General features: G+C 33.3%; 4 protein-coding genes across 6 annotated transcripts; 2 read left to right on the top strand and 2 right to left on the bottom strand.

Moving 5' to 3' along the window:
- Positions 1 to 31,827: 31,827 nt before the first annotated feature.
- LOC127104924 (F-box protein At1g47056) lies at positions 31,828 to 32,544 on the bottom strand. The gene has a single exon (XM_051042062.1). The coding sequence runs from the start codon at positions 32,542 to 32,544 to the stop codon at positions 31,828 to 31,830; it is 717 nt and encodes a 238-aa protein (XP_050898019.1).
- Positions 32,545 to 43,421: 10,877 nt separating this feature from the next.
- On the top strand, positions 43,422 to 46,195 carry LOC127100552 (uncharacterized). 3 transcript variants are annotated; one of them, XM_051037777.1, is made up of 6 exons: positions 43,422 to 43,632; positions 43,720 to 43,830; positions 44,676 to 44,931; positions 45,302 to 45,392; positions 45,697 to 45,763; positions 45,904 to 46,195. In XM_051037777.1, the coding sequence occupies exons 3-6, from the start codon at positions 44,817 to 44,819 to the stop codon at positions 45,955 to 45,957; spliced, it is 327 nt and encodes a 108-aa protein (XP_050893734.1). In that variant the 5' UTR covers positions 43,422 to 43,632; positions 43,720 to 43,830; positions 44,676 to 44,816; the 3' UTR covers positions 45,958 to 46,195. The 3 variants fall into 3 exon arrangements, with proteins under 3 accessions (XP_050893734.1, XP_050893733.1, XP_050893732.1); XM_051037776.1 differs by lacking the exon at positions 43,422 to 43,632 and having other exon boundaries at positions 43,714 to 43,830; positions 44,681 to 44,931; XM_051037775.1 differs by lacking the exon at positions 43,422 to 43,632 and having other exon boundaries at positions 43,714 to 43,830; positions 44,681 to 44,931; positions 45,652 to 45,763.
- Positions 46,196 to 46,894: 699 nt separating this feature from the next.
- LOC127100551 (26.5 kDa heat shock protein, mitochondrial) lies at positions 46,895 to 48,916 on the top strand. Its single transcript, XM_051037774.1, has 2 exons — positions 46,895 to 47,251; positions 48,339 to 48,916. The coding sequence occupies exons 1-2, from the start codon at positions 46,990 to 46,992 to the stop codon at positions 48,716 to 48,718; spliced, it is 642 nt and encodes a 213-aa protein (XP_050893731.1). The 5' UTR covers positions 46,895 to 46,989; the 3' UTR covers positions 48,719 to 48,916.
- Positions 48,917 to 61,532: 12,616 nt separating this feature from the next.
- Positions 61,533 to 63,071, bottom strand: LOC127105670 (EPIDERMAL PATTERNING FACTOR-like protein 8). Its single transcript, XM_051042872.1, has 2 exons — positions 62,762 to 63,071; positions 61,533 to 61,927 (listed from the first exon to the last, which is right to left on the bottom strand). The coding sequence occupies exons 1-2, from the start codon at positions 62,850 to 62,852 to the stop codon at positions 61,686 to 61,688; spliced, it is 333 nt and encodes a 110-aa protein (XP_050898829.1). The 5' UTR covers positions 62,853 to 63,071; the 3' UTR covers positions 61,533 to 61,685.
- Between the last annotated feature and the right edge of the window lie 9,018 nt (positions 63,072 to 72,089).

Raw genomic sequence — 72,089 nt, 5'->3', positions numbered from 1 at the left:
TGATAAGTCCAATAAAAGTAAGGGTTCGTGTTATGGTAATGTAGTATATGGTCAGGGCGAGTTTCATATCTTGATATAAAAATATTTTTGTTGTTAATATCAAATAGTACGACCCATTTTATTCCTGGATTTTTCCTAAGAAAACGTATTTTATAGCTAAAGGTTTAAGTTTGATTATATGATTATGTAAGGTAAATGTTAAGAAATGTGGTACCGGCTAACTCAACCCTATAAAAAACTTGTAATACGAGAATCGCCTCCAATTATAAGCATATTTCAGGTCATATATTGTCTGATATGAGACTCTTAGCACACCCCCTCACGCCTAGGATTGGACATATGGACCGAGGAAATAAATGGTGGATGGTTCAATAGTAGAAACCTGATAGAAGGTGACTTTACTTATAAGCACATGTTCAGACTATATATTATCCAATATGAGACTCTTAACACCCTCTCACGCCCTGGGATAGACATTTGGATTATGGAAATAAATAGTGGGCGGCTCAATAGCGAAAACCTAATAGCAGGTGGGCAGTCGGATCTTAAACTAGGCTCTTGATACCATGTTTAGAAATATGGTTAGGTCTAACTCAACCCTAAAAAACTGGCTTGAAAGATGAGGATCCCCCCCCTTTTAAGCACGTTTTTAGGTCATATATTATTTGATGTGAGACTCGTAATAACAAATGTGTAGCATAGGAAACCAAATACTTTAAGTTTATTGATATTTTTAACTTCTTTTTCAAGAAAGAACTAGGAACTATATTAATAATTTAGGTGGCATGTCTGACAACATAGAATCAAACATTCCACTCCACTGAGGTGTTTTAATACGAATAATTTCACGATTAATATCTTTTGAGGTTAAAAAAACTTTAAGCCATTATTAATACTTACTACTTTGACAATTAAATTAAAATACTTTTCAAGCATGGTGGTATGTTGAACTAAAGTAGTTACCTATGATTTAGGTTTTAACAAAATCATACAACTAAAATGACTAAAAACATCAATAACAGTTAGAAAAATACTTGCAACTATGAATGTATTGTGTTGAAAAGATAACTTATATATCAAATTGAACTTGTTCATCACATTTGACAGCTGTATTCTTACTTAATATGTAAAAAGTCTTTTATGTTTGAAATAATGGAATATATCACATACATAATATTCATAATCATTTACAAAAGTAATATCATATTGATTGTTAAGTAACATATCGGTAGAAAAATGTCTTAGTATAAAATCATTGAGTTTGTTTAGGTAAATATAAGTTTAAATTGTTAGCTTAGTCATATTGACTTTGGCTTTGGCTATGAGATAAGACAATCTCCAAATCTTGAAGATCCTTTTTTCTTCTATTGAATAATATAAAACATGAAAGAAAAAACAACAATAATGCTTTATGAATTAATAACCAAACTTTGAACACATAGGAGGTTAAATGAAAATTCAGATACAAATAGTACATTGTGCACAAGAAATCAAGTGATAGATTTACGAAACATGAATATTTATAAAAACAAGTGTGGTCATTTGAAACTCTTACTGTGTGTGCGTTTGCGGGCGTGCGCGCGCGCACGTGCGTGCGTGTGAGATATGTTGATATAAGTGAAAATGAAATAAAGAAGAACAAATATCTGAACTATGTAATGAAAAAAACTTTATCAGGAATTTATGACGAAACTCATGGAAGATGTTCGGGTGGTTTTATGATGTCAACATTTTGTTTATTTACAAAAAGATAAACATTATGCCAAAGAACTCGATAGATTTATGATTTCATTTTGAAGATGGAATCCATTGAAACAAAAGGAGAGAACTAATAAATTTAAAGAGGAATAAAGGGTTCAAAACTCTTATGTATTGATAATGATGAACAAAATTAAGTAAGTTTATGGTATGTAAAGTTAAGAAAAATCAATTAATTTTTTTATTGTCTAACTAATGGCAACTATTAGTTTTTTGAGGCAAAATTCATAAAAAAAAATTCCAAACTTTAAGGGTGCATTTTATGTTGTTTTTTATTAAGATAAGTACGTTATAGGTTTATTATTGATGTTGATGTTGATATAGTTTTGTTGAGAGATTGTTATTTTTTAGTTGTTGTTTAATATTGTTGTTTTTGTTTAGATTGAGATTGAAAGTTAATGTCGTTGTTGTTATTTATTTTTTTTTGTTTTGGAGTTGTTGATGTTGTTGTTATTGTTCTTGTTTAGTTGTTGTTATTGAGTTTGAGATTAAGATTGAAATGTTTAGTTGTTATACTAAGTAAAGTTTTGAAAGTTATATGTTGTTGTTTAGTTATTGTTATTATTGAGTTTGATATTAAGATTGAGATTATATTTTTGTGATTCTCGGTGCGGCTATAATCTTGTTCCATTGAACATGTCAAAAGGATGTTAGAGTGATATAAAATACTACTGAGTTTATTATATCTAATGTCGATTGTTTGTTTCACTAATGCATCTTTGAATCTATAACCTATTAAAATGATTTTGAAAATAATAGTATGAAAAATCATATTGTATTTCAAAAACATCTTACACTAATTAATGTTTTTTGAGCATTTTATAACTCACCATTTATCTCACGTTCTTTAATGGTTAAAATCTCTCTCAAGGCTTCTAGTTTTCATTCAACTTTCTTCTATACTCGTTCATTTTGAAAAGCATCAAATTTTATGCTTTAAAGAATGAATTACCAGGTGTTGTGAATTGATATCGTCAAGAATAAATCAAAATATGAGAAAAATTGAGTTTCTTGAATAAACACAAGAAACCCTATTAGGTTTTACGAAAAAGAGAGAAGAAAGAAGAAGAAGAAGAATCATGATTGGTTATAATTGTTATACTATTCATTATCTTAATTAGGATTCAAAGATTACAAGTAAATAACAACAACCAAAATCCCTCTCAACAACCTGAGAGAACTAGTTTATTTAGAGACAACTAAGATAACTTAGGATACAAGCTAACTTAAGCAATTGGGCTAAATAAAAGGCCTAATTCAGCATGCTAACAGTTCTAGCATTTCGACTACTACATGCTTTAGCATACTTCGACTACAACGTGCAGGACCAACATGTGAACAAACTTTGACTACATGCTAAACCTTTTCGAACCAATAAGCTACCATTGTCGAGACTAGAGTTCGATCCAAATTTCTCACAAATCTCTATCTTAGAACAAAATCTACAACCTAAAGGGAATAAACTAGCTTTCTTTATGCATCTTTATCAATTGCATATAACGGAAAAACTTGCAACTTGGCAATATCTTGGTGATCATATCAGCAATATTGTCATCAATCGGAACTTTCAGCACTTGGACTTCTCCATGCTCGACTATTTCTCTGATGAAATGCAACCTCACATCGATGTGCTTGGTTCACTCATGATAGGCTGAATTCTTCGATATGTGTATTGCACTTTGAATATCATATTTAACAGTGATAACCTGACCTTAAAGTTTTAGCTCCTTAGCAAAACCTTCAAGACACAATACTTCTTTCACAACTTCAGTGTGGGCAATATATTCCGCTTTAGTTGTGGATAAGGCAACAATCTTCTGAAGTGTTTCTTTCCAACTAATTGTTGTGCCATACATAGTGAACACATATCTAGAAATATATTTTTTGGAATTCATACATCCTGCATAATCAGAGTAGACAAATCCTTTGATTTCAACTTTGTTATCATCACCACAGGCTCAACCATAAATAAGTAATCTGTTTAGAGACTCATTTATGTACCTTAGAATCCACTTTAATACTTGTCAGTACACCTTCCCAAGATTGGCCATATACCTGCTTATAAGGCTCCCTTCGTACTCCATAGCATACATGAAATAACCTACTATACTAGAACATGGAATGCTATTCTTATAGGCTCTTTCTACTTCAATACTAGGACTTTGAGTCGTACTTAGCTTGAATTGAGGATTATCGCTGTTACATCAGGCTTTCAATTTGACATACCAAACTTGTCGAGAATCTTCATCGGGTATGTCTCTTGAGATAAGCATAATCTTGACTACTTTCTATCTCTCTGGATGTCAATCCCAAGAATCCTAGAGGCGGATCACATATCCTTCATTTCGAACTCCTTATCGAGTTCAACTTCCCCTTCATAACATCTTCGAAATTGTTGTTTGCTGTGAGGATTTCATCAACATAAAGCAAAAAAATAACAAGTGAATTTCCAGGTCGAAATTTGAAGTAAACACAATGGCCAAACTGACTCCTAGTGAAACCTATGTGTGACATGAACTTGTCGAATCTCCTATTTGATTGTCGATGATATTATTTCAGGCCATCTAACGACCTCTTCAACTTGCACACATAATATTCCTTTCCCTTTTCTGCATTACCATTCATTTTGCCTCATCATGATTGTTTCATCTAGATCACCATACAGGAAGGTAGACTTCACATCCATCTGTTTAAGTTATGGGTCGAACTTTGCTACCATAGCAAGTAGCATTCAAATGGATATATGCTTTACAACAGGTGAGAACACATCATATAAGTCAAGGCTGATTGAACATCTTCAAAGGTCAACAAATCTCTTCCATACAAGAGTGTTTCTTTGAAATGAGGATGAGACTTAGGTAAATCACACAACAATAACAACACTTGACTTTCATCATCAATCTTGACCTTAATATTCTCAAGATCAAGAATCAACTTCTTGAACATATCCAACTGCTCAGTCAAGAATTTGTCTTCACTCATCTTGAATGAATACAAAGCTTGCTTCAGGTAGAGACGATTTACCAACGATTTCGTCATGTACCGACCTTCGAGTTTTGTCCACACACCAACTGCAATATTCTCATTCGAAACCTGCTGGAGAACCTTATCACCATGGCTCAATACAATGACGATGTGGGATTTCTCGATCATCATCGTCTTCTCCTTCTCTGGTAGGCCAACATCCATATTTCTCAATCCTTTCAACGCTTCTAACAAACCCCGTTGAACGAGTAGGGCTTGCATCTTCAAGCGTCACAAACCGAAATCGTTGACACCGATGAATTTCTCAATCTCATACTTTATTGACAACATCTTCTCATCCACGTTAACTGCCTCAGTTTGTTGTGAATTGATATCGTCAAAAACAAATCAAAATATGAGAAAAATTGAGTTTCTTGAACAAACATAAGAAATCCTATTATGTTTTACGAAAGAGAGAGAAAAAGGAAGAAGAAGAATCATGATTGGTTATAACTATTTTACTATTCACTTTCTCAATTAAGGTTCAAAGATTACAAATGAATAACAACAACCAAAACTCATCTCAACAACTTGAGAAAACTAGTATATTTATAGACTACTAAGCTAACTTGGGCTACAAGCTAGCTTAAACAATTGGGCTAAACAAAAGGCTCAATTTGACATGCTAATAATTCTAGCATTTCAACTATTGCATGCTTGAGCATACTTCGTCTTCGGCTACAACATGCAGGATATGCATGTGAACAGACTTCGACTACATGATAAACCTTTGTCGAACCAAGAAGCTACCCTTGTCGAGATTAGAGTTCAATCCAAAATTCTCACAGCAGAGAATGAAGTGTTAAATGAAGAACTTGAAACATTGAACGAGATTCGAATCATTAAAGAACGAGAGATGAATAATGAGTTATAAGATACTCGAAAATCATTTATTAGTGTAAGTTGTTCTTCAAATATAACATAATTGTTCATATAGTTATTTTGTAAACCAATTTAAAAAATTATATGTTTATTTAGGATTTTGTGAAATAAGCAATCCACATTAGATACACTAAACTCAATTGTGTTTTACCCATCGGTTAAATGATAAACTAAGAAAAAAAATGTATTTTTGCCATTTAAAAATTCTAAAAAATTATTATTGTGAATCGAACTCATAATCTTTACACTTTTTTCATTGATAGATCTAAAATCAAAAGATAAAATAACACACTTTTTATAACGTCATTCGTTACCTCGAATATGAAAGTGAAGTTACAAACTCATATCCAACCAAAATTAAATATATTTTCATAATAGAGAGAATTCTACATTTTCAAACTATTAGAGAAACTAAAAAAGACAACACTATCTCTCATTTCATTCCGTGAAGAGACAGAGATGAAATCCCCTAGACACTAAACACTTAAAGTAAACAAGACTCTATTTATTTTCTTGTTTTTAACACAGATTGCATATAAATTAAGATTTGTAGCTTTAAAAACACAACCAATTTTCATTGAGAATTAAGCGAGAATATGAACTTAAATATAGATCTAAAGATATTACAAAAATGTAAATTTTTCTAGGAAGATCAATATTAGATAAACTTTAAATTTCAAAAGAATGAAATTAAATTCTTTTTACTAATATGAAATTACCACAACCAACTAAAAAACATTTAATTGTCAAACTAGTAAATAAAAATGTTAATTGCACCAAAAACACACATAATCACTGTCATTAACTACTGAGATTTTGATAATTATATCTTTATCTTTGTCTTGACTAAGTAATTTCCTAATTACACCAAAATCACTAGTAAATATCAAAGAGAGACAATCTATTCTCAAAACCAAACAACAACACCTTTATGAATAAATATAAAATTCATAATGGATATATATCTTTGTTTGCGTGTCCACATAATATTCGACACTGTTTTCGTTTTTTGTTTTATTTAAAACACAAACAATAGACCTATATTAGCACCCAAAAAAGAAAACACAATATAGACCTGCGTGAAATGTTGGTGTTACGTGAACAATGGCATAGCATAGGGTTACCCTATGTTTTATGGAGAAGCGTGCACCGCGTCAATGTGGACTCATCATCACGTACAGAATACGTATTTATTAGTATACTCTACAAATTTCGACACGTTCAGTTCAATTATAGTTTTGATATTGTTTTGTTAGATTTAATTTAGATTAATGTAGTAATCTTCTTCTAATCAATGGAGTATTTTTTATGTTTGGAAAATTGAACAAGTTATCATGTGTGGCTCATCATGGCATCCGGTCATTTTTACTACTTTTTTTTATCTAGTATTAACATTTGCAATTTTTCTTCTTTGCTAAACATGGCTTCCACCTTTCCTTTTATTGTCAACTATAGTGGGTGGAAAAATCATCCCTAGGTTTAAGATTCATACCGTCTATGTTTGGTACGTGCTAGATAAAAGTAATCCTTCAGAAAGTGCTTATATGAATAAGCTTTTTTTGATTGATGAACATGTATTAATTTTTTTTCTTATATCATTTTGGCCAATTAATTTATTACTTTTTCCCCTTTATGAATTTGTGTTGAATTCTTTGTTTTGATTTTTGCCTCTATAAGACTGAAAATATTTTTGCAAGGAATAGTCTGGTGTTAAAGTTTAAGGATGTATTTTAGTAGTAATGTGAAAATATTCTTTGTTGGTGATTTTAGTATCATCAATGTATTTTAGTAGTAATGTGATTTACTATAGGCCGATGCAATTATGCGTTAAAGCTTGGAAACGAGTTAGGGGTAGTGCGGAGTGCACGCTCGTCGAGTCAACGTATAATTGAATGCGAATAATTGAAACGGGGTTCCAACGTTCGAAATTTTCTTTTGAATTTCGAATCATTTCCCAACCGACGTAACCGTTTCTAAACAGTTGCGTCTTTTCGGTTTCTGTTATTCATCTCCTATATAAGGAGTCATTTGGCCTCAGTTTGAAAAGTGATAACGAAATCAAACTTTCTCTCTACATTCCTGAACATCTCTCTTTGCCAGAAATAAATTGTTCTTCAAGAATTATCCCCACAAAGATTTCGTGAACCCAGGCAAGAATAGGGTCGAAATACTTTGTTCAGAAAGTGTACGAACACGATTCTTCGAAGTTATCCAGGATTATCATACCCAATTTCTAACAAACGAACAAAGTATTTTCTGATAATCATGGCTGGAGGAAGCACCGTCAAGGAGATGACTACAAACTTCGGAAAATTGGACAAGTTTCAAGGACAAGACTTCAGGCGTTGGCAGAAGAAGATGCATTTCATGTTGACAACGTTGAAGGTGGTGCATGTCCTGTCTACACCGATTCCAGAACTTCTGGAGGAAGACACAGTTGAAAATCTGAGACGTAGATCAAAATGGGAGAACGACGACTACATATGCAGAGGGCACATTCTTAACGGTATGTCTGATCCCTTATTTGATATTTATCAAAACATAGAATCTGCAAAGGAATTGTGGGATTGTCTCGAATCCAAGTACATGGCAGAGGACTCATCCAGTAAAAAGTTCCTGGTAACCGATTTCAACAATTACAAAATGGTTGAATCGAGGTCTGTCATGGAACAATTCAATGAACTCCTCCGAATCCTTGGACAGTTCACACAACACGGATTGAAGATGGATGAAACAATATCTGTCTCAAGCATCATAGACAAGTTGCCTCCTTCGTGGAAGGATTTCAAACACAATCTGAAGCATGGAAAAGACGAACTGTCTTTGATCCAACTTGGAAGTCACTTGCGCATAGAAGAATCTCTAAGAGCGCAGGAGGATGACAAAGGAAAAGGCAAAGAAATTGCTGGACCCTCGGTTAATATGGTCGAAGAGGGTGGTAAGAACGGTAACAACAAAAACAAAGGAAAAAAGCGTGCTTTCAAGAACAATAAGGGCAGTTTCGGTGCTAACAAGAAACCGAAACTAGAATGCTGGAAGTGTGGCAAAACAGGCCACTTCAAGAAGGATTGTCGTTCCGGCAAAAAGTATGATAACGCGAATGCAAGTGGTTCAGGAAAGGGGTCTAAGGACAAATCCGAAAACCAAGGTCAGAAATCAATTCGTGATTTGAATAGTTTGATTAAAAATTCGGTTTCACTAAATTCTGAAGCATTCTATGTGCAGGATGATGCTATCGCGTGGTGGATTGATTCTGGCGCTACAACACATGTTTGCAAGGATCGTTTCTGGTTCAAGACTCTTGTTCCAGTGGAAGATGGTTCTGTCCTCTACATGGGAGATGATCACTTCGCTCCCGTTGAAGGCAAAGGAAACGTGGTGCTAGAATTCAGTTCTGGAAAGACTATTACTTTGTTTAATGTTTTGTATGTTCCTAAACTACGTAAGAATTTAATTTCTGGTCCTGTATTAAATAAGCTTGGATACAAGCAAGTGTGTGAATCCGATAAATATGTTTTATCGAAGTCTGGTGTGTTTGTAGGATTTGGATATTATAATAATGGTATGTTTATGATGAATTTGAATGGAGTTCCTAATGATTCTGGCTCTGTATTTATGTCCTCTTCGAATGTTATCAATTCATCGTTATGGCATGCTCGTCTAGGACACGTACATTATAAAAGAATGCATGAAATGTCTAAAGATGATTTAATTCCTGTTTTTGATAAAAATGTAGAAAATTGTAAAACTTGCATGTTAACAAAGATCACTAGGCAACCTTTTAAAAGTATAACAAGGAAATCTATCATTCTTGAGTTGATACATAGTGATTTATGTGATTTGCATGCTACTCCATCATTAGGACATAAAAAATATTTTGTCACTTTCATAGATGATGCATCTAGATTCTGCTATGTTTATTTGCTGCACGCTAAGGACGAATCCTTAGATAAATTCAAAATTTATAAAACTGAAGTTGAAGTGCAACAAAATGTGTTGATTAAAACATTACGTACAGATAGAGGTGGTGAATATTATGATCCTGTATTTTTCCAATCCGTAGGAATCATTCATGAGACTACGGCACCATATACACCTCAACAAAATGGTGTGGCTGAAAGGAAAAATAGAGTGCTTAAGGAAATGGTGAATGCCATGTTATCTTACTCTGGTTTGAGTGAAGGGTTTTGGGGAGAAGCTATGTTAACGGCTTGCTATTTGTTAAATAGGGTTCCTAATAAAAGGAACAAGACTACCCCATATGAACTTTGGTATAAGAAACGACCCAACTTAACATTTCTACGTGTTTGGGGTTGTAGGGCCGTGGTTAGACTCCCGGACCCAAAAAGGAAAACTTTGGGTGAAAAGGGTGTAGCTTGCATCTTTGTTGGATATGCTGAGCACTCCAAGGCCTATAGGTTTTATGTTATAGAACCTAATGACTCGATTTCTATTAACATGATTATAGAATCGAGAGATGCCATATTTGATGAGAATTGTTTCTCTTCTATACCTAGACCAAAGGACTCTATACCTAATTCAGATGAATCTCTAAAGGATGATCATTCAAATGATGTGCCAAGTGAGACACTTGAACCCCGTAGGAGCAAAAGAGCTAGAAAATCTAGATCTTATGGATCTGATTTTCAACTATATTTAGTTGAGGGATCAAAGGATCAGATTGACACTCAATACTATTATTGCTATAATATAGAGGAGGATCCAAGAACGTATGATGAAGCTATGAAATCTCGAGATTCTGCCTTTTGGAAAGAAGCAATTGACGAAGAGATTGGTTCTATCATGGAAAATAATACTTGGGTATTATCTGATTTACCACCAGGTTGCAAACCATTGGGTTGCAAATGGATCTTCAAAAGGAAGATGAAAGTCGATGGTACAATTGACAAGTTTAAAGCTAGATTAGTTATCCAAGGCTTCAGACAAAAGGAAGGGATTGATTATTTCGATACATATGCTCATGTTGCCCGTATCACTACTATTAGATTGTTGATTGCCTTGGCGGCTATTCATAATCTAGTGATTCATCAAATGGATGTCAAAACAGCATTTCTGAATGGTGATTTGGAGGAAGAAGTGTATATGAAGCAACCTGAAGGATTTGTAATGCCTGGTAATGAGCATAAAGTGTGTAAGCTAATTAAGTCATTGTATGGGCTGAAACAAGCTCCGAAGCAGTGGCATCAAAAGTTTGATGAGGTTGTCTTGTCTAATGGTTTCATTCTAAACCAAGCTGACAAATGTGTATATAGCAAATTTGATACTTCCGGTAAAGGAGTTTTCATTTGTTTATATGTTGATGACATGTTGATCTTTGGCACCGACCAAAATCAAGTTGATAAAACGAAGAATTTCTTGTCATCAAGGTTCTCCATGAAGGATATGGGAGAAGCGGACGTTATTCTTGGTATTAAGATTAAACGGGAGAATAAGGGGATTGTAATTACGCAATCTCATTACATTGAGAAAATACTCAAGAAGTTCAATTATGAAAGTTGTTCTCCAGTAAGTACTCCCATGGATCCGGGAGAAAAGCTTATGCCAAATACAGGTAAACATGTGGATCAACTCGAATATTCAAAAGCTATAGGCTCTTTGATGTATGCTATGATTAGCACTAGACCGGATATTGCTTATGCGGTTGGAAAGTTGAGCAGATTTACTAGTAATCCTAGTAGACATCATTGGCATGCGATAACTAGGGTATTCAAGTACTTGAAGGGTACAATAAATTATGGATTGTCATATATGGGATTTCCTTCGGTGTTAGAGGGTTATTCGGATGCTAGTTGGATAAATAATGCTGAAGATTCATCCTCTACAAGTGGATGGGTGTTCTTGCTTGGGGGAGGTGCCATCTCATGGGCTTCCAAGAAGCAAACATGTATAACTGGTTCCACAATGGAATCTGAGTTTGTAGCATTAGCTGCTGCTGGTAAAGAAGCGGAATGGCTAAGGAATTTGGTATATGAGATTCCGATATGGCCTAAACCGATATCACCAATTTCTATCCGTTGTGATAGTACTGCCACATTGGCTAAAGCTTATAGTCAAATATACGATGGAAAGTCTAGACATTTGGGTGTTAGACATAGTATGATTAGGGAATTAATCATGAATGGGGTGATATCTATTGAGTTTGTTCGGTCGCAACAAAACTTAGCTGACCACTTGACGAAGGGGTTAGCTAGAGACTTAGTGAAGAAGTTGGTAATTGGGATGGGATTAAAGTCCATTTAAATCTGTTAGCTATGGTATACCCAATTCCCTTCTAATACAATATTAGAAGCAGAATTCAATGTGGAAAGATCATAGTTAGAGATTGGAGCAATTGTGTTTATCTTCCCAAGGTATGTGCTCAGACCTGCAAGTGATGGTTAGGTTGAATTATATCTTCTTAATGGTTCTTTTGGAAAATTGCAAATGCAGGTGCAAGATTAAAAGAATCACCTATGTGAGCATGAAGTTTTGCCGCTTCAAGAAGCTTGGACTTGGCTTCCTATATGCTTATTAATGGATAAGGACACATGGCTTGTAAAGTGTCAAGTATAAATAGTAGAGTATTGTAAGAAACATATGTGTACTATATCTTCAGACACTCAAATGGATTGACGGGTTCAATCGCTATGACACCCCGATTTTCGAGTATTTGGAATGTGTATTTGTACTAAGATGAAAATTCAATCGCAAGACATTTTCATTTATGCATTTGTTTGATCGTTATACATGTGTGTTATACCCTTGTATATATAATTGTATATACTGAGTAAATCAAGGATTACACTAAAATGGGGGGGATTTGTTGGTGATTTTAGTATCATCAATGTATTTTAGTAGTAATGTGATTTACTATAGGCCGATGCAATTATGCGTTAAAGCTTGGAAACGAGTTAGGGGTAGTGCGGAGTGCACGCTCGTCGAGTCAACGTATAATTGAATGCGAATAATTGAAACGGGGTTCCAACGTTCGAAATTTTCTTTTGAATTTCGAATCCTTTCCCAACCGACGTAACCGTTTCTGAACAGTTGCGTCTTTTCGGTTTCTGTTATTCATCTCCTATATAAGGAGTCATTTGGCCTCAGTTTGAAAAGTGATAACAAAATCAAACTTTCTCTCTACATTCCTGAACATCTCTCTTTGCCAGAAATAAATTGTTCTTCAAGAATTATCCCCACAAAGATTTCGTGAACCCAGGCAAGAATAGGGTCGAAATACTTTGTTCAGAAAGTGTACGAACACGATTCTTCGAAGTTATCCAGGATTATCATACCCAATTTCTAACAGTGTGGCTCATCATGGCATCCGGTCATTTTTACTACTTTTTTTTATCTAGTATTAACATTTGCAATTTTTCTTCTTTGCTAAACATGGCTTCCACCTTTCCTTTTATTGTCAACTATAGTGGGTGGAAAAATCATCCCTAGGTTTAAGATTCATACCGTCTATGTTTGGTACGTGCTAGATAAAAGTAATCCTTCAGAAAGTGCTTATATGAATAAGCTTTTTTTGATTGATGAACATGTATTAATTTTTTTTCTTATATCATTTTGGCCAATTAATTTATTACTTTTTCCCCTTTGTGAATTTGTGTTGAATTCTTTGTTTTGATTTTTGCCTCTATAAGACTGAAAATATTTTTGCAAGGAATAGTCTGGTGTTAAAGTTTAAGGATGATATACAATAATGATCGACTCATATACTTAGCAAGATTACGATTTTTTAAAATAATCATATTTTTTAAACTTAATATCAAAATAACTCCCTTTTCAATTTATTTATCAAACTAATCATATTTCAGTTAGACGATAAAAGAAGACATCAACCTTTATGGCGCATGCTTTGATTATTTATACATAGGTGTCATTCATCATGAAGCATGCAGATAATGTTTAGACGATAAAAGAAGACATCAACCCTTATGGCGCATGCTTTGATTATTTATACATAGGTGTCATTCATCATGAAGCATGCATATAAATGTAGGAGTATGCGCTACTCCATGTGACTATTCCTTTATTTTTTTTACATGCATGTGTCATTGTATGTGGCAACTCCTTTATTTTTTTACATGCAAACGTCAATTGCAGTGGCGCATGCTCCTACATTTGCATGTATGCGCCAATTGCAGTGGCATTGTCATAAAGGTTTACGCATCCTCTTGAAGTAAATAAATTGAAAACGTGATTATTTTAATATATAATTTTTAAAAAATCCAAGATTACTACGCCTAAGTTTAAGCTTAATATATTTAAATCTATTGAGTTTTTCAAAATTGATTCTAAGAAAATTCCACTGGCTTTTTTCATCTCATTCAAAAATATTTCTTTATCTTCAAATGAAGATACTTATATTGGTAATTTTTTTAACACTTACACTGTTGTTTTATAAATTCAATTTCTAATCAAATGTATCGAATCAAATATGTATAATACGTGGTATAATTGAGGAAGGTTTTGGGTAAGGGTGAGAGACACGTTTTGTCCTTCCTGAATCACCCGTTCACTAGTTCGAGCATCCTTTATTTGACTTAAGTCCCATTAGTTTGGATTCATTGCCCAACTTCCTATTTCTCCGTCCATAACGCGCAATCATGAAAGGAGCGTATACTAGGTCAATAGTTGGTACCTTGGAAGTCATGGGGTTTAACTACACATCATAAACTTATGGGTATCAACCACCAACTCTTGCAAAGATTTATACATTCTAGAGAGACTTGATTCACTTAATTCAAGATCTTGGGGGTGCAATAAATATATAAGTACATGATACTGAAAGGGAGATAACACAACGAAATACATCTATACAACAACTTCTCTCCTCACGTGAGCTATCTCTCAATACCCAAACAACCTTAAAGCATCTAACAACCCTTATCCGTGAGGGTTTTTCACATATACTATACTTTTATCTAGTTCAATTGGTGCCCACCGCAGGCCTCAGTATAATTGACCTGGGCCACACACATATAATCATATTCCGCATTGCTCTCACCATCTTCCCATAGGGATGCTCGAGGAAAGTTCTAGGAAGACCACTAACACCATTGCTAGAGGTTTCTCCTGAGAGAGAGAATACAGTTCCTCCCGGAGATGGTATGCCCGACAGATGTTAGCAGCATACATCACACCCTTAAAAGCCCTCAACGTCTTTTGTATAGTATATGGGCCTAAATCACCTTTTCGAGGGAAGACGTTGAACGCGTACTCCCTCACAACAATGATCATATGGTCATCATGATTCAACACACCGACTGGGATGTGAAACAGGTGCTTTTCGACCACAACAACTCCTCAAACATTATTTTTTAGAGTACCTTGCAGGGGTTCTAGATGGATCCTCACAACATTGGATCTTTCTAGGGATCCATGATTGATCGGTCAGGCGAACAAGTACGAGTCAATAGCTACATCACCTTTGAAACTATAATAGGCTTAGGGGCGAGTGCCAAAGATATAGAAGTAAAGTATCTCGTAGTAGACGTCAGACCCTATTATAAAGTCGTCCTAGGGAGACTTGTAACACCCTTCTACCCAAACGACATATTTAAATTATTTATCAGAGTACAACATGTAGAAGAGTTTACATTTCATAACACATAACAATTATCATATCACAATATAAAATTTATTTTTCATTTTAATAAAACTTCGCAGCGGACAACACACAATTATTATAATTCATCATTTAACAATTCATAAAATGTTTCAACATTTATCTCAACAAAAGATCTCAACATGTTAACCATCATGAACAACGGAAATAATAACATAATATCTATCGAATCCCATAACCCCGGTGTCACATGACCAGAGCATTTGACTCGACTCTGTAGAATAACTCTACACTTATTCTTCAACCTCAACACTAGCTACTCCTCTTTATCTGCACATTGTTCATCATGGATGAACATAAACACATGCAGAAGGGGTGAGAATTACATTATTAAACAATAATATAACGACAGAATATAATATAGTTATATTGCACACATGTCAACACAGTTCATCATAATCATCATTATAATCAACAAACTCAGGAACATCAACAAAACAACACATCAATTGCAATGCACACACCCATGCATGACTCAACACGACTCGGTATACCCATTTTGTGACCACTACAGGATCACCACTCCCAGATTCGTCACCATAGAATCTGAGTTCCCCGTAAGGAACCAAGCCTCTCAACAAGCCCGGAGTCAACAACATCATTGGAACTCAGTCCGTTCATCACTAGGCATCGGCCTTTCATGAATGCATGCACATCAAACATGCATAATAATCATCATAGCAACAACAACATCATATAGTCATGTTATCATCATCATTAATAACATGATATACAACTCAACAAAACAACAACAACATTTCATCGATTTCACATCATTACCTAACACATTTATTATTAAACATGTACATTCAACATGTAATCATCATAAACACCTCATACACCATCATATAATCACTATTAATTGTTATAATACAATTACAGCGACCTACTAAGAGTCTCGCAACTCAACGTACTCCAAACTCATTAACATCAGATTCTGGATTTATCAGTTCGCGCCGCCAACATAGGTTCGCGTCGCGAATCATCAATTTCGCTTCAGTTCGCGCCGCGAACGAAGGATCGCGTCGCGAACAGTGAATTACAGAACTCCTCTGAATCCTGCTCAGTTCGCGCCGCGAACTGAGCTTCGCGCCGCGAACGCGCGCGAACAGAACTCCCCTGCTACGAAAACCAGCGCAGCTTTGCCTCTTTGCTCGCTATAACTCACACCACACGGCTAACAATCCAAAATCAACATTCAACAGTTATATATACACAACATACTTCGATTACAATACATATAACGTCACAAAACTCACAGATCGGACAATTTCCCTCAAAAACCCCAACTTTCCCAATCTCCCTAAAATTCCCAAAATCTATCAACGATCCAACAGATATCGCGAAATTGCTCGCATATTAACGTTTAATAAGATTCAGACCCCTTACCTCTTTGGATTGAAGGAAACTCTGAGCACTCTTTGGCCTTTTCCTCTTCCTTCCCTTTCTCTTCTGCAGTTCTTTCTCTTTTTCTGACTCTGAAGCAAAACACGTGAAAACCAACTGAGTTCTCCTTTTGGCCTCTTATATCCAATTCCACCTTTACCCTTCCACTCTTCATATTCCATTTATTTTATTTATTTAATTATTATTAAAATAAATAACATCTATAATAATAATAATAATTCCCAAAATTTCAACTTTATTTAATTAAATTAATAACATAATATTAACTTAATTAAATAATTCTCTTATTTTAAATCGGGGTGTTACAACTCTCCCCCACTTTAGAAGTTTTCGTCCTCGAAAACATACCTCAAGTAAATAGAGCCGGATACGACTCCTTCATCTGATCTTCACGCTCCCAAGTCAAGCTCTCACCAGCTGGACCTCCCCAAACAACTTTCACTAGAGCAATCTTCTTACCTCTCAGGGTCTTCTCTTCTCGGTCATCTATCCGAATTGGCAACACCTCAACGGTCAAATTATCCCTCACCTGGATATCATCCAACTGAACAACATGCGAAGGATCCGCAATATATTTTCTCAACTGAGATACATGAAACACATCATGCAGATTAGAAAGCGACGGCGGTAAAGCTATCCGATACGCCACTTCCCCAACCCTCTTCAAAATCTGATACGGACCCACAAACCTCGGAGTAAGCTTTCTAGACTTTAAAGCTCTACCCACACCTGTCGTCGGAGTAACTCTCAAGAACACATGATCTCCCTCTTGGAATTCAAGTGCCTTTCTCCTCTTATCATGATAACTCTTCTGACGACTCTGAGAAATCTTCATCTTCTCCTGAATCATCTTAACCTTTTCAGTCGTCTGCTGCACAATCTCAGGTCCGAGTACAACACTCTCACCTGATTCATACCAACACAATGGAGTTCTACACCTCCGACCATACAATGCTTCATATGGAGCCATACCGATACTAGCATGAAAACTGTTATTATAAGTAAACTCCACCAACGGCAAATAACTATCCCAAGAACCACTCTGCTCCAACACACAAGCTCTCAACAAATCCTCCAAGGATTGGATAGTTCTTTCAGTCTGACCATCAGTCTGAGGATGATAAGCTGAACTCAACCTCAACTTAGTTCCCAACGCTTTCTGCAAACTTTCCCAAAATCTAGAAGTAAATCTGGGATCTCTATCAGACACAATACTGGATGGAATACCATGCAGCCTCACTATCTCCTCAATATACAACTCTGCCAACTTCTCTAAAGAGTGATTAATCTTCATCGGCAAGAAATGCGCCGACTTAGTCAACCGATCCACAATCACCCAAATAGAATCATTACCTTTCGTCGTCTTCGGCAATCCCGTCACAAAATCCATGGAAATGCTATCCCACTTCCATTCCGGAATCTTCAAAGGTTGCATCATACCTGCCGGTTTCTGATGTTCAATCTTTGACTTCTGACAAGTCAAACAGGCATACACAAACTTAGCAACATCTCTTTTCATACCAGCCCACCAAAACAACTTCTTCAAATCTTGATACATTTTAGTCGCACCTGGATGGATACTCAATCCACTCCTATGGCCCTCTTCAAGAATACTCTTTTTCAATTCAGACACCTCAGGAACACAAACTCTACCTTTAAATCGCAGGATGCCATTCTCATCGATCTCAAAATTACCACCGTTACCCTGGTTAACCATAGTAATATGATCAACTAGAGCGACATCAACTTGCTGACCAGTCCGAATATCTTCCAGAATTCCACTAGTCAACTTCAGCATACCCAACTTTACACTATTGGCGGAAACTTCACAACCCAAACTCATATCACGGAACTGTTCAATTAACTCAAGCTCCCGCACCATCATCATAGACATATGTAGAGACTTCCTACTTAGCGCATCTGCAACTACATTAGCCTTACCGGGATGATAATTCAATTCAAAGTCAAAATCCTTCAGTAATTCTAACCATCTTCTCTGCCTCATATTTAACTCTTTCTGATCAAACAGATACTTCAGACTCTTGTGATCACTGAACACTTCGAATCTGGAACCATACAGATAATGCCTCCACATTTTCAACACAAATACAACAGCTGCAAGTTCTAGATCATGCGTAGGATAATTCCTCTCATGAACTCTCAACTGTCTAGAAGCATAAGCTACAACTTTACCGTTCTGCATCAAAACACCACCAAGACCCATCAAAGAAGCATCACAATAAACAACGAAGGACTCACCAGGATTAGGCAAGATCAACACTGGAGCACTGGTCAACCGCTTCTTCAACTCAACAAAACTCGCTTCACAAGCTGCATCCCACACATACACTTGACCCTTCTTAGTCAACTGCGTCAACGGCAATGCCAACTTAGAGAAGCCCTCAATAAATCTGCGATAATAACCAGCTAACCCCAGAAAACTGCGTATCTCAGTAGCAGACTTCGGAGTCTCCCACTGTAATACAGCATCAACTTTAGCAGGATCAACAGAAATCCCACCACTCGAAATCACATGGCCAAGGAAACTCACTTCTTTCAACCAGAACTCACATTTAGATAACTTTGCGTATAATTTCTTTTCTCTTAACACCTGCAAAACAATTCTCAGATGTCCTGCATGCTCTTCTTCCGTCTTAGAATATATCAATATATCATCTATGAACACCACAACAAAATTATCAAGGTACGGATGAAATATACGATTCATATATTCCATAAACACACCTGGAGCATTAGACACACCGAACGGCATCACAGTGTATTCATAATGACCATACCTCGTACGGAAAGCAGTCTTCGCAATATCATCTGACTTTACTCGGATCTGGTGATAACCCGACCGCAAATCAATCTTACTGAAGACATGAGCTCCAACCAACTGGTCCATCAAATCATCAATCCTCGGCAATGGATACCGATTCTTGATAGTCACCTTATTCAACTGCCGATAATCGACACACAACCTCATCGTACCTTCTTTCTTCTTCACTAACAATACTGGTGCACCCCAAGGAGAAACACTTGGACGCACAAACTTCTTCTCCAGCAATTCCTCAAGTTGCTTCTTCAGTTCAACTAATTCAGTTGCCGACGTTCTATAAGGAGACATCGACACTGGACTCGTACCTGGTACTAAGTCAATGGCAAATTCGACTTCACGTTCTGGAGGTAAATCACTTACATCCTCCGGAAACACATCCTGAAATTCACAGACAACAGGCAAATCTACACTCACTACTTTCTTATCCGCTTGCAGAGACGCAAATAAAGCGAATACCTGAGCTTCATCTTTCACAAAATCCCCCACCTGCCTAGCAGATAGAAATCTTGCCTCATCATTCTCACCAACTTCAGAAAACCGCACCGTCTTCCTATAGCAGTTGATAAACACGCCGTAGAATTCTAGCCAATTCATTCCCAGAATAATGTCAATTTGGTGCAAGGGTAAGCACACCAAATCAACCACGAACTCTCTCTCAAAGATCGTCAAATGACAACCTCGACAGACAACAGAAGTTCTCACCGAACCATTAGCAGGAGTATCTATCACCATGCTTCCGTCTAGGGACGACATAATCACACCAATCCTAGTCGCACACTCATACGAAATAAACGAATGGGTAGCACCAGTGTCAACAATAGCAAGCAATTCAACATTATTAATCAAGCAAGTACCTTTAATCAGATTATCCTCTTTAGGAGCTTCAGCCCCACTCAGAGCAAACACCCTACCAGTAGTATGAGCTGCAGTAGCCGCCTTCTTCGGTTTCGAGCACTGCGAACTGATATGGCCTTTCTCGCCACAATTAAAACACGTCGGACCAGCATCCTTACATTCAGTAACTCTATGACCAGCCTGACCGCATCGGAAACATCTCAGCACTTTCTTGGTACAGCTGTCAGCACGGTGGCCTGGCTCGCCACACTTGAAACATTTACCAGCTATGAGAGATCCTCCCCCACTTGGCTTCTTCTCATCTACCACTTTCTGCTTACCTTTACCATTCGGAGATGCATAAGGACCACCACGATCCTTATTCTTCTTCTCACTAAGACTCTTGTAATGGGCAGTCCTAGCCTTGCTATCTTCCTCAAATATCCTGCACTTATTAACCAGTGTAGGAAACCTACGAATCTCCTGGTAACCAATGCCTTGTTTGATCTCGGGACGCAACCCGTTCTCAAACTTGACACACTTGGATCCCTCAGCACCAGCATCATTATAATGAGGACAATACTGCACCAGCTCCTCAAACTTCGAAGCGTAATCAGCAACAGACATGTTACCCTGTTTCAGTTCTAGAAATTCCATCTCCTTCTTACATCGCACATCAGCAGGAAAATATTTCTCCAGAAAGACCGTCTTGAACCTTTCCCAAGTCATCTCAGCACCTGGTACTGAAATTCTCTGGCGAGTGTTATCCCACCAGTTTTCAGCCTCTTCAGATAACATATGCGTACCAAACTGCACTTTCTGTGCTTCAGTACACGTCATCACCCGGAAGATCTTCTCAATTTCCCTCAGCCAAATCTGAGCACCATCTGGATCATAGCGCCCTTTGAATGTAGGAGGGTTATTCTTCAGAAACCTTCCCAAATTCTTAAACTCGTCGACCGGCGGATTCTGCTGCGCCTGCATAGCCTGTGCTATAGCAGTCAAAGCCTCAGCAATCGCACAGTCATTTTCTCCAGCCATACTCTACACAACACAACCACAACCGTTAAATATCGACAGTGTCATTTACACTAATCGACCAACAGGGAAAACATCACATTATGACTCGACTGGACTGACCATGCTCTGATACCACTAATGTAACACCCTTCTACCCAAACGACATATTTAAATTATTTATCAGAGTACAACATGTAGAAGAGTTTACATTTCATAACACATAACAATTATCATATCACAATATAAAATTTATTTTTCATTTTAATAAAACTTCGCAGCGGACAACACACAATTATTATAATTCATCATTTAACAATTCATAAAATGTTTCAACATTTATCTCAACAAAAGATCTCAACATGTTAACCATCATGAACAACGGAAATAATAACATAATATCTATCGAATCCCATAACCCCGGTGTCACATGACCAGAGCATTTGACTCGACTCTGTAGAATAACTCTACACTTATTCTTCAACCTCAACACTAGCTACTCCTCTTTATCTGCACATTGTTCATCATGGATGAACATAAACACATGCAGAAGGGGTGAGAATTACATTATTAAACAATAATATAACGACAGAATATAATATAGTTATATTGCACACATGTCAACACAGTTCATCATAATCATCATTATAATCAACAAACTCATGAACATCAACAAAACAACACATCAATTGCAATGCACACACCCATGCATGACTCAACACGACTCGGTATACCCATTTTGTGACCACTACAGGATCACCACTCCCAGATTCGTCACCATAGAATCTGAGTTCCCCGTAAGGAACCAAGCCTCTCAACAAGCCCGGAGTCAACAACATCATTGGAACTCAGTCCGTTCATCACTAGGCATCGGCCTTTCATGAATGCATGCACATCAAACATGCATAATAATCATCATAGCAACAACAACATCATATAGTCATGTTATCATCATCATTAATAACATGATATACAACTCAACAAAACAACAACAACATTTCATCGATTTCACATCATTACCTAACACATTTATTATTAAACATGTACATTCAACATGTAATCATCATAAACACCTCATACACCATCATATAATCACTATTAATTGTTATAATACAATTACAGCGACCTACTAAGAGTCTCGCAACTCAACGTACTCCAAACTCATTAACATCAGATTCTGGATTTATCAGTTCGCGCCGCCAACATAGGTTCGCGTCGCGAATCATCAATTTCGCTTCAGTTCGCGCCGCGAACGAAGGATCGCGTCGCGAACAGTGAATTACAGAACTCCTCTGAATCCTGCTCAGTTCGCGCCGCGAACTGAGCTTCGCGCCGCGAACGCGCGCGAACAGAACTCCCCTGCTACGAAAACCAGCGCAGCTTTGCCTCTTTGCTCGCTATAACTCACACCACACGGCTAACAATCCAAAATCAACATTCAACAGTTATATATACACAACATACTTCGATTACAATACATATAACGTCACAAAACTCACAGATCGGACAATTTCCCTCAAAAACCCCAACTTTCCCAATCTCCCTAAAATTCCCAAAATCTATCAACGATCCAACAGATATCGCGAAATTGCTCGCATATTAACGTTTAATAAGATTCAGACCCCTTACCTCTTTGGATTGAAGGAAACTCTGAGCACTCTTTGGCCTTTTCCTCTTCCTTCCCTTTCTCTTCTGCAGTTCTTTCTCTTTTTCTGACTCTGAAGCAAAACACGTGAAAACCAACTGAGTTCTCCTTTTGGCCTCTTATATCCAATTCCACCTTTACCCTTCCACTCTTCATATTCCATTTATTTTATTTATTTAATTATTATTAAAATAAATAACATCTATAATAATAATAATAATTCCCAAAATTTCAACTTTATTTAATTAAATTAATAACATAATATTAACTTAATTAAATAATTCTCTTATTTTAAATCGGGGTGTTACAAGACTCGCCCTTAATCTGTTGGGGGCGATCTTGTCCACGCGCCACCTAAGCTTAAAATATCCATTATCTTATCGGCACGTGGATACGGTCAAGGGAGATCGGGCAGTCGACCAAGAATGTTACATAAATGGCTTGGAAGTAGCGAGGGAACCCCTCACCCTAGTCGTAATCTCTCGCCCTAAAGGGGATAACTCTAATAGGACAAGTTGGGAACCAAGATTAGAGAGGAAAAGTGAAAGGATAGATCCAAATGAAGATATGAAAAATGTCTAGATCGAGCCCCTGCCTCACTAAGTCACTAAGCTGGGCACCTGCTGTTAGAATTTGAAGAGAATAATTTGATCGCCCCGCTCAAGAGGAACTTTGACCTATTTTCTTGAGGGCCACCAGATATGCCTGACATAGATACCAGAGTGGTGTGTGATCGCCTCGCCATAGATCCCCCAGTCAAGTCGGTGTCTATGATAAAACGCAAGGTTGACGAAGAAAAGAGAACAACCATTAATAATTTTATCTTTATCATATTTGAACTAAATATTGTCTATTACTATGTAATTAATTTAGAGAAAAAAATATGCATTGATAATATAAAATATTTGTATACTTTTGATCAATGAAATATATGTATCCTGTCAAATCATGCTTTTATTTTTAAAATACTGATATGATATTGTTGAATAAAAAAATCCTATTGAATGATAGTGTAAAACTATTTTACACTGGTAATGCATTACTTTTAATCTCATTAATTTATTTCCAAACTACACTAAAGTCACTAAATATTAAAGAGAGACAATCTATTTTAAAAAACAAACTATCAATAATACCTTTATGAATAAATATATCAAATACTTATCCGTTTCACAATGAGTGTCGTTTTAGAAAAAAAAAAATGTATTTCAATATAAATGTCATTTTCACTTTTCAATATATAAATTATTGCTACTTTTTCTATTATATTTTTTAATTATTATTATAATGTCTTATGATAATATTATTGTATTTTTTAATATATGTGCAAAAAAATTTAAACAAAAGTCACTTTAAAAGAAGAAATATACATATAACTAAACTATACGATAAACTAAATATATTAATTATTTAATAGATTTAAAAATTAAATTATTCTTATAAAGATCAGAAAGAATATTTGTTTATGGATGATAAACTTTTTTTTATAAATAAGAGTAGATAAAATATTTGTTTAAGGGTGGAGTCTCGTAATATTCGACACTGTTTTCGTTCTTTATTTTAATTAAAACACAAACAATGCACCTATCCTAGTACCAAGAAGAAGAAAACGCAATATAGACATGTGTGAAGTGAAGTTATGGTGTTACCTGAAAAATTTTGTGGAGAGGAGTGTATGGCGTGAATGTTCATCACGTAGAGAATACGTAATTATTATACTCCATAAATTTGATGCATGGTCAAAATTTCGACATGTTCAACTATAGTTTTCCTATTGTTTTGTTAGATTGAATTTAGGTTGTTAGTACTAATCTTCTTCTAATCAATATTCTTGATCTTTGAAAAATTAAATAAAATTCGGATATTAATGAGCTCTCTTTGGTTATTTTTTCTTTCTTTCATTTTGATGATGTTTAGCATTTATCTTAATATATATTCGTTCCGTCTATTTATCTTAAATTATTTATTCATTTAAGATACCAATATCATATTTATTATTTATTTTCATTAACTTATTTTTAGTTATTATATTTTAAATTATATAATTACTTTCCTACTTATTATTGATAAAATTATTTTAATAAATAATAATTGTTTTATCATTAAAATTAACATAATTAATTATTATCTTAAAAAATATTTAAAAAACTATTATAAGACGGAGAAATCACTTATTTGGACGGAGGAATCATCAATTTGACTGATTTTGACGATTTCCATCCAATTTTTTTGTTTTTATCCCGCTGTTAGCAAATTGGTTATAAGTATTTATTAGATAATACATAGATCTAATTCTTGCTCTAACCAGTTAAACTGACTTATCAAGTTCAATTATCATAATCTTGAGGACAACCATTTTTCTATTCATTTGAATATAATATTCAAATTTAAATCAATTCAATATGAATCTAAAAAGCGTTTCAATTATAAATAATATCAATTAGTTTATATATAATTAAATTTAAAAATTATATTATAATTCAAATCATACACAAAAATTAATAGTTTTCATTAAAAATTAAAAATTATTATATAAATAATAAAATTTGTGTGAATATTGACAATAATATATATATATATATATATATATATATATATATATATATATATATATATATATATATATATATATATATATATATATATATATATATATATATATATATTAAAAAATAATTTGACAATAATAACTTATTAAAAATCGTAATCAATCAATCTATTATTTGAGTAAATGAATATATATTTTTAATATTTCAAGTAAAAATGGTATTCATATTTATTTAATTTTAAAAAGATTCAAATGTGTAGTTGAGATTATATAATATTTATAAAAGTACTCATATTATAACAAATTAATACGTTGTAAATCAATTACATAATAACAATTCTAATTAACTACTAACAAATATTATCAGAGATGCTATAAATATTATAGTTATGACATATTTACTATGAATAATTATTATGTTACATTATTCATATTTTAAAAGAATTTGAATTAGAATAGAAATTGTATATGATTAAGTTTAAAACAAGTACATATTGATTTCTTTGAGTTTTAAAATATAAAGATATAATTTGCAATAAGTAAATATTTATTTTAAAAATACATATTTAATAAGATAATTAGTTATAAAAAACTTAAACTTATAATACTTATTTTTAAAAATATTTAGAAAACTAAAATATAGTTATTTATACGAGTTATTATTTTATCAGTTTATAGATTATTCAATTTTTTAAAAGGAGATAAATAAATTTAACTTATAGTAGTATTATTTTAATTTTAAAATTTAATTCATAGCAGTTTTGTTTTAAAATCAATTGTTAATTATAATTGTTTTAAGCAGTTACATATACAAATTTTCATTCTAAATTTAATAACGAGAGATGATGAGTGTTACTGAAAAACGATAAAGTAAGAAAAAACATAATTAAATTAAAATAAATAAAAATAAATGAGTGGTAATAAAGAAGATAAGTGTGAGCGGTTTTGGATGTTATTGAATAGACATAAAGTAAAAGAAACATAAATAATATGAATAAATTGAAATAAATATTTTTAGAAATATATCAAATTTATAAAAGCATTTTATAATAATATGAATAAATTGAAATAAATATTTTTACCTAACTTTTTTATAATTTTCTTTTTCATAATTTTTTTTGTAAGTAATAAAATATAATACAATATTTAAATATTTTTATAAACTTCAACAAATTGGATGTTATTGAATAGACATAAAGTAGGTTAGGGTTGTCTAGGGTTGCTATCATGGTAACCTTAGATTTTATAATAAGTTGATTAAGGGTGATTCACTTGTTACACCCTTTATATGTTTATTGATAATATCAAATAGTGGAGATTCCGAAAATGAATGTCTAGAATATTTTTAAGTATAAATGGGGTGTGACTCACTTGTCACACGTTTTGTGTGAGTACATTGTGCGTCTGAAGATTATTCTTCCGAATATAAAAGGAAAATTTTGGGTCTCTAGTTTGTTCACCATCGCCTTATGTGGTGGATAGTAATAACCTTAAAATATTTATAAATAATAATCTTGATAAAAATCATAACTCCAAAAACTTTTTTTTTGTCAAATAATCTAGTGAATAAAATTTACGTTTTAAAAGAGAATAAGTGAGATGTCACGAATTCAAACTCATGTTCATGTATCTAATGTCCTAGAGCTACTAACTGAACTGACTTAACGGAACTCAAAAAATATATTTAGACCATGATAGATTCTACAAAGCTCTGCTTTTAGAATTGAACATTTCCCTTCCTAAACAAGAAGCAAAACCTAAAATAAAGTTTTCATAATCATTATGCAGTATTCCCTACGAGTAGCATGTTGCCTTAAATCATTTATTGCATAGATATTTATGGTGGCGTTTAAAGTGGACAAATGTTGTAAATAAATAACAATTAATAATCTTGAGCGTGTGTTCTAAAATGACAAGAAATATGGAAGTGAAGGTTAATTTTTTAATTCAAAATTAGACAACACTTGTGAAGTGTTGCAGAAGACCGTTTGTATTTTGAATCCATAAATAGGCAACACTTCGTGAAGTGTTGCAAAACAATGTAACATTTAGAAAAAATATTATTGAAAGTGTGAGTTTCATCAAGGGTCACAACCTTATGAAACAACATCAGTTTGATATATAAATTGAGCATTCTGAATTCAGAAAAACACATCAGAAAAGTCCATCGTCTTCACACAAAATTTTGGATTTCATCTTTCCTACATTCGAGATTTCATCGATCTTGTGCAAACTCGAGTATAAGTTGAATTATCTTGGATATTCCTGCGTAGAAACTCTAAGACAATTTGAGATTGCTTGAAATTATAATTATAATAGTGTAATCTAAGAGGGGGGCGAATTAGATTAATCGATCTTTTTGAAATTTTATCATTTTATGAGTGACAACAAGAGTTCTTAATCTTCTGGAATTATTATAAATGATAAAGTGCTGAAAATTAAAGAACACCAAGATGTATATTACTTTGGAATTATTATAAATGGTAAAGTGTTTAAAATTAAAGAACACCAAGATATATATTAGTTCCTCTTTCTTTTAAAGAGTATTTTAGTCCACTCATATTCTGTGAGAGATTTTTACTATGTTAGATTTTGTACAAACCTCACACTTAAGTCACTCATACACTCTTGTAACATAAACAAGAAAGTACGCCACTTTCTTTTACATTTGAATTCAAAGCACGCCACTTTCCATCTTAAACAATGATCATTTCACACTTTGTGATCAAAACAGAATTTTATATAATAGATGAAGAAGTTTTTGTACTTGAATCATACATAATTGATTTTTCCTTTATCTTGAATTCAATTCAAAATAATATACTTTAAGTTCTCAAAAATATATGAATGAATCTTTCTAATAATATGAAATTTATGCACAAATATTTATTACTTAAAGTTTAATGGATATATGAAAATATGTTTGAATTGTATGAATTTTAATGTAGGAAAGAGGTGTATTGAAATCTGTTATGAAGTGGCTTAAATACATGTCTTGAAACCCCTATGATAGGGACTATGAATGGTGGGGTTCCATGAAAGCTTCCCATGCAAAACAGTGACACTGCTTGGTGAAAAAATGTTTTTGCGTGGTAATCGATTACTGAAACACCACAACAATCATTTCAACATTTTCCTCAACACATCATTCACACCAATGTCTCCCTTCAATCGTCCTGCTCACCCTCCAATAACTCAAACACAATCCAACTATTCTAACATGGGTCACAAACTCAGTTATGGCGGTAGCGCTTCATTGCAGGTGGTAGTGATGTTTCTGGACCCTCAAATCCTCAAATACCTAGGGTGAATCATCAACGTGAATTAGGATCACATATTCGGATAACTAGGGGATGTGGTACCGGAGGTCGATTAGATCATCCCGATCAACGACATTAATCTTTATGGTATTCATATGTAAACGCATATTAATATTAATATCGATTAGTTCGATTTCAATTTTATCTAAAACGTACATTATTTATAATAAAAAATACACACACATAGATGTCAGATCAATTGGCGCCTCCTTTAAAACCTAACACATACGTCAATTGGATTGACAACACCATCTGCATAAGTCAATCCAATTGACGTCACCTCTTTAACTTAGAGAGCATACGTCAATTCATCCAGCACCATCTTTTCAAATGGAAAAATTGATTAATTGAGTAAAAATTTCTAAAACCCCAACTGACAGGTTAATATAGAAAGGTGAAGTCGATTATTACGGTGCACTATCGTGGGAAACATTTGTGATTTACCACCTTAAACGCCACCGTTTGGAACAGATTAGAGGCATATAATTTGGAACAGATTAGAGGCATATAATTTGGAACACATGAATACTCGTCTTTCTGGCTATATCATTCTTTGTGAGCAAACATTGCTGCCTATAAAAGGGCGTGTGAATTTCAAAAAAATGCTACATTACCAGCCAATTGGATACAATTCTACCGGTATATTTTAACCATAAATGAATTTTCTTCCTACAGCAGTTCCAACAATGTACAAGAGGAACTTAAATTTTAATGTCTCTCCACCACAAGGAACTTAAACTTTTACCCTCTTCCAAGCTAGAACCATATTTATGTGGTATTGCAGATCAAAATAGAGACAAATGTTCTGTTTTTAATCTATAACAATATTATGAGAACAGAGAATGTCCCCAAAAATGTTTCAATGCTTCATTGTTTGAATTTCTTTGAGGACTTCTTAAACTATCACTTTCAAATGAAACCCTTCCATCTACTATACTATTATATATCACAACTTCACTTCACATGGGTCATATAAACATTGCAGTAAACAAAAGAAAAAACTCAAAGTTGAATAAATATATAACTCAAGAAACCAATATATAAATTGTCATGAACAAACCACCATTAGAAGATAAATCAACATGTCTGTGTTTACAAAGTTAAACATCAAAATAAGGTTGAGAATCAAACTCTCATCATGAAATCACAACAAATTGGCGTTGAACAATTATAGAGCTCCAAGCTTTTGTAGTTGCAACACATGATTATCTATAGAGAATAATTGAGCAGTATTTAGAGCAGTGTGTAAAAGCAACTAACAGTACTAGACCATGGGAAGTAAACCAACCAATACTCATAATCCTAAGCATGAGACAAACTTTGAGCAAGAAACACAATCACAAAGTTCAACATAAAAGTTACAGCACAACAACTACCAAAGCAATGCAACATGTGATATGCATTTCCTTCCCCTAATACTCCTAAACTACCAAAGCAATGCAACATGTGATATGCATTTCCTTCCCCTAATACTCCTAAACTGCAGCAAATACCCAAACCAATCCAATACAATGGATATACTCAAACACAACCCAGCACCAGGGCCGTCTTTGAGGAGGCGGAATACCTCACAGGGCCCAAATTTTAATACGGTTAAACCGTGACTAAAAATGGCCTCACAAAATATTTGTCACTGTTAAACTATTAAAAAAATAGAACTTCTATCTGTTCTGCTACAGCTAAATCGTGACTAACCTACATAAGACTTTCAAAAACTTAAGACAAAGCACCCTTAACAATCTGCCACGGCACTACAAGCAGTACGCTCACACTAGCAGCAAAACATGAGAATGAGTAAAATAATCAAAGACACTTGCTTCAACCCATGGATCAAACCAAAAACCAGCATCACTCCCACCTCCAACTACCTCTTTCAAATTTCCTGTGAGCCACCCCTCCACATCAGAACCGGTAAATATTCAACTGATAAAATGCTAAGAGGCATTTGACCAAAATAAACTAATCTTCATAAGAGCATTCACATGAAGTCCAATTAAAATATACATCCAATGTTATCATGTATACATCCAATTTGCATCCATTTAAATATTCTGCAGCAATTTTACTTGTTATATGCGCTTCAAACTTAAATGCATAACAAAAGGTATTATGCTAATGTCTAGCTATATCTTCAAACTGAAAATTATAATTGTGAAACTTACTGAATATTGATGCAGAAATCATAACAAATAATACTGAAAAGTAAGAAGGTGAGAATTCAGTGGAAGCAATAATCAACTAGTTCATATATAGTGTCAAAAAATCTTGTCCCGAAAATTGTTTCAATGCTTCTTGTTTCAATAGATCAGACATAAAAAGAATGTGTTTTCTACAAGGAAACTCATGGAAGGCTTCTAATTCAAAGAACAACTTCAGTTCACCTGGAGTCATATACCATAGTTTAAAATTCTGTTCTGCAACCGCAATATTGATGATGCGATAGTTTCTGCAACCGCATCAAACTGCAATTGTGGTGTAATTTAAAATCACGTGTTAAGCCGCATTAAGAACCGCATCAGACAACTCCACCCATGTCTCTCCAACAAGTATTTCCATCAACATTCAAAATTTGAGAACCCAAAAACTCAATTTACATAATGAAAAATATTAAGATCAAGTGTTTTTCAATAGTGTATTTTCAAACATCTCCCAATCAAAATTCACAATGCAACGGTCACAATGTGCATCGCAACACCCGCAATCGCAACACCAGCAATCGCAACACCAGCAGGCCGCAAATTAAAACCATGATATAAACATTGCAGTAAATAAAAGAAAAACTCAAACTTAGAAGATAAATCGATACATATATTGTCATGAACAAACCACCATTAGAAGATAAATCAACATGCCTATGTTAAAAAGTGAAACATCAAAAGTAAAGTTGAGAATGAAACTCTCATCATGCTCAAGCCACTACCAACGCATATCTACTCTTGGCAACTTCTTGGCAACCCAACTACTCATAATGAACTCTTCAAGAAGCACACAACACTCCCACATATGATGATAAAACGTGTCACTGATATGATTATTACCAGACAAATTAATCTTGCGGAGTTTCGGAAATTTCAACAACTGATTCTCCTCCAGCACAAAATCAGAAACCCTAGAAACAACGGGATAAGTGAGATTGAGTTCTTCTAGTAAAGGGAAACAATAAGCAATGAAAAGAAGATGATTCTTGTTGATAAAAGGCATTCTGGAGCATGAGAAATAGGTCAAATTCTTCATCGTTTTGGACAAAGCTAGTAATCCATTCACCGGCATGTTGTTGCAGGATAAGGATCGTAAGTCATAGGGAAGAGCGGCGATTTGGATGAGAAGAGCGTCGATGTTAATGGTATGGGGTAAGAGAGTGAGATCGAGGGATGTGAGGTTAGGGAAGCGGTGGAAGAGATTTGGAAGGAAACGGAAGGCGGGATAGGTGATTGTGAGGGAGAGTCGGAGACGGTTTGTGATGGAGAGGAACTGTTTGGAGACGGTGGTGAGAGGCTGGAGAGTGCGGTGGTGGCCGCCGTTGAGGAATTTGAAGATGCATTCCCATAAATCATCGGGTAAATATGAAGATGAATCTTTTGGTGCTGTCATTGTATTTGGTAGATTGGATTTGGATGCTGCTGCTGCTGCCATTGTTAGAGAGTAACCTAATTCATAAGGTGTGAAGACTGAAGACGAATTCCTAACTTTTTTTTAAATAGAAAACATATGTGTTTTCTTATAAACAATGTCATAAACCTTTTTATAAGTTTTCATAAACAAATCTCACAAAATTTAAGCTATTAATTAAGCTCATATAAGTCAATGTAAATAAATTTTTAATGTGATTGATCTTTTAATTTTTTTAGTTTATATAAACATTAATGAAATTACTTATTTATATATATTCTAATGAATTATACTTTTAATTAGGCTAACACATCAATCAATGACATATAAAAAGGTTATGCTCAAATCTAAAAACAAGTTTATATCAGGCTACAAGTCACACTAAGGTTTTGATATTTTAACATGTTAGACTTAGATTTGACAAAGTCTATCTCGGTCTAGTCTATTCATGCTAGGAATTCGAGGTAAGGATGAGAATTTAGTTCAATAATAGGCGTATGATGAAGGGTAGAGTGAAGGGACCCTTAACCTTCTATAGGGTTTGTTTTTCCTCTAAATTATGATGAATATTGATGAAAATTAATGATAATTTTGTTTTTATATGTCATGATGTGAATTGTAATTTTGTGTGATAACATATTGTTGTGTTCTTGAAATCAATGGAGTTCATGATTGTATTTGTTTAATTATTTGATTTGATGATAGATTGATGAGTATGTGATGAGTTATAGTGATAAATTGGCATATTGTGTTAGCAACTCTATTTTGGTGTTAGGGATTTATAACTCTTATATGTTTTAGAGTTGGGTTGGTATGCCTAGGTGTTAAGGGTTATTACTATGTTGATGGTCTGACACAAGTAATAATATTAGTGAGTTGCTCAATTGATGAATTTTGAGAGTTATGAAGATTTTGTGAAATCAGATGTTGATTGATAGGTTTAGAGTGAAATAACAGTAGGTAATTAACATATAATAATAGACTTTCAAAATAAGCTATTTTGATATGTTAGCGGATGTTTATGATAGGTCTAAGTTGAGAAAAAATGAGTTTAAAAGTGAAATCCACGTAAGGAAATCGCAGGAAAAGGCACAAGAGTATTGACCAACTTGTTTCGGGCATATCTTAAGCACTGTAAGTTCATTTGAGGCCCCGTCATGTGCATCAGAAAGCTAACACGGTAATATTTATATCTTAGTAGAGAAATTGGCTCTATCAGTGCTACAACAGTAGCGGTTTTCTGGTTTCTATACCATAAATGTTAGCGATTTCAATCATGCGTTAGTCAGCTTGTTTAATGTGTAACTATAGTCTCGTGAATCCGTTTGAGATGAGGTCAGTTGTGTTGGAAAGAGGGTTTATGCTATTTTCAATTGAAAATTTTCATAATTTTCTCATAAGTATATAACTTTTGGCGCTATTTTGAAGTTAGGCAAAATATTTTGCCCGATGCGAGTACCCGTTCTTGTGGTTTGATTAAATTGAACCAATTGGTGTATTAAGTCCTGAAATAAAATTCATATTTTTAAAATAGACTCTCTAAGCTTTCCAGAACATATTCCTTTGCTTGTTTCTGACTCTGTTTCGTATTTTATATAATTATTTGAATATGATTGTGTAAGTGGTGATGTGAATATGCTATCGTATGAGTATGAATTGATGTATTATACGTGATGAGTGTAATTGATGTGTTGTGGTATGTTGTTAAGTTAAATATGAGTTGCATTTATGTGAATTAATAACTTCATTGACGTTGAATTATTATATACGTTGGAAATGTCTTACTATGTTGAGTATGGTGATCGATGTGGTTATAGTGATATTGTTCGTGTTGTTGCAGTTGATGTGATAATGTTGATGTGATTAGGAGATGAATTGTTATACTTATAATGATAACATGTTGAGTTGAGATATGTAGTTTCGATGCGAAACTATCTTGTTGATGTTTTATGGGAAATTATGCGATTGATGTGATAATGTTTGTCTTGTTGAGTTGTTGTGATGTTGCATTCATTCATTCATGCATCATGAGTTGTCGTTATTGTGAAATAGGTGATTACATATTTTGATGTTGATGACCGGTAATTGTCCCATGCTTGATGTTGTGGCTTGGAGCTCGGTGTGGGGTTCATGGTTTGCCGAGTGAAGCCCATGGGTTCGTAGTTGATTGAGACCCGATTCATAATTGGAACTAGTGTTGAGATCGATACGACATGCATATGAGTCTGTTGATGTTGTTGAGAGTCACATTTTCATATTGATATTATATTATTATAAAGTGGGTGAAACGTGAATACATGTGATGTGGTTTATAGTAGATTATGTTTGAATTGTATTGTATTTAATATATTATAATTGTTTGTGCACCATTAAATTATTTGAATGTTTTTCTCACCCCTTCTGCTTGAATGTTTCCTTTACATGAGCATTGTACAGATACTCATTAGTTGCATTGCTGAAGTAAGTAGATGATAACTTTTGGAGATACTCATTTAGTTTATCGCTTTTACTATTGGTGCCTTGCTCTGATCATGTAACATCAGGTTCAGGGATAAACGCTTGAATTGATTCTTATATTGTTTATGTTTAAATTTGAGACTATTTATGTTGTTTTGATTTTCTAAGTTGTTTTGAGTTGATTGTTATGAACCTATTTTGCTTATGTTGTGAAGTTAACGTTTATGAGAATAGATATTTTGAGTTGCAATCTTGTTAATTAATTGATTTATTAATGATTCTGCTACGATGACACCTTAAACATCAGATGAGTTATATGTCATATAAACATCCCAAGTGCAGATCATATGAGGTTGATGTCATGTAAACATCTCAGGTATAAATGTTTGTATTAAAATATTCTATTGTAACCCATGTTACATAGCAGAATATGTGTTTGATGCGAGTGACACCCTATATGATTGTAATTTCTATTAAAATTATGCGTTAAAATTGTATGTGGGGTTTAGGGTGTTACATAGTGGTATCAAAGCAGGTTGATCTGTCTAGCCAGGTTGTTAATTATGTTGTTCCCTAGTTTGCAATATGAGTGTGAAAACACTATCGATGCTTGTTTTGTTTCCCATTTGCAGGCTGGGAATGAAACAAGTGGGGGATAAGCGCCTACTTATCTTGGATGTTCTAATTGTGGAGAGCTTGGACATCATATTACTGCATGCGAGAGTATAATGTTGGCTAGTTCAATTGTTTTGAGAATGTTGTATTTTTCCTGAACCTGAAGAGATGTCGGATTCGAGGATAGTGTCGGTTAGCAAATGGTGTGATCCTTGAATGAAGGTGGTCAAGTGTTCTCTTTGTTAGCTTCCTTGTGAGGGGGAAGGCAATGTTTTGGCTAGAAATGATCCAATGGTGTATTGAGTATCCTGACTTGTTCCCTAAGGATGTGTACGATTTATATCTTGTTGGAACAAGTTAAAGTTATTCTTGTAATGAATTGGTTGAAGTTAAACCAAGTGGTTACCAATTGTCTTTATAAGTTGGTGTAGTGAGCCACCGATTGCAAGAGCTTAAGTGATGTCGAAGTTGTGTTGTTCCCGATACTAAAGATGTTGTGGATTCGAGATTCCTGTCTGCCGGTCAAGTTGATATGTTTTTAGGGATAATGACCAAGTATTGTTGATGTTTGATTCTCTAAGAGTAGAAAGCAATGTGGCGGCTAGTGTTATGCCAAATGTGTGTGATTATTGATATTTTCCTGAAGATATCTACAACTTGCCTCTAGAGCGTGAATCTGAGTGTGGTGGGGGTGAAAAGTTAATGTTTGTATTAGCTAAGCAAATAAGAGAGTATGTGAAGGATAGGGCGCAAATGTTTGTGATGTTAGCTTCGTTGTAAGCCATAGGCAAGAGAGTAGTTCGTTATCTTCCTGCAAGGTGTGAATTTCTAGAAGTGGCTCCTAAAGACATCATTGATTTTCCGCCAGAGTGCAAAATGGAGTTTTTTATAGACTTAGTACCTGATACTAGTCTGGTGTCGATAGCTATTTATAGGATGTATACTTTAGAGTGGGTGAGCTGAAGAAGAAACTGGAAGATTTGCTTGAGAACAAGTTTGTTTGTCTGAGTGTTTCGTTGTGGGATGTACCAGTGTTGTTAGTGAAGAAGAAGGACGGTAATATGAGTCAATGTTCGGAACATAAGAGAATTGTATTGCAGACATTGAACGAGAACCAATTGTATGCAAAGTTTTCCAAGTGTGAGTTATGGTTATTATAAGTGAGTTTCATTGGTCATATGATTTCTAGTGGTCGTATAGTTGTGGATCCATCGAAGATAGATATTGTGTTACAATGGGAGATTTTGAAGTCTTTCATTGAGATTAAAAGTTTTCTTGGATTGACTGGTTACTACAAGAAGTTTATTGAAGGTTTTCCGAAGTTAACATTTTCGTTGACTCGGTGGACTCGAAATGGTCAAGCCTATATTTGGGATATGCTTTGTGAAGAGAGTTTCCAAGAACTCAATAAGAAGTTAGCGTTTGCCCAATTTTGATTTTGCTGAATCAAAGTGAGTCCTTTGTTATATTATGATGCTTCAAAGATGGATCTGGGAGGTGTGTTTATGCAGAATGGACAAGTTATGGCTTATGCTTCGAGGAAGTTTAGAGTTTATGAAATGAATTATCCTACGCATGATCTTGAGTTGGCAGTAGTGGTATTCGTGTTAAACATTTGGAGGCACTACCTATTTGGCTCCAAATTTGAAGTGTTTAGTGATCACCAGAGTTTGAAATATGTATTTGATCAGATGTGTTAAATATGAGGCAGAAGAGATGACTTGAATTACTAAAGGATTGTGATTTTGATTTGAGTTACCATTCGGGTAAAGCTAATATTTCAGCTGATGCAATGAGTAGGGAGTCCTTACACATGTCGATGCTTATGGTTTGAGAGTTAGAAATGATTGAGCAATTCAAAGATATGAGTTTATTGTGTGAAGAAACTCATAACAAAGTGAAGTTGGGTATGTTGAAGCTGACGACTGGTATCCTTTAAAAGACCATTAAGAGTCAAATATCTGATTTGAATTTGATAGATCGTCTCATGTTAATCCGTCAGATATCTGATTTGAATTTGCTAAATTTGTGTATTCGTGTTTGATTTTCCAGAAGTCGAAGATTGAGCTTTAGAAGTCGTTAGGTCTGATGCAACCGTTGAATACTCCAGAGTGGAAATCAGATAGCGTTTTTATGAACTTTGTGAGGCTGCGTGGTATACCTTTGAGTATTGTTCTGGATAGGTATTCGAGATTTAGATCAATATTTTGGGAGAGTTTTTAAGTTATGTTTGGAACTAAGCTGAAGTTGAGTTCCACTTACCATCCGCAAAAAGATGGTCAGACTGAGAGGATTATTCAATCGTTGGAGGACTTGTTAAAGGCTTGCGTACTTGAACAAGAAAGTTCTTGTGATAGCTTTTATCATTGATTAAGTTTACATACCACCACAATTTTCATTTGAGTATTGGAATGACACTATTTGAGACATTGTATGGTAGGAGGTGTATGACGCCTTTGTGTTGGTATGATTTAGGATAAGGTGTTGTAATTGAACCTGAGATTATCCAATAGACCATAGAGAAGATCAAAGTGATTCATGGGAAGATGGAAGCTTCTCAGAGTCGCCAAAATAGTTATCATGATAGAAGAAGGAAAGCACTTGAGTTCCAAGGGGTAGACTGTGCATTTTTTGGGAGTTACTACGGTAACCGGTGTTGGTTGAGCTTTGAAGTCTCGAAAGCTCACTCCGCATTTTATTGGTCCTTACCAGATTCTACAGAGGATAGGGGAGGTGACCTATCAGATTACCTTGCCACCATTGCTTGCTAATCTACATAATGTGTTTCATGTGTCTCAATCGAGGATATACATTTCAGATTCGTCTCATGTGGTCCAAGTGGATGATGTGCATGTGAGTGATAACCTGACTATCGAGACATCACCCATGAGGATAGAGGATTGAGAGGTGAAGCAATTTCGTGGAAAAGATATTACCTTGGTGAAGGTAGCTTGGGGAGGACCAGGTGGTGGAAACATGACTCGGGAGCTTGAGGGGCAGATTAAAGAGTCGTATTCGACTCTGTTGCATAAGAATTTTCCGAGGGAGAAAATTATTTAAGTGGGAGAGAGTTGCAACACCCCATTTTTAGTAAATTATTTTACTTAATTTAATTATAATTTTTGCGTATTTATTTGATTTAGTTTATGTTTGCGGTTAAACAAATGTGGGTGAAAGGAAGAGTGTGTGACTTGATATTAGGGTGTGGGGGTAATTAGAGATTGATAGAATAATTTAAATTTTATTTTATTAACTAAAATAACGATTCACTTAAATTATTTAAATAAAATAAAAGAGAAAATAGGTGAATAGAGGAATAGAGGAATTAAGGGAAATATTGAACTTATGATGAGTAATTGATGGCAAGATAGGCATTATGAAAAAATATTAAGGTTAAGATGAGGATAGTCTAATGAGGGAACTAGGTTTTTAGAGAATTGTAAAGGAATAGAGTTTACAATACATATTCTGTGAGAAAAAAGGCAACAAGAGCAATTGGGAATGATAAAGCTTAGAGAGAGAAAATCACCATTATTGAGGAGTTTAGAATGCTTGGTGGAAATACAATGTAAGAGTGGGAATTTGGTTCAATAATAGAGGTACAATGAAGTGTAGAGTGGAGGGACCCTTAACTTCCTATAAGGTTTGTTCTTCCTCTAAGTTGTGATGAATGTTAATGGAAATTTAATGATAATTATGTTTTTATATGCCATGGTGTGAATTACAATTTTCTATGTTGACATATTATTGTTGTGTTCTTGAAATCAATGGAATTCATGATTGTATATGTTAAATTGTTTGATTTGATGATAGATTAATGTTAATGTGATGATCTATGGTGGTAAATTGATCTATTGTGCTAGCAACTCGTAAATAAGCTATTTTGGTGTTGAAGATTTGTTATGTTAGAGTTGTCAGAGTTATTACTTGAGTAACTCTGATATGTTTTAGAGTTATGTTGGTATGCATTGCTGTTAAAGATTATCGCTCTCTTGATGGTCTGACACAAGTAATAATAATATTGAGTTACTCTATTAATGATTTTGAGAGTTATGAGGATTTTGTGAAATTAAATGTTGATTGATAGGTTTATAGTGAAATAACAGTAGGTAATTGACCTATAATAATAGATGTTTGAAATAAGCTATTTTGACATGTTAGGGGATGTTTAGGATATGTCTAAGTTATAAAAGAATGAGTTTAAGAGTGAAATTTTTTGTAAGGAAATCACATGAAAACACATGAGAGTATTGATCAACTTGTTTCAAGCATATCTTGAGCTCCGTAAGTTCGCTTAAGGCCCCGTTAGTTACGTTATAAAGCTAACGCAATAATATTTATGTATAAATGGAGAAATTATGTCTATAAATGCTACAACAGTAGCGGTCTGTCTCGATAAATGTTTGCAATTTCGGTCATGCGTTGGTAAGCTTATTTCAAGTGTAACTGGAGTCTCGTGAGTCTGTTTGAGATGATGTCAGTAGCATTAGAAAGAGGATTTAATGATATTTTTAACTAGAAATGTTCAAATTTTTCTCATAAGTATATAGGTTTTGGCATTTTGAAGTCAGGCGAAACATTATGCCAGATGTGAGTACCCGTTCTTGTGGTTTGACTAAACTGAATCGATTGATATATTAAGTCCTGAAATAAGAATCACATAGACTCTCTAAGATTTCTAGAACATATTCATTTGCTTGGTTCCGACTCCGTTTCGTATTTTAAATAATTATTTAAATATGTTTGTGTTGATTGTGTTAGTGGTGTTGTCGATATGCTAACGTATGATATGAAATGATGTATTATACGTAATGAGTGTAATTGATATGTCATGGTGTGTTGTTGAGTTAAAGATGAGTTGCATGTATATGAATTAATAATTTCATTGAAGTTGAATTACTATATGTGTTGGAAATGTGTTACTATTTTAAGTATGATGATCGATGGGGTTATAGTGATAATGTTTATGTTGTTGCAATTGTTATGATAATATTGATGTGATTATGAGATGAATTGTTATACTTATAATCATAACATGTTAAGTTGAAATGTGTAGTTTCAATGTGAAACTATCCTGTTGATGTTGTATAGGAAATTATGCGGTTGATGTGATACCGTATGTATTATTGAGTTGTTGTGATGATGCATACATTCATCCATGCATCATAAGTTATCGTTGTTGTGAAAGAGGCAATTACATGTTTTGATGTTGGTGACCGGTAATTATCCCAAAATTAATGTTGTAGCTTGGAGCTCGGTGTAGGGCTTAATATTTGCTGGGTGAAGCCCATGGGTTCGTAGTTGATTGGGACTCGGTTCCTAATTAGAACTATTGTTGAGATCGGTACCACATGCATATGAGTCTGTTGATGTTGTTGAAAGTCACATTTGCATATTGATTGTGTATTATTATGAAGTGAGTGAAAGTTGAATACATGTGTTGTGGTGCATAGTGAATTATGTTTGAGCTGTATTGTATTTAATCTACTATGATTGTTTATGCACCGTTAAATTATTTGAATGTATTTCTCACTCCTTTTGTTTAAATGTTTCCTTTACATGGAGATCGTGCAGATACTCAGGAGTAGCATTGCTGAAGTAAGTAGAAGATAGCTCCTGGAGTTACTTCTTTAGTTTAACGCTTTGACTATTGGTGTTTTGCTTTGATCATGTAACATCGGGTTGAAGGATAAACACTTAAATTGATTCTTATATCGTTTATGTTTGAATTTGAGACTATTTATGTTGTTGAGATTGTCTAAGTTATTTTGAGTTGTCTGTTATGAACTCCTTTTACTTATGTTATGAAGTTAACATTTAGGAGAATAGACATTGTGAATTGCAATATTATTGATTAATTGCTTTATTAATGATTCTGCTGCGATGACACCTTAACCATCAAATGAGTTCGATGTCGTGTAAACATCTCAAGTACAAATGAAATGAGTTTGAATGTCATGTTAACATCCCAGGTGCAAATGTATGTATTAAACTATTTTGTTGTAACCTGTGTTATGGAGCAGGTTATGCGTTTGATGCGAGTGACACCTTATGTGATCATAGTTTCTATTAAAATTATGCGCTGAAATTGTTAGCGGGGTTTAGGGTGTTACATCTTACGTTGATTAATAGTTAAGATATCAGACTATTGGATAATGCACTAATCTCATGATGTTGAGATCGAAAGAAGATACGAATGAGAGCAACACGTGATAATATCAATATCCGAGTAGGTGAACATATTTTTGACCTATGGATGTGCATTATAAATATGTAATGATGAAACTAACCCCCAATAATTTTTATTTCTGTTAACACTGGAATCTCTATTTTTTCTATCTTTTTTTTAATGTTATTTACTTTCATGTATCACAACCAATACACAATCCTTTTCACTACTTAAAATCTTAAAAACTATTGAACGGTCTTTAAAATCGCTAGTCTATGTTGATACGGTAATTGTAAAACTTGTTTTTCTTGCAAATGTAACAACATCCCAGGGTTAAATCATCATTCATAACATTAGAATGTCTCATATGCTTCTCCCTCCAACAGACACCTGGAGACGTGTCTCAGGGTCACCTGCTTATGGAAAGCCCGCCTCTTGCTTGAGGGACTTAACTAGTGTCTCGCATGAGAGACTCAAATAGTGCCTTGCCCGGGGGACTCAACTAGTGTCTTGCTTGAGAAATTCAACTATTGTCTCGCCTAAGGGACTTAACTAGTGTCTCACCTGAGGGACTCAACTGATGTCTCGTCTGAGAGATTCAACTAATGTCTCGCTTGGGATATTCAACTAATGTCTCACATGAGGAACCCAACTAATATCTCTCATGAGAGACTCCACTAAATGTTTCACATGAAAAGTCCAAATTTAAAATGTCTCACTTCTTAAAAATGTCCCACTTTCGATCCCCCTATAGAGTTTTCGAATGAGGAACGAGGAAACTAAATCACTTCGCCCCTATATGTGTGAGAATGTCTTCAAAGGTGACGTGGGGGTTTCAATCGCCTCTTTATATAATCAATCGCCTATTTCTTAGATATCTCATTTTCCTTTGAGATTAGTCATCCGTCTTGGTAATTGGTGAGTGATGTGTTCTCATTCTGTAACGACATGGGAGGTAGATCACATTCCTCTAAATATAAGGAAACAAATTATCCATTCCCGGAGTGATTTCTATTTTCAAGGAAGTCTTGGATTCAGTCCCAATGTGACTATAAGTACTCTAACACCATGATTAAAGACAACTTAACTCAAATACAAAATACATATATTATGAGTTTCTCACCCTTATGCGAGCTAGTTCTTCATCCCACATTAAACTTTAAAATCTATGACAACCTTTAATTACTAGAAATTGTCACACATTTATACTTTTAACGAGTGACATATATAAATGCAATACATATAAACACATACCATATTTATTTAATAAAATTCAACATATTTTCTTATACACGTCTAAATTTTCAATTTTTTTATTATAAAAATATTTATTTTTTATTAAAGGTTAATATATTATAAGTCAAATTTACCTAATAATGCATGTCTTAATTTCTCTATTTTATATTACAATACACAAAAACAAACCACCACCTAATCTATCTAATACTACAACATACATTTCCATCAATAATGCACCTAATCTATCTAATACAATATATTTAGTCAACATTGCAAATAAAATATGTTTAGTCAATGTAAATTAGTAGTTTACACCAACATTAATGGTAGTAGTTATTTTAAAAATACAGTTAAAAAATAAACTTCCCTCATATATAAAATAAAATTTATTAAAGTATATCAATGGTTAAAATACTTCCACTTGCAATAATTTTATTCATTTTTATTTTCTTCATTTTGAGAGAGAGAGAGAAAGAAGAGAAAGAAGTCGAAGAAGAAGAAGAATCCAAAAGCAATCCCATCTCTTCTGCGTGTCGTTGCACATCAGAACTGAAGGGAGAGAGAGAAACCCATCGGTTTCACAAATTAATGAAGAATTTCACACCGACACTATCGATTTCCACCTCTTAAAGGTTCCTTCTTCTTTTTGATTTCACAATTTTGCATCAATTTTGATGTGTTTTTCATCAATTTTTGATTTTTTTTTGTTGATTTGTTAGGGTTGCTTTGGAATCGGGTTACGTCTTCTTCGTTTCTCTTCGATTTCCTTTGTGGGAGATCTAATTTGGTTAGGTTTTTTTGGGGTGTTTCGGAAGTTACATGCATATGGGGTACGTTTTCTGAATCTGATCATGGTTTTAGAAAGTTTAGTTCTTTTTGCCTTTTTTTACTTCGATTACCTTTTGTATCTTTATGGGTGTTGCTGTTTTCTCCTGTATTGATTGATGACATGTTTGCTTGTTTTCCCTCTTTTTTCCCTCTTGATTTACATGATTGTTTAAATTTAATGAAAATGATTCTATTTAATATGGGTTATGGTGTTCAATACCTGCATTTCTGTTTGTGGAATAGAGGATAGGAAGCTGTGTGTATGTGTTTTGGGATTAATTACTAGGTGTATGTTCGGTTCTATGGTGAGAAAGTAGATTTTAAGTGATGGATTTTTGTGATATTGATCTTGGTGTATGTTTTGTTTAGCTTTTGGAAGAGTCAAAAACAAAGAATTGATTTTGAAATGATTTTGAGGTGTTTGATTCTTCTAAAGTAGAATTGGTTCTGCCTCCAGAATTCATTCTCCTTGAAGCTAGAATTTATTTATGTTTGTAAATTGATTCTGCAGAATTGATTCCAATAAGCTATAGTGCAGCGTTGCTATGGCGATTATTTGGAGAGTAGGGTTCATTCAAATTTCGATATGCTATAGTGCAGCGCTGCTATGGCGATTATTTGGAGAGTAGGGTTCATTCGAATTCCGATATGCTATAGCACAGCGCTGCTATGGCGCGATTATTTGAAAATATTTTGTACAAAATAACGTATTGCAAAACAATAGCCAATCGTTCAAATTCAGCTATGGTTATTTGTCAACACTGGTGTTTGTTTTAGGAAATAATGACATATATATGATTATAATTATGATGTGGTACATAACAGAAATTAATGTGATTTGTAACAGAGCAGTGGTTGTGTTGGATGCTATAAAAGGCCCGTACTAGTTACTACTGTGGAAGCACCGTCGAAAGGGGTTATAATAGTAGGCAAGCCAGTGGATAAACCTAGTACATCGGAGGATTTCTGGACCACCAGCACGCATGATATGGACAACAGTGCTGTTCAATCACAAGGAAGTATATCTTCAACCAGTCTAACTAACCAAGCTGTCGTTCCTCATGGCAGTTCTTCCAACAACCCGCCTGAGTTTGTAAATCATGGTATTCTTCATTGCTTTTGTTGTGCACATAATTTACTAAAGCATTTTGTATTTTTATGTTGTTTTTTGTTATCCTGGAATTTGAAAAATAAAAGGGAATGTTTTGGACTTGCATAGTGGTAACTGAATGCGACTATGTTCCCTTTTGCCCACTGAATCTTCATTCTAATCTCATGTTAGTTATCTTTGTATTATATATCAAGCTTCATGGAAATTGCTGGCCAGTTTTGCATTTTGTTGTCTTATTTATATCCCGGTGATTGTCTCCGAACCTATATTAAGTTGTGACAAAATTTTGGAAGATAAGATAGTAGCAGGCATATTAGTTATCTTACTTTTGAGTATATTTATGAAAATATTTTTGGCTGCAGGTCTAATTCTATGGAATCAGACTCGACAGCGTTGGGTTGGAAATAAAAAGTCCGAGAATAAAACACAACAATTGCGAGAACCTAAATTGAGGTGAATAACATCCTTGCCGTTGGATTAATTCTATTGGAAAAAACTTGTTATTTCTGTAATTTGATTTGTGTCAGGATTACTGCAAACACATTTTTCTGTAAGCTTTTATTATTTTCTTTCACACGTCTAATTTTATCCCAAAAGACATTATAGTCAGCCTGTTATACATTTTCTTTAAGCTGTTTCATGTTGGCGTGCGTGTTGTGAAACTATTCTAATAGGTTAATAAAGATATGAACTTCTGTGTTGATCTTGTCAGAACAACTTATTCTCTGTGCGTTGCCAATTTTTTTTGGCTTTGCAGTTGGAATGCAACATACGAAAGTTTACTGACAAACAACAAGCCATTCCGTCAGCCCATCCCCCTTGCTGTAAGCATCTATTTCTGAAGAATAAGCCATTAATTTAATCTCTATATGGATGGTTTATTCGCTTGTTTAACAACCATGTATGCAATTATGATTGAAAAATAATGTTGTGATTGTCTGCTTCTATGAAAACTGATTAATAGGAAATGGTAGATTTTCTTGTGGACGTTTGGGAACAGGATGGCCTGTATGACTGAGCCGATGAAGGTTGAGGAAGTGCAGTTTCGTTTGTTTGATCCTTGAAATAATTTTAGATCTTGCTTCTTTAGAAACAGGAGGAAGGGGACTGAATGAATATGTTGCAGAGTTTGTATATCAATTGTTATATGCCAAAGAGTGTAATTTCTCTCAGCAGGCGTTAAGATGATTGTATTCTACTTTATTTAATTGATTGCCGTTTCCTCTCTGGTATCCATAAGAGGCAAGTTTTGAAAAGCTCCTTTTGTTGACTGCATGGTTGCTGCACTTCCATTTCCTGTGTTTTTCTGTCAAATTTGACCAAAAATATGTAGGAAATGGATTTCTGACTTGGTTTTCATATTCATGAAACATGACATTTAAAATTCATATTTCTAGAAACTTTATCTCAAAAACCATATTATATTATATACTTCAAAATTTAAACAATATAGCATGTATGAATCACAACTACTGTGTTAATACATCTGAAATGGTATGTTTTTTCATTTTTGTTTCTGACTTAATTATTTAACTTCTCACCCACCCAAATAACTTGATGGAGAGTTTTGCTGGTTCTTCCAGTTTGAAGGTGTAATTGGGCGAGGTTATCCAATATTGACTTTTTTATAACTACTCACTAGTATATTGATTATGCACAATTTTTTTTTACACCATACATAACCTTAAATTCATTTTTTTTGGAATTTTAATCTAACTAATAAAAGGTATACACAATTTAAAAAGAGAAGCCTTAATTTGAGTCAGGCCCAACATTCTGATTTTTATGGACCAGACGTAAATTTGTTAAGTACTGAACGAGGCCCATAAAAAAAGATGTGTAGAAGTTGCTCAAAGCTTCATGTATTGATTATTCTTTACCACTCTAGAACACTCTTGGAATCCTATCATTTATATAATGTAATAATGTGTTTTCTCGAATCTATTAGACACTTCTCTAAGTATCCAAACCAAGACATACATATCCTTATTTAAGGTATCTCAACTCCTTCAATTATTACAAGTAGAAAACAAAGAAAGGTAAATACAAAATGGCTTTGGCACGTTTGGCTCTTAAAAAGTTAAAGGAAAATGTATCCTTATCCAGAGGTACCTTGCAGAAGCAATACAATAGGTTTAATAATGAGTTGGTTGCAAGGTTTTCAACTGGTGTTGGTGATAAGGTAAAATCTGAAGGAAGTGAAGTAGCTATCTCGGAAGATAAGAAGAAGTCAAAGTTGTTACCGGCAAAAAGGAGAGGTAGAAGATGGCTTTCTAGAAACCTCGATCGTGACTTTCTTCCTACTCCTTTTGGTAATTTTCTCCTTCTTACTTTCTTTTTTCATTATAAGAATTTAAAAAATTGATAGAAATATTATATAATATTATTATATACTAGAATATTATTAGAAGAAATAATTATTTAATATTTTTATGTAAAAATATTTATTACAAATTGGAAAAAATGATGTAACATAATTTAGAATAAATTTATAAAAAAATAATCAATTCACTTTAAAATTTAAATCAATTTATCAAAAAAAATTCAGAGTTTTTTTATATTTAAATATATTTAAAGATGGAGGTAGTATAAGTTATTATATTATATTTTTTATTTATTTTTAATTATAAAATTTACTTTTTATATTTGTAGTATTTTAATATAATATTTTCCACAAACTCTTACATGTATTGATTTTTTTCAATAATAGTACTCCTATTAAATTAATAATAAAAAATAAATTCACTTTTCTATATATAAATACAAAAAATATTTTAAATATAACAATTAAATAGATAAAAATAATAATACTATTTTTCTTATATATAACATTTTAAAAATTTATTATATACTATTTTTGTTTTTTATATATATTTTAAATATTTATTATATAAATAGATACATATGTCTTAATTATCTATTTCATTATATATACTATTTTCTTTTTAAAAATAGTAATTATTTTAAAAAATTTTAAAATAAAAATCAAATATAATTTAAGATTTAACAGGTACATTAAACGGTATAAAATATCTTTACAACTATCTATATATATCAATTAAATTTATATACTATTTCGTAATATTCTCCTTCTAATAAATTATATATTGCTAATAAATAAATAACTAAATAACCTCATTTTGAATTTCACATGTCTAATCTTATGAATAGAATATTCGGGTCAGCAACAAAACAGCATGTTTGTATGACAAACTTTGAATTCAAAGGTACACGATCCAAGACGATTTATATGACTCACATTAAAATGAACACACATCCCAAACTCATTCAACACGCATACAAATTTCTTGTCTTTCCTCCATGTCCATTCACAATTAGTCAAAGGAATTAATTTTCATTCATAACTGGTCTTGTAAAAATATTGTGTTTGGTTTTCAGAGTTGTTTCCACCAAGTCTCGGAAATGCACTAATGCAAGCAACTGAGAACATGAATTTGACACCATGGTCATTAACCGGACGAGTCAAAGAAAGTGACAACCATTATAAACTAAAGTATGACATGCCAGGAATCCCCAAAGAGAATGTGAACATAACAGTTGGCGATGGAGTTTTGACAATTAAAGGAGAACACAAAGAAGATGATGATAGTAATGAGTATTGGTCATCATCTTATGGTTATTATAATACTAGTATGGTTTTGCCTGATGATGCTAAGGTTGATGAAATTAAGGCTGAGTTGAAAGATGGTGTTTTGGTTGTTACCATTCCTAGGTGTGAGAAGGTTAAGGAAGATGTTAAGCATGTGAATGTAGACTGATCTGATGATGGTGAAGGGGATTGTGTAGAGTGTGGTGAAGTTGTAATGAATTTGTGATGTTTGTGACTTGCATTGTGTGTAGTTTTTTGAATCATAATCATAAGTGGCCATACATTTCATATCATATGTTAGTTTATGTTTTGAAATACATTGCCTCCTCAGTTGGGACTGTAATATAAAAGAAGGATTTCTCAAGAAGTCTTATATCTTCTAGTATGAACCTTTCTCTCTGTCAGTATTGTAATGCGCCTACTCCTTTGAGTGAAGGTAGTGTTGGTATAAGCCTAGAGGCAATACTTGTGGTACTTGTATCGAATTATTTATTAATAATAAAAAGTTTTTTTTTATTATGTTTGTTTAATAAAGTCCCTAGAATAGCTAGTCCGTTTAATGTTACTTAATCATGAGATCACATTAAACACAAGGACATTATTCTTAAAGTATCCGTAGTCGAGCTTTATTGTGAAGTGGGATAATATTAAAGCATTAAGACTATTATGTATATAGACTGATGATCACATCTCATGAATCATGGATAATGAGTTATCAAGTCTTAAACATAGGTATGAATATTAAGAGTAGTATTTATACTGGATTGACCCGCTATGAGAATACTATATAGATTGTTATGCAAAGTGTCATAAGTTATTCTCATGGTGATAATGGTGTATACCACCCTTCGACCTGAAACCACTATGGACCCTAGATGTAGAGTCGAGTGCCTTATTGCTGATCAAACATTGTCCGTAACTGGATGACAATAAAGACAATTGATGGATACTCCACGAAGCATGCTAAGGGACATGAGTGGCCTAGATGGAATTTGCCCATCCTGCGTATGAGCCCAATATTGAACTGGACAAGGATGACACGGTCTATGCCTTGTGTTCAATATAGACATAAGGGCAAAAAGGTAATTGTACACATAAGTATTATCACAAAAGGATTTGTCAGATCACATGACATTTTCGTGTCTTGGATAGCAGTGATGTGTTGCTAGATACCGCTCACTGTTTATTATGTTAAATATGCGATTTAATATAATTGCCAATGCCGCGAAAACCTACAGGATCACACACAAAAGGACGGATTGATGAGAGATAGAGTAATTAAGGAATACCGTAATGTACGGTGCCCTTAAGTGAATTGTAGAACATCGTAAGGTACGATGTATTTAAGTAGAATACGAAATATGGTAAGGTACCACGCGCTTAAGTGATTTTGGCATATTATAAGATATGAGCCACATACACTTGAGTGGGCTCTTTAGCTTGCAGCCCACACAAATGGTTTTATAAATAGAACCCTTGTGTAGAAGCATTTGTGCAGTTGCAATTTCGTTTCTCTCTCTCTCTCTCTCTCTCTCTCTCACACACACACACACACACACACACACACACACACACACACACACACACACACACTTAAAGCCTTCATTCGTAACAGCTAGCACTGAGATTGAAGGAATCTGTTCGTGTGGACTGAGTAGAGGCGTTGTCATCGTTCAACGTTCGTGATCGCTCCGTAGATCTGCATCAAAGTTTACAATCGTCACAAGAGATAACGATTCTATCACTGACCATGCCCATTCGTAAGGATCACTAAAGGAGAAATTTTAAATTCCGCTGCGTTTTGGATGGCTCTTCTCCTTCAAGTAGTGGAGAAAAATTCAAGATAATGGTTTTGGATGGTCATGAATAAGTGGAGTTATTGATCTTCTTCTCCATACGTGCATGATGGCAATAACTTAAGCTCACTAATTAATCAAAGAGGCTCTTGAATTGAGTGTCAAGTTTTGAGACACTTAAACCATCATCTTTCTTAATTACACTTGGTTAATACAATTCATAATTCAATGTTTAAAGTGGTTATTTTATTTTTTTAAAGATAGAATAATATTAATAATAAAGGATAAGAATTCTAAACAAAATACAACTGTCCAAATAATTGGCACAAAGAGTATCAAAAGCTACACCAAAAAACAAGAGACGATAAATAGATAAGGAAAAAAAAACAATTTCAAAAATGAATAAGCCACAAAAAGAAAATCTGAACAAACACCACCTTTTAAGGACTACATCACAAAGAAGGAATAAACTATATCTCAAATCAACACCACGTTGGATCAAAAACCACCAAGGGAAGAAGAAAGGACCAACGCCGATCTAAACCATGCCAAAGTATTGATCCGCTATGGTTAATCCAAAGGATGAGATTGTGAAACCATTATTTGAAAGTGCAAGAATTTTCCATTGATTTTCGCAAGAATCATTTCCAAGCCAAAAAAAAACAACTATTCCCTTCCACGTTTTTCACGCTTGTCATAATATCCGAAGACATAATCTCATTTCTAACCTTCCAAATGGTCTAGGCCACACCATGTCAGATCATAGAATATTAGAACCTCCGTAGACTTGACCATACCTCCTAAGCAAAAGAAACTCTTAAAGAGAAGACTAATATGCATAGGAAGGACTATTTGCAAACCCAATCTTATGAAAATCCTATACCAAACACTAGTGACTAAATCAAAAGTAGCGAACAAGTGGGAAGTTGACTCAAACAAATTTCCATAGAAAGAACAAGCGATAAGAATATGAGTCAAAAATAACTTTTCTCTTGAATACGTTATCTTTAGAAGGAAACATATCCATGAGAAGTTGTCCAGAGAAAACAATTACCTTAAAAGGTGCCAAACTGTCCTAAATAAGAGGAAGAGACGAAAATCCAATGAAGGATTAAAGATTTGGAGCATTAGTAAAAACGAAAAGATATTGATTAGCGAAGGACACTGGAAAATTGTCAACCCCAATAAATCTTTAATTCCTACATATGTTTGTTCAAAGAAAAAATATGATCTCGGGTGATCGAAATAAACTCGTCAATAATAGATAATTCATGAACAAAGAAAGGTATGTACCATTTGAAGTCTCAAATGAGGTTCTCATCAACCCAACGACCAACATCTCCCAAATTCATTTTAGAGTAATTAGTGATCAAGAACAACCTAGAAGACACATCATTAAAAAGGATACTACTAACCTAAGGATTAGTCGAAAAAATGTCTGAAATTCTAAATCAAGGGTGATTTATTAGTGTTATGTATGTTTTGTTTAGTGAAGCAGTGAAAATGTTTAATAAATAAAAAAATAGTTAATAATATATATTTTTATGGTTAATGAAATGATAAAATTGATTAATAACATAATCTTATATTTATGTTACAAAACAATTTTATATTTTATAAAAAAAATATTTCTATATTATTAAAAAACATTTTTTTATTAGTTATTAACCCAATCTTATATGAATGTAAAATTTTGCGTCAAACTAATATTAATTTTTTTAATTATAAGAAGAAATGTCTAAGTTCATAAAAAAAGTGATAAAGTCATAGTAATTGAGTAGGAATTTAACCTGCCATCCCATGTTATACTTGTCACCTCCACATATTTGTATATTGATAAAAATGTTCAATGTATTATTTACGTTGAAAATTACAATCGGGCATAAGTTTCATTTTTCCTAAGCTATAATTATCAAACAAATTTGATAATTATTTTCAAAATTTTAAGTACGATTATTTTCACATTTTGTGAAAAGTTTGCATTTATACCGAAAAATATATAAAAGTCTGATATTTTATGGGATACAACAGGTAAGTTTATCGGATATTTGAAATTGTCGGTGAAGGAATATCGAAAAATCTGAAAAGTCTTGTAATTGTCTGAAAAAACAAAAAAACATTAATGAAAATTTTGAAAAATTTGGTATGAATCTCAAAGTACTCGATATTTCAAAAATTCTGGTATACCGGAATATTTGCCTACGTTCAAAAAATTCAGTAGTGCAGAATAATGCTTTACTTGTGAGGTCCAGAACCGGAATGGTCATCTATAGATTCTGGTACAGATTATACGCACTTCTTTACCAATGACATTGTATGCTTTCTTTTTAACCTATTCAAAATTTAAAGGTTTTTGCGTCTCCATGATATTGATAATTTACTCTTTATATGTTATAAATGGCAAATATTTCCCTCTGGATCCGAAGTATTAGCATGGGCACAATTCATTACCTATTTGTCATTGTTCGTTATGATATCAAAACTGGGATGCAAGGGAGGATAAATAAATTTATTATTGATTGTGAGAGAGGAGAAAACTATAAAAGGAAGAATACATCTCAAAGAAATAAGTCCTCATAAGACATTTATAGTACTAAAGTTAAATGTTCTTTTAGGCTGAGATTTATGTCGAGGTTGGAAGATGATGGTTAGGTGCGAGTTGCACAATAATCAATTATCTAAGGATTTAGATGCCATGACACAATTGACCGTCTAAAAGATCATGAAAGACGGTTTGTGAATGATATGACGAAGTACAATATGGCTCAAAAGTACATAGTTGCTGCTTTGAGAAACAAAATATTCAGAAAACCTAACAAGTGTTACCCAAGTGTATAAAGCTAGAACTATATTAAATACGAGCAAGAGAGGTCCTTTGACAGAAATGAAAGTGTTGTTGAGCTTTATTCATGGAGAGAAATACATGTATTGGACTAGAAATAAAGACGACTCAAATGTTGTTGCTGATATCTTTTGGACACATCCTGATTCAGTGATGTTGTTGAATATATTTTATTTGGTGTTGATTTTTGATTACACATACAAAACAAATAGGTAATGGCTACTTTAAAAATGCATATTTTGATTTATTTGATCGTTGGTCAGCTGTTGATTATTGATTGTGCATTGTCATCCTATAGGTATCATCTACCACTACTTGAGACCGTTGGTGTTACGTCAACGAAGTTGACATTTTCGATTGGCTTCTCCTATTTGGAACACGAAAGGGAGGAGAAATTCATAAGGACACTGGAGAAGCTCAAAATGTTGTTCTCTTTAGAGAATTTTCAACCACTGGTTGTGGTGACAGACCGGAAACGGCGTTGATGAATGTCATGGAAGTTGTGTTTCCTCATTCAACTCTTGTTGTGTTCGTTCCATATTAAAAAAACGTTAGCACGAAGTGTAAGGAGTATGTTAAATCAGAAAGATAAGAACATGTGATGGATATATGGAACAACATCATGTATCCAAATAGAGAGATCAAGTTCGTGGAACACTTGAAGCACTTTGAGGTTGCTTGTGCTGATATCGCTTTATTTGTTAAGTATGTGAGTGAAACATGGTTAAAATCTTATAAAGAAAGGTTTGTTGCTGCTTGAACTAATAAAGTCACTCATTTAGGGGACACAACAATGAACATGTACATGGATATGAGTTTGAAGTTATAACATTACTAAACATAATAACATATATTTCTATTTATGGTTTTTAGGGTGGAGTCTGCTCATTGGAGACTAAAAATATTTTGACTATGAGCTGAGGAGATTTATGCTGAAGTTGAAGTTTGAGCTAGGTTCAATCAGAGTGTCGTTTCAAAAAAGTATTGTCAACATTGAATATTGTTATAACAATTAATTCTATTCCAGATTGCACGGTTCGTTTCAAGACACTGTATACAACACATTGGAAAAAAGGTAGAAAAGGTAAAATTTGTTAGTGTCAACCAAGATGCATGTGGTTGCTTCATTAGAACAACACATGGGTTACTACCATGTGCGTGTCAACTTTCCGATTTCTAAATAGAAGGTGGTCACGTGCCTTTAGAATCAAATTAATGTATTTTTGAAGAAATTACACATTGAAGAGCACAAGGTCACTCATGTAAATAGTGGTACACAGTTGGATTTAAATGCAAAGTGTGAAGAGTTGAAGACATATTTTAGTACTTTGAATATTGTAGGTAAAATGGTGTTGAAGAAAAAGGTTCGGGAACTAACACATCCATCCACAACTTCTATGTGTCCACCACCAGTCAAGTATAAGTCAAAGAGTGAAGTTAATAAGAGCAGAAAGCACTACGCCAAAAACTGGAATAGACAGCGCACCTTAGAGGGCACTTTCTTAAAGAAGCGCACTCTAAAGTGAAGAGAAAAATAAGGAGGAATAGACAGCGCACTTTAGAGGGCGCTTTTGTAACAAAGCGCCCTCTAAAGTGAAGCGAAAAAATAATGAGGAAATGGAGGGACACCAATAGAGGGCGCGTTTATGAAAGCGCCCTCTAAGGGTACCCTTAGAGGGCGCTTTTAAAAAAGCGCTCTCTAAGTCCATGTACATTTCCAGTTTATAAAGCGCTTTTGGAAAGCCTTAGAGAGCGCTTTTAGAAGCGCCCTCTTAGGCCCCCTTTAGAGGGCGCTTTTTCTACACAAGCGCCCTCTAAGGTCCCCTTTATTAAACATTAAAATTATAACATATATACTGCATGTCTCTTTATTTTCCCTCTCTATATGCTATTTCGTTTACGTAACTGGGTTTTCTCTCTACTGCGATTACTCTCTACTACGATTACTCTCGTCCTCCATTCGTTCTCCCTCCCTCACCGTCGTCGTCGCCGTCGCCTTTTTCTGCTGCTGCGTTCACGTTCACTGAGTTATCTGCGTCCACCGTCGCTGTTCACTTTCTTCTCCATCGTTACCGTCACCTTGAAGGTATTTCTCTTCTCCATCGTTACCGTTCACTTTCTTCAGGTGTTTGATTAGGGCATTTTCTAAACTGAGTTTTACATTTTGTGCATTATGTTGATTAATGTTGTTTAGGGCAAACGAGCACTATATGGTGTTCATGAGCACCTTGTTGTAAGGTTTTTTATTTCTGATTGAAAACTGGTGTCATTTGGAGTGTGTTTGAGCTTGTGCTTGGAAGTTTGATGATTATGGATGCAAGTTTGTTCATGTTCCAAACACCATAAGTTTGCATTGGTCTTTTGTATGCAGTAGGTGTGTGTGAGTTTGTATTCAATAATGATGAAAAAAAGAGAGAGTTTAGATTGTTGTAACATGAGAGAAATGGAAGGTATATGAATGTGTTTTTTGTGTAGCTTCACGAATATGGTCATTGTCTTACTTGGGTCTTATTGAATCATTTCTATATTACAGATAAAATGGCTAACCAAGACGATACCCATGACGCGAGTGGATCACGTAACAATGTTGAAAAAGAAATCAAACGAGGATTGACTGTTATGAAGTCAATCATTCGTGCAAGAGACAAGGGTGAAAAATTCGAAGTACATTGGAGTGCTGAAGACCAACTAATTGAGCCTAACGGTTCAATGTTGGCAAGTTACATTGGTTCCCTTGTTCGACAACATATTCCGATTACATGTGATAATTGGAGAAGTCCGGAATTGAAGGTTGGCAAAGAAAAAATATGGTCCGAGATACAGGTACTTACCATATATTATTATATGTTTTTTTTGTTGACTATTTGTTGACCATATATTGTTATAATATTACTTATAATAACACACTCAATTTGTATGTTTTTTAGAGATCCTTTCACATCGATGAAAGCCGGCAAAAATATTGTATTCAATTGGCCGGAAAAAGACTCCGAGGATTTCGATCCTTTTTGTCCAACAAATTTCTCAAGGATGAGGAAGGAAACTTTGTTGAAGCAGAACGGCCAATGAAGTATGCGGAGATTATTTCAGCCGAAGAATGGGATAACTTTGTCGCCAAACGAAGAAACGAAAAATTCCATGTAATGTCTATTAATTATGGTATTATACAATTGTTAAGTTACTTGGTTCTAATATGCCTTAAACTTTTTTATCCAGGAAGTAAGCGACAAAAATCGGAAAAGGGCATCAAAACCCGCGTATCCGTACAAAAAAGGGCGTACGGGATATGCACGGTTACAACAAAGAATTGTGAGTATATTCAAATGCTATGAGCTTATACATTGTCACAATATGTTATAATTGATGATCTTATAATCTGATTCAATTTGTAGCTAGCCGAGGAGAAAAGTGACGCAACATCTCTTCCGGAGCACGTATTGTGGAAGGCTGCTCGGATTGGGAAGGATGGGGCTGTCGTTGAAGCGGTTCAAAATGTTTATGACGAATGTGTAAGTATATGTAACATTATTTCTTTAATTATATCGAAAATTTTGTTAGACATATAATTCATTTTTAATCTCCTCTAATAATATTTCAGGAGACTTTATCCCAAACCTTACCTTCAACCGAGGTCCAGGATTGCAGGAGCGTACTTAGTCGAGTACTAAATGTTCCTGAGTATTCCGGTCGTGTGAGGGGTAAGGGTTTTGGTGTGACTCCGTCGTCATTTTATAAAAAACCAAAAACAAAAAATCCTACCAACAAAGAGGTGATGGAGACCTTGGCGGAGTTAAGGGCACAAGTACTCGAACTGCAAAAGGAGAATGCAAGGTATAGAGAGGAAAGGTGCGGTTCCGAGGCAAAAGATACTAGTGACCGAGCTAGTATCAATTGTCAACCGAAATTTCCCGAGGTAATTATATATGTTATTATGAAATTAAAATAGCACTTTTTTACTTGACACATATACACGTTAACAATAACATTTATTATTGGTTTAGGGCATTACACCTTGTCAGCTGTATCTATCGTCACCAACTTATCGCATAGTTGGCAAGGGAAAAGTGCACAACACTTCGGGTGAATTACTTCACCATAATCCCCTCCCGGTGGGATATATGAAAGTTTCGGTTGACCTTGTATTAGATACCGACGCGCTTCTACCATTACCTGACGTTGTTTCAGAGACAACGTTGATGCGAGATGCAGTCGAATCCTTTGTTGGATGACCGTCAGATCTAATTTTCCCAGATGCCGAGGTATATATGTTCTAAATGATTATGAATATTTAGTATTCACATTTCAATTCAGCTACAATTATGATATTTAATCAATCCTTATTACATGGTAATGTTAGACTCCTACAAGACCCACACATAAAGCTGGTAAAGGGATTTCAAGACGCATCGAGTCGGTTGCATCTCAAAAAGAGGTACAAATATATATACCCATTGAATTATATACGCAACGATTCTGTTGCATCACAAAAAGTCATGATTTAATTTATATGAATTTTTAGGTTCCCGGTCGAAAGTTGAAAAAAGCTGGTAAGGATATTCCAACGACGTCCGGGACAAAATTTCAAATTATGATGCGTCTTGAGAAAATGGTGGAAGAGTCCGATATTATGCACGGCGCCATCCGTAGTGTAGATTTTGATGAAGGTGTTTTCGGAATTGCTCATTCCGAAATAATTGCAAAGGAGGACATGCAACAACTTTTTGAACACGAAGAATTGGGCATCGCTGTCATTCATACATACATATGGTACTCCGATCAATCTATTATTTACTTAGTTGAACAATTTATTTACACATTTCAATGAGTAGTCTAATGTTTATTATGTTTCTATTTAAGGTATATGTATGTAACATTGATGCGGGGAACTGAATTGTGTAACCGATTCAATTTTATTGCTGCTTCCCGTATCAACACAACGTTTATAACGAAAAATCCAACATCCGTAAAGAATGAACTAGTCGATAGATTCATGGCGGCCGGCGATAATACTACACTCAGTTTGTATTTTTTACCGTTTAATTCTGGCAACGGGTTAGATTTTCTTTCTAATAATTTCATTCTAATCTATGTATATCTTTTACGTAGAAAATTTTCATGCATCTAAATTTTTGTTTTATTTTACAGTGGTCACTGGGTGTTGGTTGCTATGGATCTTTTGAGACTAATGGTGTATTATCTCGATTCGTTATCGGGTGATTGGAGTAAATATCCGAGTATGAAGAAGACGGTTGACGCGTAAGTGAAATTCCCCTAAATATTCATGTGTATTTGTATATTTAATTATGTCTGTCAGATTGATCTCAATATACGTTTTTATTTTGTTAGGGCAATACTAAAATTTAGATCGAAAAAGAATTACCGTAATAGGAAGGACATTACCTGGGTCAGAGTTCAGGTATATATTAAGTATCTTATTTTTGCTTATAATAGTGTTTGTTTTTTTTGCTTATAATAGTGTTTGTAAGAAATTAACTATATATATATTGTTTGTTTTTCTGTGTAGTGTCCTCAGCAAAACAATTCGGTCGATTGCGGATTTTTTGTATTGAGATTTATGAGAGATATCATTGCGTTGAATCGTATAGACATCCCAAAAATGGTATGGAATAATAACTTAGGGTTTATTTTAATATTATCGGATATTTCATCTAATTTGTTACTAAATCATGAATATGTTTTATTCTCTTAATTGTAGTACTTTGAGGAATACAAATCTTACTCAAGAGCTCATTTGGATGAAATGAAGGATGAATTGTGTCAATTCATTGTTGATCAAAGAATCATATAGCTAGGTTGTATATTGTTGTACATATATGTATGGAATGTTGTTGTTGTATGCTGTTGTTGTATATATGTTGTATATTGTTGTTGTACTTTTACTAAATCATGAATATGTTGTTGTACATTGTTGATCAAAGAATCATATATTAATGTTGTATATATGGAGGATTAATGTTATATATAAATGGATTCATGTTGTATATATCAATGGATTAATGGTGTATAACATTGGATTAAAGGATGAAATCAATATGAATTTTACATTTTTGCAGCATGCGAACAGGTTACCAATTAAATATCCACTGTTTTTCAAACAATTTTTTTTAAAATAACTAACACTTTAGAGAGCGCTTTCTGTAGGAAGCGCCCTCTAAACACTTTACATTGACAACTTTAGAGGGCGCTTTGTCCAGAAAGCGCCCTCTAAACACTTTACATTGACAACTTTAGAGGGCGCTTTTTCCAGAAAGCGCCCTCTAAGGTGTCCCTTTATGGACCACTCCAGAGGGCGCTTTTTTCTGAAAGCGCACTATAATGTGGCCCTTAAAGGGCCACTTTAGACAGCGCTTTCTCCAGGAAAACAAAGCGCTGTCTTTACCTATGCCAGCGCCACTTTAGAGGGCGCTTAAAAGCGCTGTTATAGGCCAAAATAAGCGCCCTCTTTTCCCTTATTTGGCGTAGTGAAGGGTCAAAAGAGTGATGTGTATCGTGATCCTTCATAGTGGAAGTATGTTGAGGGCTCGTAGGGGAGTCAGACTACGAAGAGATCATGCATAAAACCAACTGGAAGTCAACCGTCCACTGAATCTTCGAGAGATGTTTACTTGTCTCAGTTTCATGATTTCCTACATGCATACATTGATGACATTGTTGATGTTGGTAATGATGAAAATTGTGGTTTTTGTGTTATTGCAACTCTACTTGGATTGAGCGAAGAGTCGTGGTCTTTATTCAAACGCAATTTGATACTCAAGTTCCTTCAATTGTATTCTAAATTATTCTATGACACAATCTCTACAGTTAGGAGTGCGTTGCGAGTAACTACCATTGATGTGCAGAGAAATGATAAATGGATGACGATTCCAAAATATGAGTTACCTTATTGCTTGTAGATATAGTGTCATATTTGTCTTCATATCCAAGAGACTTAACATCACATTTTCCCCATTGTTGTAGCTCCACTTATGTATACATGTAGACATAAAATCATTGTTGTTGGTTTTGTCAACAATAATCATTAGGTTAAGGTAAAGTTGAAACATGATGTCCACTGTCTTTTGTCATTGATTTTGGAGACATAATTGTACCGAAGATGCAAAAGAATGAAAAGCAGCATATACGAGACGCATTAGGCAACGGAAAGACGAAGTTACAAAATCATCATATTTTATTTTATATTCCTATATGTAGCACATTTTCCATTATATATATATATATATATATATATATATATATATATATATATATATATATATATATATATATATATATATATTTGTCACTGATTTTGGAGACATAATTGTACCGAAAAGACGAAGTTACAAAATCATCATATTTTATTTTATATTCCTATATGTAGCGCATACATATACATATATATATATATATATATATATATATATATATATATATATATATATTATTGAAGACTTACTTTATCAGATTATTTATTTCACAAAATTATGAAAAAAAAATCAATACCTCATTGTCTATTCAATTTTTCACAATTTTTAAAACTTTATTTATACTTTATTTGTACGTACAGGAATTTTAAAAAATTCTGGTATGGAAATACCGTCGGAAATTTAAAGTACTGGTATTTTTCCATAGAATTTTTTTCTAATATTCTTTTTAAAATTTCCAATAATTTTATAAATTTTTACTAAATTTTTGGTGTAGTGGATGGTAAATCAAATACAAAACAATATAAGTCTTTGGGATAAAAATGCTTTAGTAATAAGAATTAATAACTCTCAATTTTATTAACACTGATTTTAAATATCAAATAAAACTAAGCAAGAAGTTGGAAATTATTTTGATGTACTTTATGAACCCTTGCCCTACCATTTCTGAACTTGGCTTAACTATGAATGAAGTACATACATTATTGTCTTGAACTATGTGGACAGGATCTAGAGATATATGATCTTTTACTTTTTCTTTTGTTGCTCCAAATATTTTTTAAGTTTTTAAGTGGAAGGTAGAGACTAAAAGTACAAAGATTAATATTAGTGTTTGATATCTGTTTAATGACTAATATTTCACTCAAGTAAATAATTCTCTAATGAAAATAATTAGAACATCGTGTGTTCAAATTCATACATCTAAAACTAGATATCATTATAATTAGGGGTGAAAAACAGATTTAACTCGTTCGAATATATAAATTTTATTTGCATTTTTTTATATGAATCAAATTTTAGATCTCTATCATCTAATAAGTTAATCCTTAGAGAAGAAAGGTCAGCATGTCTCTGTCTTATCCTTCCTCAATTTTTGAGAGATAGATCAATGTTCCTCAACTATCCCATGACACACCTAAATTAAATTTGAAACAATAAACTTCCAATTAAAATATATGTATATATAATATATCGCAAAAGTGGATACACATAAAATACAAAAAATTAACCTGATATCTTTCTTCATTCATACACGAATAATTAATGGTAACAAATAATGATAGCAATAATCAATTAAGGTTGATAGAGCTTATTTCTACAAACACATTTCCATGTTAGAAGATAATAGGTCTCATCTTGATCACCACGAGATAAGAGTTGGAAACCCTTATTTCTTCTTTTATTATTTGGAATAACCAAAGTTGCGACACAAGGCTTACAATTCATGCACTTGTTTAAACAAGAAGGAGGCTTTGATCCTATCACCATTTTCCTTTCTTCCATACTCTCATTTTTCTCCAACATCACTGATGCACCTGTTCAAGCATATACATGAGAAAAAAGAATAAAGATCTTGGCAATAAAAATGTTCCATCTCACTCATAATAACTATTATAATAATAATTACTGTCATCTTTATCAATTTCACATATTTTTAAAAATTGTATAAGAAATAAATATCATGATTTTATTATATAAACTATTTTATGAATTATTTATATATTCTCATAATTATAAATTGAAGTTAAAAAATAATATTAGACATGATATTAATTTCAAATGTTCATTCCATACGTTAATAAAATAATAAAATAGAATATTAATTTTACTATGTTTACTAGTATTACAAATCTAAAAACTTTAAATTAAAAGTGATACATCTAATATTTTTTAAATAACTTAATTAAAAAATAATATTAAACTGAAAATTAAAAATATCATTTATTTTATTTTAAATTCTTTTGCAAAAGTCTTGTATCCAAAACATTTAGTAACAAAATTAAATATATTTTTAAATTTCCATTAATTAACTAACAAATGATAATAGAACCAAAATATGAATTGAATATTGATAATAGAACAACAATAATAATAATAATAATAATAATAATAATAATAATAATAATAATAATAATAATAATAATAATAATAATAATAATAATAATAATAATAATAATAATAATAATAATAATAAAAGTTTCGTTAAAAAAAGGATAAATTCTAGTTTTTAAAAGAGTAGAGAGAAAAGAAACAAAATCTCAAAAAAAGAAAAAAAAATCTCAAAATTATGAACTATTTGGATTTGTAGAAATAATTGTCAACAGAAAATTGAAACAGTTTTGTTTAGCTTGAATAGGTTATAAGGTTACCTGATATGGAGAAGAAAAAGATGAAAAGCACAGTGAATATTGTTGCAAGTTTAAGTCCATGTAGATGATAAGATGTAGCAGGTAGAGCCATAAGTGATTGATGCAAGTAAGTAAAAACAGTGAAGAGGTGTTTGTTTGAGAAAAGTAAATGAAGTGTTTTGTGATAGAAAGAAATGAAGAGATTTTAAATATGTTTGACAAATATGTTTCCTGTGTGAGAGACAGTGTTCTGATTCCATGGTTTTGTTTTTCACCAATGAAAAGTGAAATTCATACATTACACACAGTGAAAAAAATGCATGTTGCTTAATTTTTTTCAGTCCTTTTGGGAATTTGGAGAATAGACTTTTGGATTTATAATAATCATACATTGACTGACTCAAATGTGGAGAATATGTGACCCTACCTCTTTTCAATGTAGTCTTCAAATTTACATATATGTCCTTTCATTAATGAGAATGAGATGATTCATATTTTATAAAGATTTACTTACTTTTTAACATATTCAAAATTTTTAAACTTGTGAATGAATATAATTTCACCTTAAAAAATAATTATTTTAAAAATAGTATCATTTAGGAAGAGACAGAGAATAATCTTTTTCATATTATACATCGATATGCAAAATACATAGATATTTATTAACTTTTCACAAATAAATGATACAAAAATATTCAATTTATTTATGAAAATGGTGAAAACACTTGTTTGGTCTTTTCTAGTACACAATATCTAAAAACAGATAAAAAAGAATGAAAAACCATGATTCAACATGCAAAGACTAAGATAGAGCAAAACCATGGAAGACCAGACTCGTTAGGCCAACCATATGCATGCTAGGCAAAGGAAAATGGCACATGGCACATCCAGATGCGAGTACTTCATAATGATGCAAGAGTGAACTTGCTAGTCGAAGGACAATGTGTTAGGCGAGGAAAGATGTTTAGGGTACGTGGCAGACATGCAAGTATTGTTAGTTAAGGAAGAGGATAGGCATGACAGAGAATAGTAAGCGCGCTAGGCGCAAGAACGGTGTGCCTAGCGAGAGATCCAAAAATTTGTCCATAAATAAGAGTTTCCAATTCAGTGCAAAGAGAGTTTCAGTTGAGTGCGGTAGTACATAATTGAAGTAGGTCCACCTTTGTCTACAACACGAGAATAAGAGAGAGAGCTTGAAGGCAGAAGGATTGCTCAAGTGACAAGCAAGATAAACTTGCAAGACCAGCTTTGCGGGATTACCGACAGTTACGCTACAATGAGTAAGCATAGTTAAAATCTCTTTGTTGAGGGTTAGATATAGTCATTATATATTAATATACTAAATATGTCATAACGTTCTATGTAATTATACTCATGCTATAATATTGATTACTCTTTTGTCTTAATGCTTGTTTTAGCTTTGCTACCTAAAACTTGATTTTATGGTGTGATGTAACAATTAAATGTGCTTGTCATTACTAGATCCAATATAATCATCTATTGGATACTAGCGCATGGACATGTGGCAAGATTCAATATCCGTATGTACTGTAGTATGGATAAATGTGGAGTCTTCCTGCTTTATTTCTGTTGGAACTTAAGGCTTTGTATTGGTTAATAGTCTGATTTATCAACTATTGGGTAACGCACTAATCTCACGGTGTAAAGACTAAAAGGAAATACGAATGAGAGCAACATGTGATGATATTAATAGTTGATTAGAGGAGCATATTATTGATCTATGGATGTGCATGATAAATACGTAATGATGAAATCCACCACTAGATTTTTCTTACTGTTAACACCGAAATATCCATTTTACTTTTTGTAATTTATTTTTATGTCACTTACTTTTATGCATTACAACAAATATACAACCCTTCTCTACTTAAAATCTATTGAGCGGTCTTGGAAACCACCAGTCTCTATGGATACGATAATTGTAAAACTTACTTTTCTTTCTCAACGAACAAAATGGCGCCGTTGTTAGGGATCAATGCTAGTTTTTAAAGACATCGCATATTTTTATTGTTTTAAGTATTGTCTATATTTGTTCATATCTATTTATATTTGTGCATATTTCATTTTAATTCAGCTAACCAATTAATAGTTGTTGGATAATTCTATTCAAACTTGTTTATGCAAGATAGTTAAACTGTCAAAGCTCTCAAATGGAGGAATTGCCAAAATACTGGAAAAACTTTTATGTGAGTGTTGCACTGGAATCATCCCACAAGATATTTCCCTCCCCCAAACGAAGTGATAAACGTCTTGAACAACCAACGAAGAATACTGCAATATCAAAATAAGAACAACTCAAATTATGAATAATATGCATAACTAGTTAACAGATAACAACCATACCTAAATCCTTCTCAATAAGACAATACTTCAAGGTTATAGGATACAATAAATCAGTTCATGCAGTTTTCTATGGAAAAATACCATAATCCTCCTCAATAGGACGACATATCAAGATTGGAAGAGACATTGGATCTGTTCATGAAATGGACTATGGAAAACTAAAAAAGAATAGATACTTCAATCAAAAATCTTGCAATGCAAATTGTTCATCTAGTCAAGGATCTACTTGATCTACTAACCAATGTCATCACTCAAAGTAAATCAAATGAACACTACAAAGTGAGTGAAAATGACAATGATGAAAAGAAGGAAGAAGTTATTGTTGAAACAAAAAAGGAAGAAAGTGGGAAAGAAGTTGAAGAAAAAGAGTTGGAGAAAGATTTAATTGAAAAGGAAGAAACAAAAGACCAAAGAACAAAGTAGAAAATTTTGAAAAATTCACCTGTTCAAAATTTGCCTTATCCACAAACTCCAACCAAGAACAAAAAGTAGTATTCGAGGTTTGTGGATATTCTAAGAATACTTCTGAAAAAGAAACCATTATATAAAGCCTTAGAGCAACTGCCTTCCAATCTCCAATTCATGATATAAAATAGGAAGAAGAAAATAAGATATATTACATAACCCTAACATCGACGTCGAGCTAATGACATTAATCAAGCGCTTGTTAGGAGACAATTCAATTTTTTTGCTGAAACATGCAAAAAGTACAGATTTTGAAACAGGTAAGCAGAATAGGTTTTGAGATTCTGCAAGACTTTCAAAAAGCGAGGTCATATACTCACTAAGCGAAAACTTCATTCACGTTTGATTTTTTTCGAGTTTACATAAGTTCACTCAATGAAATGTTATTTCACTAAGCAAAAATTTCAGATCCAAGATGCAATTTTTTTTATTCAAATCATTAGTTTCACATGATGAAAGCCTGAGAACAAGCCAATTTTTTTAAAGGGAATGGATGTTGCGACTAAAGCTCGGAAAAACCCGTGACATTTACTTTAGTATTTACTTTTAGTTATTTGTTTAGAATGACTATGACCAAGTTTTAAATACATGAGCACCTTTTGTTCAAAAATTTACAAATTTCAATTATTTTTGTCTCAAGTGTTTGTCCACGTATGTTTCAAATAATTTAAAAATTCCAAATATAGATAAATCAAAGCTTAGGATAAAGATAAAATTAAGAATGAAGATATGATAAAAAAATTATTCATTCAAAAGATTCATTCACGATTAATAGTGTGAGCACCTCTAAATTAATAGCATGATCATGAATTAGTTTCTTAATTCGAAAGTTTGACTTTACTATTTGCTTAAGTGAAAACATGGAAATAAAAGTCAAGAATCATAAACCTAAACCAACACTACTGCAAAATATATCTATCGTAACATGTTATTATCTTGGCTATTCAATCAACCGAAGTAATAGTTCTTATTTAGGCGTCCAGTTTTCTTTTATTTTATTAAAAGACTTTTCACTATGGTCCATACTAATAACCGTGGTGATATGTTAAGGCTTACATACTTCGAATCCCAGCACCAACAATTTTCCTTTTTTTTGGTTACACAGTGGGCGTTTCACTTATAATCTTATATTGATATTAAAATTAAAATACTTTTCACCACTGTGTAAAATAGAAATCATTGTGAAATATACCTACATTTCATCATAGTCATTTTTATCAACCTTGTGAAAAGTATAGTCTATATTTAGGTTAATTTTCTCTTTTTTAGGACAGAACAATCGTCTCTCTCATAAAACAAAATACTAACATTTCTTATGGATTAAGGGAATGTGTTACACAAAACTCATTTCTTTGACTTGTTCTTCACATTTTCGTTACGTGAGAGTTTCCACCTTTTATGTTATGAGTTGTGATACTTTTGATGTTTTTTGTTTGGTTATGTTAGTACTTTTGTTGAGCTATGTTGCTCTTCACATTTCTGGTACATGAGACGTTTCCACCTTTTATGTTATGAGTTGTGATATTTTTGATTTTTTTTGTTTGCCTATGTTAATATTTTTGTTGAGCTGTGTTGTATGTTGTTTTCTATAAAAGTTGTATATTATTGTTAAGGTATGTTGTTGGTAATAAAAATTGTATGTTGTTGTTAAGGTATGTTGTTGTTGATGATTTTATTTTTGTTGATAAATTTTTTTATTTTGTTGTTAAAATATGTTGTTGATAAAAGTTGTATGTTGTTGTTAAGGTATGTTGTTGTTGATAAAAGTTGTATGTTATTGATGATTTTGTTTTTGTTAATAAAAAATGTATTTTGTTGTTGATAAAAGTTGTATGTTATTGTTAAGATATGTTATTGTTGATAAAAGTTGTATGTCGTTGATGATTTTTATTTTTGTCGATAAAACGTGTATGTTATTGTTAAGGTATGTTGTTGTTGATGAAAGTTGCATCTTATTGTTAAGGTATGTTGTTGTTGATAAAAGTTGTATGTTATTGATGGTTTTGATTTTGTTGATAAAAAATGCATGTTGTTATTAAGGTATGTTCTTGTTTAAGGTATCACAAAAAACATAATCTCAGTATCAAACTCGAACTCAAACTAAATAACAACAACTAAACAACAACATATAGCTTCTGAAACCTTGTCAATTATAACAATTAACAAAAATAACAATATAAAAACATCAACAATAAACCTATAACATCAAACTTAATAAAACTATAACATAAAACTCAACAAACCTATAACATACTTATCTCAACAAAAACACTAATATATAATATCAATATCAGTTTAAACAACAAAAACAAGATTAAACCTCTAAGATTTCGTGTCTCAACAACAATAATAAGATTAAAACCTCTAGGGTTTCGGGTCTCAACAACACCACACAAAAACAACAAATAACAATAACAACAATAAGAAATTCAATAAACAACAACAACAATAACAACATTAATGTAACATGATCGTAGGGATGTTTGACATACCAAATCTATGAAAAAGAAGTGAAATAAATGATTTAAGTTTTTCATTCTAGCAAGTATTGAACGAGAGTCCTAAATACATATCATCTTCATAGTGATGATGATATGTGTTTAAGGCTCTCGTTGTTTAGGACTATTCGTTAGGGTTCTACCTGTGTTGTTTTTAGACAAGTGAAACTGATTTCTAGAAGCTAGGTTATATATATATATATATATATATATATATATATATATATATATATATATATATATATATATATATATATATATATATATATATATATATATATGACTATTCGTTAGGGTTATACCTGTGTTATTTTTAGACAAGTGAAACTGAATTCTAGAAGCAAAGTTATATAACAAATTCATCTCGGTTGGAAAATAAAATAGAGGTGAAAAGTGACTCTTTTTTACTAAAAATAAAATATTCAGGAAGGCGCAGCTTTAAATGAAATAAAAACATAAATTAAAGTTGATGGGATTCCACGTATGTACTCTGAATTAGTTTACCCTCGATTTTCAACGAAAACCCACAGAATATATGAAATCATTCTCATAAAATGTATTAATTGTAATAGTATTTGTAGAAGTTAATTATAGTGGGTTTGACTTTTAGAATCAATAGTAATGGTTTAGTTTGAAACCAAGAACTTGTTGGGAAAATGATAATTATCCTTAGACTATCCATGAAACAGTCAACAATATTATCCATGACTTTTGCTTTGTTAGTAAATATCGCTCACGTATTTTTTAACGATCATTCAGTGGTTTTCGGTTATAATTGTTTGCATCTAAAAAAATTAAAGTATGAGCCTGTTATAATTGCTAAGGGTTAACTCATGGTCTTCTGTAACTATAGACATAGTCAAATTTGATCAATTGTATCTTTCTTAATTCTACATGGACCTATTGTGGCCACTAAGACCATAAACTTAGTCAAAAGTACAATATGACAAAATTATTTGGCTTTAAGACGTAGTTTCGAGATTGTAGCACCGAAAATCAATGAAGGCGAGAATTCTGGAGTCATATGGTTAGAAGGTTGCACACCTATGGGCAAAGTCAACTTAACATATCTAGAGCATAGGATAATAGATATTATTAAATGCGGTAATCAAAGTGCCACACACATAAAGAATTCAAATTATCATGAGAGAGCCAAACACATTGATGTTAGGTTACATTCGGTCATGGAGAAAATCAAAAGGGGAGAAGTCAAAGTGGTGAATGTTTTGACTAATCACAATGCTGTTAATATGATCACCAAGTCATTACCAAGTAACAAGTTCTTCCATTGTATGCAGTTAATAAAACTACATGATGATAGTTAGTTTGTTTCTTTGATGTTTTGAAATTTGTTCTAAGGTGGAGATTTGTAATATTGGACCGAACTTCAGTCTTTACAGAGCTTCAGAATTCAACAGGATCGAATGTGCATGCGGTAGTCGAAGTTCTTTCAAGCATGCACTAGTCGAAGATAGCTTATGTATTATGTTATGCAGTAGCTATGTATGTCATGTATAAATGCTATTTTCATACATAGCTACGTGTGCTAGTAGTCTATAAATAGATTGCTCCGTCACTTATTAGGAGAAATCTTGGTTGTTATTTTTCACTTATAAGCTCATTAAAAAAGTGAATTGAATAACCGTTATAACCAATTATATTTCTCTCTTCTTGAATTAAAAGATTTCTTGTTCTTGATTCCTGTCATATTTACTTTGTTCTTGACATCAATTTCTCAATAATTATTTGTTTAAGTTTGATTTATCTTAAGACATTTGTTTAAGCTTGAAACTGATAAAAAAATAGTTCTCTCTTTTATAATTTTGTTTGTTTGTTTTTATTTTATTTTTTCTTATTTATGTTGGTGAATTGTTGTTGTTGATTTAATATGATAAATTTGATTTGATTTAATACAATATTTATGTTGTATTGTTTACTATATCCATATAACGTTAATGTTCTAAAATTTAAAACACATTTATAACTGTACACACACTATTAAGCAATAGTTGATAGCAGTTTCTTTTTTGGGTAAACCAAGGTTGGCAGTTTTCTAAAACTGTTGATGGGGCATTATACTGAAAAAGTTAAATTCTTTAACAAGTGTGTTTTGTTGTACTTGTGTTTTTCTTTAACTCTCAGAATGGTTCTGTATATGTTACAACAGTGATCAAACCTGTGAAAAATACATGCTGTCAGATCTAGAACCGATGTTGTATTTTTAGATAAGTTAATCTAATATTATTATTTGGATTTTATTAATTATGTTATGCACCTAAGTTTATCAATCTCCCATTTAGTTTGTATTACATGATGAAATCACAAGCTTTTATACTGCATATATTAATGGTTGATCTTTAAATATAATGTCCACATGCACACACTTGACACCTTCTGGAACGAGATAACTAAGAACGTATTTTATGAAGTTTGGGCATTTATATTCTTTCTTCACCTCTTAAAAAAGACTCTTATTGTTGGAAGAGTTTTTTAGTATAGAATATTTAATATTGTGAGATTTCTTCCTTTAAAGTAATATATTTGTGAAAGAAATATCACATATTCATCCAAAACTTTAAGGTGATATGTGAGTAGGTTCTCTCACTTATAAATGTTTAAGTCTCCACATTTTCAATCAATATGAGACTATTACTCACACTTGCTACATTCTCAACACTCCCCCTCAAGTGTGAGTCCACAATACTCTCCCTCAAGTGGAAGCTCTTCTTACTTCAACAAACTCTTGGACCGTATGAAACGTTTCTTACTTACCACCTTTGTGGGTCTGTTGACACTTTTCGAACAAAAGACTCATGATACCATACTTCCTCCGATGTTATATTTTCCAGTTTCTTTGTAGGACACCTATTCAACAAGTAGGCAACTGTGGATACCATTTCTCCCCATAGCTCCTTCGACAAGTTCTTCCCCTTCAACGCTTCTCACCATGTTCATAATCGATTGAATCTTCCTTTCAACCACACCATTTTATTGTGGTGTATAGGATGGTACTACCTCATGTACAATCCCTTCTTGATTAGAAAAACTCCCAAAGTCATTTCAGACATATTCACCTCCACCGTCCATTTTAGGCACTTTGAGCTTGTGACTACTTTTCCTCTCAACCATGGACTTCAATTTCTTGAACACTTTGAATACCTCATTCTTCATATTGATTGGGTATGTCCATAGCTTTCTACTATAATCGTCGATAAAAGTGACAAAATATTTATTGCCGCCAACATAATCTACTTGCATTGACCCACACACATCCGAATACACCACCTCAAGGTGGTTTATGGTTCTCCGGTCTGCATCATTGCTAAATTTTCCATTATGTTGGTTAGCTTGCACACATTCTTCACAAATTGCAGCTGATATGTTGATAGATGGCAACCCCGTTACTATTCCGTTCTTTTGCAAATTCTTGAGATCTCTAAAATTGAGATGTCCAAGAAGATATTTCCACACCCACTCTTCTCTACTTGATGCAGTAGCAAGACATCTATGCTCCATAACCTTCAACTCAACCTTAAAGATTATATTGACAATCATAGGCGCTTTAAGTACGAAAACTCCATTAGCATCCAAAAGGCGCAAACCCTTGTTTTTCATATGAATCTTGTAATCCTTCTCAAGCAATTGGTCAATACTTATAAGGTTACATTTAATTCCCGGAATATACAAGACATCTTTCGTCGAGGAATGTCCATCATCCATTCTCATGATCAAAACATCATCGATACCGCCGGTCATTAGAGTGGTGTCATCCGCAAACTTTACTTTGTTCTTCATGGCACAATTGATTTTGACAAACCAATCATTTCTTCCCGTCATATGAGTTGAACAACCCGAGTTCAAATACCATTCCTCACTATATTTAACTCCTTTCATACTCATCATGACGTCTTCCTTTTAACGTAATCGGTCAACCGTATCATTCAACCGACGACAACTTAATTTTTCAGCATTCTTTGAGTTGTTGTCCCATAGTTGTATTTTGCTACAATTCGCTTCCGTGA

This window comes from Lathyrus oleraceus, chromosome 7, assembly GCF_024323335.1.
Source record: "Lathyrus oleraceus cultivar Zhongwan6 chromosome 7, CAAS_Psat_ZW6_1.0, whole genome shotgun sequence".
In the NCBI taxonomy this organism is placed as follows: domain Eukaryota; kingdom Viridiplantae; phylum Streptophyta; class Magnoliopsida; order Fabales; family Fabaceae; genus Lathyrus; species Lathyrus oleraceus.
This window is presented reverse-complemented; position numbering and strand designations above follow the sequence as displayed.

What these genes read in the sequence shown, in the direction of transcription:
- LOC127104924 (XM_051042062.1), bottom strand. Translation starts at nt 32,544, where the DNA reads ATGGCAGCAGCAGCAGCATCCAAATCCAATCTACCAAATACAATGACA.
- LOC127100552 (XM_051037775.1), top strand. An exon ending in TTGCGAGAACCTAAATTGAG is followed by an intron (nt 45,393 to 45,651) that starts GTGAATAACATC and finishes TGATCTTGTCAG; the next exon opens with AACAACTTATTCTCTGTGCG. An exon ending in GTCAGCCCATCCCCCTTGCT is followed by an intron (nt 45,764 to 45,903) that starts GTAAGCATCTAT and finishes ACTGATTAATAG; the next exon opens with GAAATGGTAGATTTTCTTGT.
- LOC127100551 (XM_051037774.1), top strand. Translation starts at nt 46,990, where the DNA reads ATGGCTTTGGCACGTTTGGCTCTTAAAAAGTTAAAGGAAAATGTATCC. An exon ending in CTTTCTTCCTACTCCTTTTG is followed by an intron (nt 47,252 to 48,338) that starts GTAATTTTCTCC and finishes TTTGGTTTTCAG; the next exon opens with AGTTGTTTCCACCAAGTCTC.
- LOC127105670 (XM_051042872.1), bottom strand. Translation starts at nt 62,852, where the DNA reads ATGGCTCTACCTGCTACATCTTATCATCTACATGGACTTAAACTTGCA. An exon ending in CTTTTTCTTCTCCATATCAG is followed by an intron (nt 61,928 to 62,761) that starts GTAACCTTATAA and finishes ATGCTTGAACAG; the next exon opens with GTGCATCAGTGATGTTGGAG.